This window comes from Panicum virgatum, chromosome 9N (assembly GCF_016808335.1).
Source record: "Panicum virgatum strain AP13 chromosome 9N, P.virgatum_v5, whole genome shotgun sequence".
In the NCBI taxonomy this organism is placed as follows: domain Eukaryota; kingdom Viridiplantae; phylum Streptophyta; class Magnoliopsida; order Poales; family Poaceae; genus Panicum; species Panicum virgatum.
Window position 1 is genome coordinate 23,365,185 of NC_053153.1, and position 69,330 is coordinate 23,434,514.

Below are 69,330 nucleotides of genomic sequence, written 5' to 3' on the forward strand. Positions count from 1 at the left end.
CTGGGATCCATCTTGCACGGCCCGGCTACCTGTCGCGCCACCGCCGTGCTCCCGGTCGTGCCACGGCAGGCCGTGGCCGCGTGGGTTCGACGCGTTCAGGCTTCCGCGAGTGATTGGGTGGCCGCGCGGGGCAGCAGGATGAGCCACCGGCAGCTGGTGTCTCCCCTCCTGGTCTGGTCCTGGCTGTGGCTGGGGCGTGCGCGCACGGCGGCCGCGCCCGGGACACCGTCATGCCGGCGCGGCACCTGGCGCATCATTGTGCTCGCGCCCTGCCCCGGAGACGGACGCCCAGAGCTCAGAGGAGGGCAGGCAGCAGAGGACTCGCTGGAGCCAGCTCTGGTGGACGCCATGGCCATCGATCTGCATGCTCGCACCACATGATGCGTCCTGTCTCTGAAAAGCTCGGCGTCGTATGGATCACGAATTTGTGTGGGGGTGGCTGACGCGACGGACATGGCCGTGTACAATAATTGACCAGGAAAAGGAGAAGCTACACCTGACAGGGAGCCTAGCAAAGCGGTTTTTGTTTTAACCACGGTCAAAATGTCCCTCGACACATGGATCGACTTTGGGGGCATGTCCTCTAGCACGTCGTCGTCGAGCTTGATGGGCATCACCTCGACGCTTTGGCGCCACTCCAAGCTTTTGCCTGTATGTATGTACTGCATGATATCCTCTGCATATCTCTAGCTTGGCAATCCTGCCGGCGACTGCAGTCTACAGATATGGTTGCAAATGTGACTGATTGGGATTGGGGAAACAAAGCAGCTCATACGTCGTTTCACACAAAACGACGAACACATGTAGGATAAAGATTCACACCAGAGTTTTACCCAATTATTGTACATTTAACTGCCAACATGAAAAATAGAATCTGTAGTCACCACTTGGACATAGAAGAATGTATTGTCGTTACATGGAAAATAGAATGCTGAGCAGCTCAGCAGCTGTCCAGTCTGTGCATCGCTATGCATGTGCTATTTCTCTCACCTGCAGTCAACGTAACTATACAGCATCAACAGCAACGTATGCAATTTACACACACTAGATAATGAGGGGGAACACAAGAATCTCATTCAGTAAAGACTGAAAACGACTAGGACACAGGAAGGACAAAAGAGTAAGATGGTTCAGAGCTACTCGACAAGCACCGACCTGCCCTGCCCTGAAGTTTTGGCTTTCGGCCGTGCGCCTGATATGATGCTCACGCAGATATCAGGAGATGCTAGCTTGGTGGAAGAGATCTCCGGGACTTGGACGAGAGATCCCGGGGGCCACCCTGCCCATATGCCCTTCCGTGGGGAGGCCTAGGCGCCTAGCCATGGCCTTTGTCCTCGTCCACATCCGAAAAGTACAGTGCATGATCTTCATGCTTCATGGATTCCCCTGGATCAACTTAGTTTTCAGCGAGGATGCCTGCACTGTGAGCACCCGAAAGACGCGATTGTCGTCATGTGGGAGAAATTCAACCTGTTTGGCACCTTGATGGCACCTGGCAAGTTTGAAAGCTGAAACACATTTCACGTCCTGCAGCAGTGTGTTGAAGTGATATGTCAATGCTGTAAACACCACAAAGACGGGTAGAAATTGTTCACAGATCTGTACCTACCGTCAGCTTCGGTGACGGTGCTTCATGTCCGCAGCTTCTCTGCATCTCCTACAATCATGATATCAGCTTCAGGTGACGGTGCTTCATGCCCGCAGCTTCTCTGCGTCTCCTACAATCATGATATCTTTCTTCGTCACAAAATCCAGCCACCGACGCGACAGGGTTGGCCGATAGTGATGGCCCATCTTAAATTCTTAATGCCATCTGCCAACCTGTCTCATTAATGGATTAATGAACAACAGAACAGCATTTCTTCTTGAAGTACAAGAGGAATCCTAAACTCTGTTTATTGAAAGCAGACATATATTCTGTTTCTTGAATGAGAACAGAACAGAAAGATGAAATGTCACATGGGATATAACGCAACTTCCCAATTCTTTAATTCCTATTACTAGTAAGACTGTATATCCTGCTTGTATACTTGATGGTATGCAAGGATATATACAGATAATCATTTCTATCAGTAAGAGCTTAATTCACAGAATGCATTCATTGATCTGACATTAGTCAGCCAGTACAAAAGTTCTGTGCTTATATAGCTAAAAGATAAACCTTCTGTGCTTATAAGCTAAAAGATAAACCAGTTATATATGTGAAAAAACATGAAAAGTGTCAAGTAGAACTGACAGGTCCATATGAACTCAGCCAATGAAGGGAAAATATATCTTTGACTTACCTAGAAAGCAAGTTGGTTTCCTTGCCATCTCTGTGTCACCATTGAACAGTAAACACGGTCTTATGATCGCAATTCTTGCCTGAGAAAACGCTAAAGAAGATATATTTTCTTGTGCACAGATGTAGCTGGATAGCTAATAAGCAAAGTAGCACTTCTCTTCAAATAAAGCGAGTTATTCCATATGACACTGAACATTTTATTTAACTAGGAAACTGAATATTTGCTTGTGCACAGATGTAGCTGGATAGCTAATGTGCATTTGCCTGCATGATTATGTGATCCACATAGATACACAGCAGAATGCCATGAGAAATATTAAGGATCAATAGTCTGGCAAGCCGGCAAAATGTAGAAATAGTAGTCTGAATTCAGAAAACACGAGAAAAATCCAGTATTTTACACATTTATATATAGAGTAAAAAGATAATGGACTGTATCAAAATGAGTGGGTTCACTGATGCTGATTGTTGAAGAAAATGTGGTAGAACCACATACTAACTATGATCATAGGCTCTTAGCATTCTCATGTAGTCATGTCATGCAATGATGTAAATGGATGTCAAAACTTTAGCTTACCTTATGCTTAAGCACGCATATACCGACCGAGTGATTGACTGCGGGCAACACTGTAATGCCCACCTATTAAAACATGGCCGACATTGCAACTAAACACCTGCAGAGCAACAAACAAGAATACAAAATACAATAGGAGTGAGTCAGTCAGCGTGATGTGCATTGCTAAGAATAGTGACAAGGCAATTTCACTTACATGCTCCAAGTACTAAAGGCCAGTTTTTGTAGCAAGTGCTTGTAATATGGGTAGATAGAAAAACTCATTACTCTTCCGTATAGCTGTACCCAGCACATAGTATAGCTGAATATCTGGATAAACACCAACAGATAGCATAATCGGTAAGAGCATCAAAGCTTCTTTGGTGAATTGCCTTTTGCATAGTCGGTTGATTGCAGCACTAAAGTCTTCAATAGAGGCCTCAAACCCTGCATCTAGAAGCTTACCAACCCACATAATCGCCTTGCAAGGCATTCCTTTTGCACATAGAGCTTTGATAAGTGTCATATATGCAAATTTTCTCAGCTCAGCACCCTGTTTCCTGAAGGACTCCAGTTCCATTTCTGCGTGAATGACCAATCCCTTTGAGCACAACACATTGATAAGCAAGTTATAAGTAACAGGCGTGGGCGTCAGTCCGCGCCATACCAATAGTTCATATATATGGAAAGCCATTTTGATATCCCTTGCTTCACAAAAACCTTGTATAAGGATGTTGTAAGGTATTGGGTCAGCATTAAACCCTTGTACATACATATCATCAAGAACATTCCTAGCATCATGGAACATAAGCTGCTTACAAAGTCCTTTAACAACTACGCTGTAAGTTATTGCATTTGGCTTGATCCCTTTTCCAATCATTTCTTTAAAAACACTTAGCATGGTATGAACTTTCCCAGCTTCCGAGAGCGCATCCATCAAGGTGGTGTATGTAACTGTCGTTGGCTGCAGATCACTTATCTGAATAGCCCTAAAATAACTCTCTGCCGCATGCAGATCTCCAATCTTGCAGTAGCAATATAGAAGAGAGTTGCATGTTACAATGGTTGGGCACATACCAGCCGTAATAATCTGATCATACAGCTGAACAGCATTACCAATATCACCCACTTTTGCATAACCATTAATAACTACATTATAAAGCACTACATCAGTTGGCTGATATCTGGTAGCTACATTTCCCAAATACAACCTTGCAACATCAAGGAATCCTTTCTTGCAAAGGCCTAGAAGAATAGATACATGGTTTAATGAAGTTAGCATTACCCTCTGAGAAGAGCACATTACATTGCAGATTTGAAGCGCTTTTCCAATTTCTCCTAGCTTGCAGTACCCATGGATGAGGATGGAATATGCAATGACATCCATATCCAGACCAATACTGCATATCTCACGAAGTAGGTTTTCGACCTCATAAAATAGGCCTTTTTTGAAGAGAGCATTGATAAGGATGCTATATGTGACAATATTCAACACCAAACCTCGATCTAAGATGTCCTTTCTTATCTTCATCCCTTCTTCAACATCACCACCTTCACAATGGCCAGCTATCAGTATAGTATACGTAACAAGATCAGGTTCAAACCCTTGGTTTCTCATCAACTCAATAATTCTTGGAATTTGTCTTGTGTGACCATGCAAGCGCAAGCCATTAATAAGGCTGTTGTAGGTGACAATATCAAGTTCCATTCCTTCTTCAATTATGCTCTGACCTATATCAAATGCTTCACGTATAGACCCTACTTTACATAGACCATGTATAATAGTAGAATACGTGTACCTGTTCGGATTTAATCCATACTTCAACATCAGGCATAAAATTGATTTTGCATTCTGAATAAACCCCCAATTACACAATGCCGACATAAGGATGTTAAAGGTCATTTCTAAGGGTTTGAATTTTCCCTCTTTCCTTGCATCCTGAAAAAATGATAAAGCCTCTCCAATTTTATCTTGCTTGCAGAGGCCATCTATGAGAATGCTATGGGAATAATCGCTCGGGGAGACACCACATTGTCGTGGTGCTGCAAACCACGGCCGGGTGGCGGAAGGCACCCGCCCTAGCCCAGAGGGTGTGTACTCAGGGGGTAGCTAGTCTTAGATCGATCTCCCTCCAGAACACAAGAAACACAGCAGGATTTAGAGTGGTTCGGGCCGCCGGAGCGTAATACCCTACATCCACTGTGTGCTGTATTGCCTTCCCACAAGCGTGAGGAGGTGCGAGAGCTTGAGTCTGTATGGATGTTCCTGTGCACAGCGAGCGCCTCCCTTTTATATCTCAAGGGGGAGCGTACACAGTCGTTGGATCCCCGACAGGTGGGTCCAACGATGTAGTATAACCTAACGCACTGTTCATGCATTATGGCGTCGCAGGCAAAGGAGATCTTTCTCTTGGATTCCCTTGCCTGCTCCCGGAGCCCTTCGTCCATCATGTCCTAGCGTCGTCTTGTCAGGTCAGGCCCGTCGCAGCTAGTGACACCGCCCGTCACATTGCTTAAGCGGGCGGTGTAGCTTGCGGCGTAGGCGGCATGATGGAAAAGTGCCGTGCTGTCGTATCCGTTTAATGCTACAGGCGGGCTCTGCGCGGGCGCGGCTCAGGCGGCTGCACTGTGCTCCTTGGTAATACGCGGCGCGCAGCGGGGCCTGACAAAAGGCTGTCTTGTGTACCACGGCGGCAGAGCACGCCTTGTCTATCGCATTAAATGCGGTAGGTGGGCGAGTCTTCCTCCGGAAGGCTCGCGCACGATCCCACGCCTCCGGGACACGTGGCGGCTTCGGACCCCTACACGGTGAGGGGAGTCCGGACGGGCGTAGGAGGTCCCGGACCCCTCTGGGGGTCCGAGGCTTCGGCGGTCAGCTTGGAGCTTCCCTTTCATGGAGACACGTGGCGCCACCGGACCCATCCTCAGGCGGGGAACGGTCCGGGGCCGTTGGCCTGGTGAGGGAAAAGCCTGGCCTGTGGGGCCTGGCTACTCCGTCTCTCCCGCGCAGCTACGGATAACTACGCGGGTCCTGCTTTGCTGCAGTAAGAGTGGGTATCCCTGTTGCAGGGTACCGACAGTGGCCCCCGGGCCCACCTTGGGGGAGGTACGAGCCCACAGGTGGGGCCACTTCTGCGATTTGGTACTATATAGCTTGAAGCTCCTTTCTGCAGGTCTTGACCGGCTTTGACTACCCATTGGGTTGGTTGCTGCCTCATCACGTCGCAACGGATTACTGACTAAGGGCCCCACGATAAGCGGTTCACTTAGTCACACGCGCGACGTTTGGCATTGTTGCGGCCGGAGTAAACGGATCATTTACCACCGGCGCAGCTCCCGAAAAGCTCGGCCACGCCTATGATTAATGCGCGCACGTCAGCTCGGCTTCCGCCTTGCTTCACGCGCGCGGGCGACGGTTCGGATCCCGCCTTTTCGCACCCCCGTTGATTACCCACCCTCCCTGACAGGTGGGCCTGGGCCCCTCACGTCATGGACTGGGCGGCTAACTCCTGGTGCGAGCGTCGCTTGAGTTCCGGCGACGGTTCCGGGGCGCGCTGGTTGAGACAGGCTTTATAACGGGGCATACCGTATCCTATGGTTGCTTTCCCGCATTCGTCTTCTTCCTCCAGCCTTTGCGCCCCTTTGCCTCCGAGCCTTCCTTGACCTTCTCTCCCCCCTACACAGGCTCCTTCCTCGCCCGTCAGGAGATGGCATCCCTTGTTCATCCCCGTCGCTTCCAGACCGAGGGAGAGCTGAACACAGTGCGCCGCCTGCTCGGGTGGAGCGCTCAGGAGACCGGCTGGGGGGTGCGAGCAGGCTCAGTTCCCCTTGGCAACCTCCGCGCCGGGGAGTTCGTGCTATTTACCTCGCACGTCTCCGCCGGCGTGGGGCTGCCGATTTCTTCATTCTTGCTGCTGCTGCTGGAAGACTTCGGCCTCCAGCTTCAGCATCTGACGCCCCACTCCCTCCTCCTGGCGTCCATCTTTGTGCATTTATGCGAGATGTTCGTAGGAGTGCGTCCCTGCGTCATCCTCTTCCGCTACTTCTTCATCCTGGTGAAGTCCGGAAGGAGCAAGGACGAAGTGGGAGGGTACTACTTCCAGATAAGGAGCGATCTGCCGACTCCTTACATTCCGGGCCTTGCTGGCGGAAGGTGGGAGGAGTGGCGCAGGGATTGGGTGGTTGCCACCACTGAAGCCAACGAGCGCCTTGTCCTGCCGACCGCGGGGCCCGCCTCCGACAAAGCATCCTGGAGGGCCAAGCCATCGCTGCAGCCGGAGTTCGACTCCGTGCTGGATAAGATCAGGTCACTGGCAGGGAGCGGCCTCACCTCGTGGCACGTGCTCGGCGACTTCGTGAAGCGCCGGATCGCCCCCTTAAAGCAGCGGCCGCGACCGGCGTGGAGCTTCACCGGCCTCAACGATTGCAGCAGGACCCACCGCGGGGAGGGAAGCGACCTGACCCAGGAGGCCTTGGAGGTCCTGGTGCGGAACGTGACGGGAGACACCTTCATCGCAGAGAATCTGATCCTCCCGCAGAGCATAGTCCCCCTCTGCGAGGACCCAGCGAGGGTGGCGGTGCTGGCCACCCTGCCAACCCTGGACGACGGGGGACTGGCCCCGCGGCAGACCGGGGGTGACCCGAACCGTGGGCTCCGGATCCCTGGCTCGTCCGGGGATCAGGCTACGCTAAGCGCTGCGGGGTCCGGTGCCACTACGAAGGGGAAACAGGCCGCGGCTGCGGCCGGCTCCAGCCGGGCCCAGAGCAGCTCCGGTGCGTCGTCAGGGGACGTAGGCCGGCGGAGGCTACTCCGGGGCGACGGGACCCTGGTGTCGGAGCCCGTCGCGAAGCGCCAGAGGTCTTCCGAGGGCGCAGGCCAGGGTAGCCCCCGGGCTGCTGGCCCCCACGGGTCCTCTGGCGTAACTGGACCACCACCATCGCCGCCGAAGAATTCATCGCGCCGGCAGCAAGAGCGGCCGCAGCAGGAGCAGCCGCAGGAGCAGCGGCAGCAGGCACGCGGACGGCAGCAGCAGCAACAGGAGCGACCCCGGGTTGCACCCATGCCGCAGCCGCAGGTACAGCAGCAACGGGCGCAGGCCCGGGTTATGCCTGTATCGCAGCTGCAGGGGCAACAACAGCAACAGCAACAGCAGCAGCTGCAAGAGAAGAGGCCCGGGCTCCGGGGACGCTGGGTCCCCGGTTCTGCTGGGTTAGTGTCATCTTGCTCTCCTCCCTTGCGCCGGTGTTCTGTTTTTTTTTTTTTTGTGTTGACGGCTTTTCTGCTTTGCTACCAGGGCTTCCCGCCCCAGCGGTTCTTCTACCACCGTTGGCACATCAGCAGGTGCCCGGGCGGCAGCGACCTCGGCATCGACAGCGACGGTGGCAGTAGGTGCGGGACCCTCAGGTACGGCGTCCTGTTGCTAACTCCGTGACACATGATGCGATGCTGACTGTCATGCCATTTCCAGACTCTGCAGGGCTCAGAGCAGCAGCGGCAGCGGCGGTGGCGCCGGTGCTGGGTGCAGCCGCCCCTGACGTATTGGTGGCGGGGGCACTCGGTGCGGCCGTGTCTGCCACAGCGGCAGCGGGAGCACCGAAGTTAGGTTCGGCCGCGCCCGACTTGACGGCAGCGGGGGCACCAGAGCTGGGTCCGACCGCGCCCGACTCGGCAGCGGAGGCGCCGGAGCTGAGTCCGACGGCGCCCGACTCGGCGGCAGCGGGGGCGCCGGAGCTGGGCCCGGCCGTGCCCGACTCGGCGGCAGGGGAGGCGCCGGAGCTGGGTCCGACGGCGCCCGACTCGGCGTCAGCGGAGGCGCCGGAGCTGGGCCCGGCCGCGCCCAACTCGGCGGCAGCGGCGGCGCCGGAGCTGGGCCCGGCCGCGCCCGACTCGGCGGCAGCGGAGGCGCCGGAGCTGGGCCCGGCCGCGCCCGACTCGGCGGCAGCGGAGGCGCCGGAGCTGGGCCCGGCCGCGCCTGACTCGGCGGCAGCGGAAGCGCCGGAGCTGGGCCCGGCCGCGCCCGACTCGGCGGCAGCGGAGGCGCCGGAGCTGGGCCCGGCCGCGCCTGACTCGGCGGCAGCGGAAGCGCCGGAGACAGGTGCCGCAGCGGAAGCCCCTACCTCCAGCTCCGGTCCTGCTGCGGAGGAAGAGTTGGAGGTGGTGTTTGGCAGGCGGCTCCTGCAGCTCCAATCCCCGGAGGAGGATGCGACTCCGCTTCCTCAGGTGCTGTTGCGAGTTCGGCGTTCGATTGAAGAGGCAACCTCCTCCGCCGAGGTGGCCTTCCGGCGGGAGTGGTCTGCGCTGGAGAGCGAGCGTCAGCGCCTCTCCGACTGGCACACCCGCCTGGAGGCGCACACGAAGGCGGAAGCCTCCCGCGCTGCGGAAGCTCGGTCGAAGCTCAAGTCGGACCAAGAGGCCTACCGAGCCAGCCTTAAGAAGGTGTTTGACCGAGAGCTCGCAGTGTCGAATCGGGAGAAATCCTTGGCACAGCGGGAGCAGGACTTCACCCTGGAGGTTGTTGGGTTTGCTGCTCAGCGGTCCGGCCTCGAGGCTCACCTCGCAGCCCAGCAGTCAGAACTGGAGACTCGCAGCGAGGTCCTCGAGGTCCGGAGGCAGGAGCTCGACGTCTTCTCCGCGACTCTGCAGGGATGGCATGAACAACTGCAGGAGAGAGCCCGCCAGCTGACTGCCGACGAGGCGGACTTGGAAGAGGACCGGAAGTCTCTTGCCAAGCGGGAAGCTCACGCCACCGCCATAGAGAAGGAGCTTGAGCGCCAGCGAGAGTCGCTCAAGAAGCGGAAGGTATACGCGGAGCAGAAGGAGACCAAGCTGGAGGAGCGGTCCCGCGGACTCGAGGAGAGATCCCGCGAGCTGGAGGAGAGGTCCCGCGAGGTGGAGGTGGCCAAGGCGGCCTTGGACACCCGGGTGCAGGAGGCTGTCCGGGAGGCGGTCCAGAAGCACCAGGAAGACCAGCGCGCTGGAGCTCAGCGGATCGCTGACTGGGCGGCCGAAGCGAGCCTCGCACTGGTGCCATTTGGAATGAGCCCGATCCAGGTGGCGGAGCCGCCAGCTTCGATAGCTGACGCCCTCCCAGTGTTGAGCTCCGCTTCGGATAGGCTCCAGCGCCTGGGGCCGGTCCTTACTGGACAGCTTGAAACCGAGGGCCGCGAGCTGATCCGGATGGTGGCGGAGCACATCCTGACCTGCCTCCGGAGCCACGACCCGGCCATCTCGCTGGCGCCCGTGGTCGATGGCCCTGTAGCAGAGACGGAGGCCGCCGCTCGGGACAGCGTGCGGGAGGTCGTTGACTTCGTCGCCGCCTACTTCAAGCGAGAGCCTGCGGACCCTTAGGCTGGGGATTGTATCTTTTTTCTTTTGCATTATGTAACAAACATTGTATTAGTTGAAAGTTTTTGAAATAGAAGAAACTTCAACTTAGCTGTTTGGCGGTTGTTGATTTGCGGTATGCGGCACCCCGGCGCCCTGGCCCCCTGGCGGATAGGTTCAGTTGTCTGGACCTGTCTGCCACCTTGGGCATAGGTGTCACATAGCTTGCAAGGCGAGCAAGCGCCTTGTTCCCTGCGTAGTATACAGGAGTACAGAGAGAAGAATCAAATTTGCTTATATGGTAGCAATGATACTGCAACTTAGCTATTTGACGCATGCAGAATCCATCCATGATGTGTGGGACAAAGCGGATGCCTGGGCCCCCTGGGAGAGAGACTCAGCTGCTGTGAGTCTGTCTACCACCGAGATTGGCTCTTATCCTGCATGAAAGCTTTGAAGCAGATACTCGGCCCCCCTGGTAGATAGGCTCAATGGTTTGAGACTGTCTACCACCGGCCAGGTTTGAACCTGTGTACCACCTCAAAGTTATAGCTTAGAGCAGACCCGCGGGGCTCATTCCTGACCAATCCCAGGCTTGGTACCAGGTCTAGGACTCTAGATGCGCAGGCCCAGGTAGCTCTGTGCTTGTTACAGAGTGGGGGAGTGCGTAGGCTTAGGGTCGGAACCAGGCTAAGGCGCTACGCAGGGCTCCGGACCACTCCAGGAAACAGCACGATCCTTCCGGACCTGGCTTCATCGTCCTAGACCCTTCGCAGCAGTGGGTGAGGTCACTTTGCTGTGCTCGATCCTTTGAGATATGGTGCTGGACACGCCGTGTTGGACTTAGGAAGCCAGCTCTTGATCTGGGACGAGGTCCGGGCCCCCAATTACCCGGCTCCAGGTACTAGAGTACTCGTTACAGGGTGGTGGAGAGTGCAGGCTTTTGGGTACGGAACCAGCTAAGCGGCTACACTGGGCTCCGAACCACCCCAGGAAACAAGTACCCGCTCCCCAGAGTAGGTCCTTAGGGGTCCGGACCCCTCTCCTGCAGCAAGAGGGTCCGGACCTGTACGGTAGTCCAGCAGCTCAATGCAGATCTTAGTTGCAGCAACAAGAGTAGAGGTCCCGCGGGGGTTAGAAAAAAGCGAAAATTCCGAGAATCGAAATGCGTAATTTAACTTTGACACAAAGACAGAATTAGGAAAAAATCTTTCCTTTGCAATCTCGATGTACATGGCTTGCGCGATGGATGTCAGAGGCCGGGTTTATGAGGTCGGACCTCTACCGCTCTGAGCCGCGCGTTAGCCGCTAGTGCGATGGATGCCAGAGGTCGGGTTTACGAGGGTAGCCCTCAACCGCTCCGGGCCGCACGCTAACTCTATCTTATTACAAAGGAAAGGTTATTTCCCTGCTCTGCCTAGGTGTAAAACTTACGCAGATGCTCTATGTTCCACGGGTTGGGCAGCGGTACTCCGTCTTCTGTGGCGAGGCGAACGCATCCGGGCCGGCATACCTCTGTAACCTTGAAAGGCCCCTCCCAGCTGGGGGAGAGTTTGTGGAGCCCCGCTCGGTTCAGGATCCGTCTGAGGACGAGGTCGCCAGCCCGGAGCTCCCTACTGTGCACGAACCGTTGACGGTAGCGCCGGAGCGCCTGGTTGTAGCGTGCATTTCGGATCGCTGCTCGCCACCTTCGCTCGTCAACGAAGTCCACGTCGTCGCACCGCAGCTGCTCCTGCATGGATTCGTCAAAGGCCTGGACCCGTGGTGAGCCCAGGTGAATTTCTGGGGGAAGGCATGCTTCAGCCCCGTAGACCAGGAAGAACGGAGTCTCCCCGGTGGCTCGGCTGGGTGTGGTCCGGTTGCCCCATAGTACACATGGAAGCTCGTCAACCCATTTGGCACCATGCTTTTTCAAGCAGTTGTAGGTGCGGGTCTTGAGTCCCCTGAGGATCTCTGCATTCGCTCTCTCAACCTGTCCATTGCTGCGGGGATGTGCCACGGACGCAAAGCATAGCTGGATGCCAATGTCCTCACAGTACTCTTGGAAAAGTCTGCTTTTGAATTGGGTCCCGTTGTCCGCGATGATGCGGTTTGGGACGCCAAATCTGCACACAATGGACCTGAGGAATGCGACTGCTGATTTCTTAGTAATATTCACCACAGGAGTAACCTCCGGCCACTTAGTGAACTTGTCGATGGCAACATAGAGGAACCGGTACCCGCCGACAGCCCGGGGGAAAGGCCCCAGGATATCCACACCCCACACAGCAAATGGCCATGAGGGCGGAATCATCTGTAGAGCTTGAGCTGGGGTGTGTATTTGCTTTGCATGGAACTGGCATGCTTTGCAGGACCTTACCAGCTCAGCCGCATCCTGGAGTGCTGTTGGCCAGTAGAAGCCGTGCCGAAAGGCCTTGCCAACAAGCGTGCGAGAGGAGGAATGACTTCCGCACTCGCCTCCATGGATCTCCGCAAGCAGTTCGCGGCCCTCTCCCTGGGAAATGCATCGCATGAGGACTCCGTTGGCGCCACGGCGGTAGAGATCCCCTTCTACCACCGCGTAGCGTTTAGCCAATCGGACTATGCGCTCAGCGGACACATCGTCATCAGGGAGGATGTTATCTTTCAGGTAGTCCCGGATCTCGGAGATCCATGCATCGGGAGCTCCCAAAGCAGATAGGGGTGGTTCTGTGAGGACAACAGGCTCCTCAACAGAACACACAGCCCTAGTTGGGCACCATAGGTGGAATACTGCCGGGACCGCTAGCTTCGAGGTGCCAGCTTGATCCCCGTCACCCGGCTCGGCAGGCTGGGCGGTAGGTTTCAGCAGCCGTCTTTCAAAGACACCCTCAGGCACAGAAGCCCAGGTAGATGCTCTCGCAGAGAGATCATCTGCTGCTGAGTTGTGCTCGCGGGGAACGTGTTGTAGTTCCAAGGCGTCGAAATCCTTCTCGAGCTTCCTCACGTGTATGAGGTATGCCGCGAGCTGGGGATTATTGCAGTTGCAATCCCCTCGGACCTGCTTAATGATTAGCTGGGAGTCCCCCTTCACCAGAAGCTGCCGAACCCCCAATGAGAGGGCTTGGGTCAGGCCGAAGATCAGAGCCTCGTATTCCGCCATGTTGTTGGTGGCCTTGAACTCAAGGTGCACCATGTACTTCAGCTGATCTTCGTTTGGGTCGATGAGGACCACACCAGCTCCGGCCCACTTCTCGCGGGCGGACCCATCAAAGAAGAGTGTCCAGTGAGGCTCGGTGAAGACTGGTGTCCTGATTTCCGGCTCCGGGGGTCCAACATTTATGGCCGGACCTCCAGGGTTGCTTGGGGAAGGAGTCCACTCCGCTATGAAATCAGCCAGGATCTGGCTTTTGACCGCATGGCGTGGCTGGAATTCCAGTTGGAACTCCGCCAGCTCTGCTGCCCACTTGGCGATATTGCCTGTGGCGTTGGAATTGTGTAGAATCGCTCTTAATGGGTAAGAGGTCACTACAACAACTCGGTGTGCTTGAAAGTAGTGGCGCAGTTTCCTGGACGCAATAAGTATTGCATAGATAAGCTTATGCGTCTCAAGATACCTGGCCTTTGCCTCGTGGAGGACTTCACTGACGTAGTAGACTGGCTTTTGGACGGTCCGGACCCTAGTTCCTGGGTCCGGTTCGCCCTTGTCCACCGCATCTGTCCCTTGGGCCCCCAGTGGTTCTGGGCTCCCAATGGGATGAGGCTCCTCCGGACCTGCCTGTGCGGGGCCCGGACCTTCAAGCTGGGGTGAGGCTGACGGGCCCCCGTGTCCGGGGTCCGGCTCACCATCCTTGGCCAAGAGGACCTTAGTGCTCCCCTGGCGGGTTTGCTCCATCCTTTCGGCGACCAGGACCATGCTGACCGCCTCCGCAGATGCAGCAAGATACAGAAACAACGGCTCACCGGGTTCTGGTGCCACCAATACTGGCAGCGAGGTGAGGTGCTGCTTCAGCTCCTGGAAGGCCTGTTCAGCCTCTTCGGTCCATGAAAATGGACCGGACCTCCTCAACAGCTTGAAGAAGGGAAGGGCCCTCTCAGCCAGCCTCGATATGAAGCGGCTAAGAGCAGCGAGAGATCCAGTAAGCTTCTGGACGTCCTTGATGCGGCCAGGAGGCCTCATTGCTTCGATCGCCTTGATCTTGGCTGGGTTTGCCTCGATGCCTCGATGCGAGACCAGGAAACCCAGCAGCTTCCCTGCTGAGACGCCGAAGATGCACTTCTCTGGGTTCAGCTTCGTGCGGGTGGCGCGAAGACGGTCGAAGACGAGGGACAGGTCCTCCACTAGTGTTGATCCTACCCTAGTCTTGACCACAATGTCATCGACATAAACCTCAACAATATCTCTAATTAGATTACAGAAGGTTTTGTTCATGGCTCGCACAAACGTGGGTAAGGCATTCCTTAGACCATACGGCATGACAATGTAGCAATAAAGCCCATCTACTGTTACAAAGGCAGTATGCTTCCTATCCTCTCTAGACATCTGAATCTGGTGGAAACCAGAGTATGCATCTAGGAAAGACAAAAGATCACACCCGGAGGTGGAGTCCACGATCTGATCGATACGCGGAAGAGGGTAGGGGTCTCTTGGACATGCCTTGTTGAGGCTGGTGTAGTCGATGCACATTCGGAGCTTCCCGTTGGCTTTTGGGACGACGACCGGATTGGCCAACCACTCGGGATGGTGGACCTCCTCGATGAAGCCAGCGTGTAGGAGCTTGTGGACTTCTTCGCGGATGAAGTTCTGCCGCTCCACAGACTGCTTCCGAGGTTTTTGGCGCACCGGCGTGGCGTCGGGGTAGATCCTCAGATTGTGCTCGATCACTTCCCTGGGGATCCCGGGCATCTGTGACGGTTCCCAGGCGAACACGTCGACATTTGCCCGGAGGAAAGCGATGAGCGCGTCTTCCTATTTCTCCTCCAGGTTCCCCGCGATGCGGGTGGTCCTGGTGGCGTCTGCCCCAATCTGTACCGACTTCACGGGAACTTGGTCCGGATCAGATGGTTGGACCTTGGGAGCCTTTGCAGGCGCCCTGGGTTGCGAGGCGGACGGATCCTCCTCGGAGCGTGCAGCCTCTGCCGCCAGAGTGTGCAGTCTCTCAACTGCAGCAACGGCAGCGGTGCGGTCGCCCTGCACGGTGAGGACTCCGGCAGGGGAAGGCATCTTCAAGACCAAATACCCATAGTGGGCAATGGCCATGAAGCGGTAGAGTGCCGGTCGGCCAATGATAGCGTTGAACGGGAGGTTCACCTCCGCAACATCAAACATGACGCTTTCTGTGCGGAAGTTCTCCTCGGTCCCGAACGTGACCGGCAATGTGATGCTCCCCAGGGGGAACACCGGATGTGGGCCCACTCCGGAGAATGGGCGAGAGGGAGTCAGCTTGGACTCTGGGATCTGCAGCTGCTTAAATGCTGCATAACTGATGACGTTGAGGCCAGCCCCACCGTCAATCAGCACGTGGTAGAGCCTCACGTTGGATATGACAGGAGCAGTGACTAAAGGTAGGACACCAGCTCCAGCCATATTCTCCGGGCAGTCAGACGGCCCGAAAGAGATGGTGGTGTTCATCCACCTCTGGTGCGGCGCCGCCCTGGGGACCCCCGGCTTCACCGAAAGGACCTCCCGGCGAAGGGTCTTCACGTCCCGCCGGGAGACAAGCTCCCAGCTCCCGCCATACATCACGTACAGCTTCTTGCGGCGGTCGCCGTTGTCGGAATCGGAGTCGTCGTTGTGATAGACGCCCTTCAGCTCTCGAGCGGGGGATTGATACCCCAGCTCCTTCTCCCCGGCTGCGGCCCTGCTGTCAGAGGCCTTCTCCTTGCCGGCCCGCTGGCGAGGAGGGGGTGAGTCATCCTTAGAGGACTGCTCCCGCCGCCCACTGACCCGTTTCGCGAGCTTTTGGATCTCGCGGCAGTCAGCAGCGCTGTGGCGAGCGGTGGGATGCACTGGGCATGAACCTCCGCTCCCACCTTGCGGGCGAGGGCGTTTGCCGTGTGTATTCTGGCCCCCAGCCGCTGCCGCCGCAGCCGGCGCCGCTGGTGGCGCTGCTGCTGCAACGACTGGTCCGCCAGAATGCGGCTCCCCACGACCCCGGTTCTTCTTCTTCTTCTTGCCACCGCCCTGAGCGGTAGCGCTGGAGCCACCAGCCTTGGTGTCTCCGTCTTGGGGGGCTGAGTGCCATGCACGGCCCTCGGCGGCCCTGGCACACTTGTCTGCCAGGGAGAAAAGCGTAGTGACGCTTTCCACCTCGTGCGTCGCCAGCTTCTCGAGCATCTTCTCATCACGCACCCCCTGACGGAAAGCAGTAATAATAGATGCATCTGAGATACGAGGAATGGTACCCCGTACCTTAGTGAAGCGCGAGATGAAAGCCCGAAGCGTTTCCCCGGGTTTTTGCCTCACGGCGTGAAGGTGTGCCTCCACACCATGCTGCTGGTAGGCGCTGGCGAAGTTCGCTGTGAACCTTGCACAGAGCTCTTCCCAGGACTGGATCGTCCCAGGTGTGAGGTTCATGAGCCAGGTCCGGGCTGGCCCGGACAAGGCTACATGAAAGTAGCTTGCCATGACGGCGCCGTTGCCACCAGCTGCTGTGATGGCAGTAACGTACACCTGCAGGAATTCCGACGGGTTAGTAGTACCGTCGTACTTTTCCGGCAAGTGGGGGCGGAACTTGGGTGGCCACGCCACGGCGCGGAGGTGCTCCGCAAGCGCAGCACAGCCCACCCCGGCCACCGGTGCCCCTGGCTGAATCCGGGCGTTCACCGGAGGCCTGGGTGCCGCCGCGTCCAGATCGACATTGAGGTTGCGTCCCTCAATGTTGAGACGGCGCTCTCGCGCCCTCTCGACAGCGATGCGGGCATCCTCCCCCGCGCGCCGGCGGTTGAGCTCCGCCCGCAAGTCTTCTGTTCGTGCACCCCTCACGGTGGGGGAGCGCACAGATGCCGACGCACCGCCCTGACGCTGGTGGTAAGGTACCACCGCGTTGCCAGGCGGAGGTCGTTGCCCAGTCTTTGCAGAACTGGGGGAGGCCTGAGCCAGGTGGAGGAGACGGTCGACGTCGTCTCGCCACTGCCTCAGGGCGTCTGGCGAGGCTGCCTCAGCCGGAGGGTTGCGAAGCAACTCCCTAGCCGCGGCTAGAGCTCCGCCGCTCGCAGTCTGTGAGGGGGCCCTTGATGGGCGCCCTGACTCTTGCCGGCGGGCGGCTCGCGCCGCCGCCAACGGTGGCTGCTCCACAGGCACGGTTGCCCCTGGAGCAGTAACGCGAGGGGCGTGTGGCGTGGAGGACGCCACCCCCTCCGTCATCTCCACGTCGTCCACACGAACCATGGGGACAAAGCGGATGATGAAAATGCGACGAGCTAGCTTCCCCTACCTGGCGCGCCAAATGTCGTGGTGCTGCAAACCACGGCCGGGTGGCGGAAGGCACCCGCCCTAGCCCAGAGGGTGTGTACTCAGGGGGTAGCTAGTCTTAGATCGATCTCCCTCCAGAACACAAGAAACACAGCAGGATTTAGAGTGGTTCGGGCCGCCGGAGCGTAATACCCTACATCCACTGTGTGCTGTATTGCCTTCCCACAAGCGTGAGGAGGTGCGAGAGCTTGAGTCTGTATGGATGTTCCTGTGCACAGCGAGCGCCTCCCTTTTATATCTCAAGGGGGAGCGTACACAGTCGTTGGATCCCCGACAGGTGGGTCCAACGATGTAGTATAACCTAACGCACTGTTCATGCATTATGGCGTCGCAGGCAAAGGAGATCTTTCTCTTGGATTCCCTTGCCTGCTCCCGGAGCCCTTCGTCCATCATGTCCTAGCGTCGTCTTGTCAGGTCAGGCCCGTCGCAGCTAGTGACACCGCCCGTCACATTGCTTAAGCGGGCGGTGTAGCTTGCGGCGTAGGCGGCATGATGGAAAAGTGCCGTGCTGTCGTATCCGTTTAATGCTACAGGCGGGCTCTGCGCGGGCGCGGCTCAGGCGGCTGCACTGTGCTCCTTGGTAATACGCGGCGCGCAGCGGGGCCTGACAAAAGGCTGTCTTGTGTACCACGGCGGCAGAGCACGCCTTGTCTATCGCATTAAATGCGGTAGGTGGGCGAGTCTTCCTCCGGAAGGCTCGCGCACGATCCCACGCCTCCGGGACACGTGGCGGCTTCGGACCCCTACACGGTGAGGGGAGTCCGGACGGGCGTAGGAGGTCCCGGACCCCTCTGGGGGTCCGAGGCTTCGGCGGTCAGCTTGGAGCTTCCCTTTCATGGAGACACGTGGCGCCACCGGACCCATCCTCAGGCGGGGAACGGTCCGGGGCCGTTGGCCTGGTGAGGGAAAAGCCTGGCCTGTGGGGCCTGGCTACTCCGTCTCTCCCGCGCAGCTACGGATAACTACGCGGGTCCTGCTTTGCTGCAGTAAGAGTGGGTATCCCTGTTGCAGGGTACCGACACACATGACTCCATCTTTTCAAAAATCTCCAGTGCCATGTCTGTCTTTCTTAGACTGTACAGCAAACTGTCATAGGTGGATACCGAGATTTGAATGCTTAGGCTGCTCATTTTACTAAGAACATAAAGAGCATCATCAATCATTTGAGCTCTGGCATAACTATTTGCTAGAGCATCCCATATAATGCTGCATGAATGCCACTCTCTGAATCCATGTGATAAGATGTCACAAAGAGCCAATGCAGAATCAGGTCCTACAGTAAAAACATGGTAAAATTAAAAGTGGAAAAGGTGAAGTTCGAATATTACCTGCAGTTATATGTGTTGAGATACAAATTATATCATTTTCAAAACATGAGAAAGAACATCTATGGATACCCTACTCAGCTACTTGACAATCTGACACTCTGCAAACTTTGACACCTGTGCTTCTGCTACCAGTTTGCTTTGTGCAGATAAAACTAGTACCAATGCCATCTATTTGCCTCTTCACACTTATAAAATATACAACCAGTACCATGAAAATTGCACCTCGGTAACACATGATCAGAATTTGAGTCTAAATACGACTAACAGCATGGAAATTTCAGTAGTAACCGAGGGCCGTTGGTTTCCCCTAAATACGGGTATGTAGATGCATGAAAATTGGAGCTCAGTGTCGGACGAATACTGTTTCCTTCTGACACAGTTAACAGCACGAATTCCAGCCCAGCAATTGATGAATAATTGCTCTTCCTTGTTATCCGCAAGAGCAATCGCTAATTAGATACACAAACACAAACACTCACACCTAGCTCACCTTGTTCGCCCACCATCTGGGCCAACTCGCCGCGCATCTCGCGCCACCTCTTCTGCCACAGCAGCTCATGGCAGAGCCTGAACAGCGCGGCAATCGAGGCCTTCCGACCGAGCTCCGCCTCGTTCTCCCCAAACGTCCCCTCGCGTGCCCAGAGAGGCCCAGGCGGTGCACCTCTCTCCCCGCTCTGGCGGGGAGGGGCCAGCTGCGCGTCCCCACCTACAACCACCTCCTCCTCGGACTCCGTCGTAGTTACCGACAGCGTCGCCGAGCAGGGCGAGTAGGAGAGCGCTCTACGCTGAGGCGCAGGTGGGCGGGGAGCGCGGCGCCGGAGGTGGGATAGGAGCCGGCGGAGGGGAATGCGTGGTGGAAAGGGCATTCGAAGCGTGGGCAGGGGCTCATGGCTGGGGAGCCGGGCAGCGGCCAATGGTTTTGGAGCGTAGAGGTGAGCTCCGGAACGCCTCTTGCTGGGCAGCCGCGCGCTCGTCGGCGGTGGCGGCGGGCATGTGGAGGAGGCTTATCGGCGGCGGCGGCGGCGGCGGCGTGTGGTCGAGTCGGGGCCTCTGTTTTTTTTTAAATATCGGAGCACACCTGTATTAAGTTAAGGAAACAGTATAAAGTCTAGTACAAATAATACAGATACGCCCAGATAAAAAAACTTAACCTGCGGGCTAAGACCGCCCACACGACATTGTTTGAGAGGTAGAATGACCTTCTCACAGCAAGCCAAGAAAACCCCCGAACTTCTGCCCTACCCGTACATGGGGGCCCGTCGCCTTGTGAGTTAGGCTCCACAGTGCTTTGGACATGAGGCAGACGAGAGGTTTTTTTTAACCTCAACCTGAAATTCACTCCCACGAGGAGTCGAACCCTGAGGAGTGCCGCTGGGTTCCTCTAACCAACTCAGCTAGAGGCCTTTGACGATACGCCCAGATAGGATACATAGTAGCTGTTCCACCAAAGTACTTGCAGAAAGGCCCCTACAAAAAGAAGAAAATACATTAAGATCCCACTACACGCCTGTGGACGCCGCTGCCACCGGCCGTCGCCGGGTCGGGAGGAGCTCCATCATATGTTTAAGAACGGAAAAAGTAATACCTAACCTCTTAATATAATATGTCAACACGGTTTTATAAAATTGTTAAACTAGTGCTCGCGAAATGTTAAACCTGATATTCGAATCAGCAACCGCTGCTTCCTTCAATCTGCTGCTCTTATTTGTTCTATTTGGGTCAATTTGCCATTGTTTGGAGCTTGCTAAATCGCCAACCATCCTCCGCAGGCAAGGTAGATAGACACTTAGGGGGGCTGATTGGTTACCCGTGCCAAAGGCTGGGCCAGGCTGCTGGGATGCAGCATCCTCAGTTTGGTTCCCTGCACCACCTTATGAGACTGGCTCTGCCCATGCAAAAGGCATCACCGGGCCTGGCTCCATGGGAAATGCCGGTGGAGTCCGTTTCTCACGGATCGCTGGATGCAGATGGTTTTACGCTAATGATAGTATTAATTAGTTAATTAGCATATACTTTCTTCAAAGGCTCAAATTATGGCAAAAATAGGCAATTTCATCCCTAACTTTCTTCAAAGGCTCAAATTCATCCTTAACCAACTATCAAAAAGGTCAATTTAGTCATCAAACTTTTCATTTGAGTTCAATTTTAACTCTGGTGTGATGTGGCATGTCTACGTGGCATGCCAAGTCATCTCAAAGTGCATGTAAAGTTCTTGGTATGTTACCAAATGCAACATATGTATCAATTTAAGTGCTATATTAACCCATAATTCACTGATACAACAAAAATAAGTTATCATTGATCTTATATCTATGAATAAAAGGTTTACAATTTTGTTTATGTGTTCATTCTAATTGGCTATTGAACCAATTTTTTTACAACACACCGAATGTGAGGAAAAATCAGATGTTAAAGAGTTTATTTATATCTATTGACTTATTTTAGATCATCCATTGTTGACTAGGCATGCTATGTTGGCATGTCACATATGACTAGAGATGAAATTAAGCCCAATTAGAAAGTATGAGAACTAGGACCTTGTTTAGATACACCATGTAAAGTTTTTGAAAGGAAAATTTTTCACACTTGAAGTATTAAGCATAGACTAATTACAAAACTAATTACAAATGATGCCTGTAAACTACGAAATGAATTTATTAAGACTAATTAATCCATCATTAGCATATATTTACTGTAGCAATTTAGTGTCTACTCATGACCTAATTAAGCTCATTAGATTCATTTCGTAATTTACAAGCAAATTATATAATTAGTTTTTAATTCGTCTAGATTTAATACTCTATTTATGTACCACACACACTCGATGTGATAATTTTGGAATTATAAATTTTGCATCTAAACCAGATCTAGATTGACCAATTTCATAGTTGAGGTAGAGAATTTGAGCTTAAAGTAAAAGTTAAGAGATCAAATCAGCTATTTTACCTTTTTATTTTAAAGCTTTTTGCAGCTTTTGGTTTCACATACGCCCGCGTACTAACGTTTCTCATCGAATCTGAATACCACCACACGCGCCGGAGAAGCACACGCTCCGCTCGCCCTGGCCAGACCACCAGCTTTCCAGTGTCTCTCGATCTTGATGGCGGTCTTGGTTTGCTTTCTCTCTCTCTAACACAACCTTCTTCCGTGTGCTTAGCAGACGCGTCCAGCTAGCGCGGCTCAGATGCTTCGCGACGACAATTTCTTGGAGATGGAATGATGGAAAGCAGGCCGAAAGCGCGAATGCGTGGCTCGCTTTACCTTTCGCCGCTTCGATTCTCTTCCAACTCCCCCTCGTCGTCGTAGGAGTATTTAACTTCACCGACGGCAGGAGAGGAACCCCGGCCCGATCAAACTCCTGCACCGATCGCCCCCCACGCTTTCATTCGAGCCGGCGATCAGCAGCTCCGCGCACGCCACCAAGAAACAACGCCGCCGCTCCCGCTACGAACACCAGCTAACTCCATCGTCTTCCCCTTGCAGCTCGGCCGCGTCGCCGTCGCGTAGTATACCCGAGCACGCGCGGCCGCGGATCAGGCGCGCCGATGGAGCTGGTGCTGGTGATCTCGCTGCCGCTGGTGGCCCTCGTCATCATCGTCGCCATCATCCTCTGCATCATCTGCCGCTGATCGCACCACCGCGCACGCCATGCGGGCGTTCGCCGTCGCCCGTTCCGTTCACCCGCACACCCGATTGTTTTTTTGTAACCACAGCATAAGTAGCGTTCGTGCGTGAGTGTGTATCCACTGGCGTCGGTGGTCTGGTGTGGATTGTGATTGGAGTATTGATTTAGTTTTGGACCTCTCCTGTCTTTTTCCTCCCTTTTTCTCTCTCTATCTACTCCGACTCCAAACGCATCATCAGACGCACCATCGTGTTCACTAGCGTGTCTTCGTAACGAAGGAACCAACCAGAGCCTTCTCGAGCTTTGGATTGGAGTTTTTTGATCTGGCCACAGAGATGAGCACAGTACTCAGTGCTATGCTAGTATGCTGTAATAAGCTTGTGATCTCGGATGAGTGACGTGATGGCCAATTAGTCAATTCACCGAGGAGGATCAGATCAGCTCGCTATAGCTGGCCTCGCTTCACTCTCACTGTCAAGCAAGCGCCGTCCAGCGGTTCAGGCGCCCGGCCTACGGCTGGCGCGGCGCGTGGCACGCGTTTTTCCGCTTGGGGTTTTCTTCCTCCCCCGACCGATTAATTTAACGCGCTCCCACTCCCACGGTCCCACCCCACCCAGAGCTGCATATTCTCGGCCATCGCCTTCTCCCCGTCTCGTCTCTCTGGCTGTCTGGCATCTCGCCCCGTTCTTCCTCCCCGTCACCGCGCGCTGTCGCCTCCGCCCCCCAGCTCGCGTCTCCGGCAAGATCAGCTCGATCCGCGCAGGTACGCACCGGTCCCTCCACTCTGTCCCCTTGCCCTTAATTTCGAGGATTCGCGTGCTGTCTGCAACGATTGCCCCCAACCTACCTCGGTTTCAGGGGCCACTCGTTCGATCGTGTAGGTTCAAGAATCAAGAGTCTCCAAGAGAGAGTTTCTTCATGAATCATGTTCCGCTTCGCCTCGTAGAGTAGAATCTTGAATTTGTAGCTGTGGCTTCTCCCTCGCAGCAGCTTTGGCTCTCAAGTCTCAACAGAATCACCCTTTTGTCGTGCTTCTGTCCGTGCCTCGGCGACTCTGGGCGTGCCTTCTGACTGCAATCAGCTATGCCCAAGACGTCCATGTTAGATCAACGCTGGGAGTACTAGGTTTTGCACGAAATTTTCATTGAGTTGAGTAGCTTTCAGTGGGAAACAAAACAACTTACTCTCAATTTAATAGAAGGTCGCTAGCTGGGTCCAGGCTCCAACATATTTTATTCAGGCTTAGGTTAAGAAATGGTGCAGTTGAGGGAGCAAGAACTGTGCCCCTCTATTATTCTGGACAAAGCTCCTCCAGATTCAAGACTCATCTGCTGACTGGTAGAGTGATCTAGGTAAGACTAAGTGACCAAGTCTGACTCCTGCGAAGTAGTGATTGATAACCTCATGACTTACAAGGCCAGAGGAAAGGGAACCTACTGGTGGTAGCAGCGCACTTGGCTGATGGGAGAAAAAGGAAAGATGATAGCTTCTGCAATCTTCTGTGATCTGTCCTGTTCTAGAAACCCAAAGGCATGTTAATTTGACCCAAAGCACCACAATGATGGAGAATCGATTCACATCAATTGTTATTTCATTGGTGAATCCGATACTGTACCTTTCCAGCAAAACGTGCCATTGCTGAGGGTAAAGCTCTGTTCATGCACCGAACAGTCGACAAGTTCTGATGTGGCGACTTATGGTCAAGTCAGTGTGTGTAGGAATGCCATTCTGAATAAGACTCATTGTAGAATCTGCCCAAAACCTGCACTAGCACCCACTGTATGTAGACGATACTAGCACACTCTGCTATATTGCCAATCGTGAAATGTAAACTTTGATCGTATTTCGCAGGGAGACCGGATGGAGTTCGTGCTGATCATTTCGCTGCCGCTCCTCATCCTGATCATCATCGTCGCCGTGGTCCTCTGCATCGTCTGCCGTTAGCCCGAGTGCTCACGAAGAAACATCCATCTCCGCTGTGATCACACCATGTGTAATGAACTTTTGTACATCATGACCAGATAAAAACCTCTTTCTCTGCGTTGCCGCGTGATTAATCGGCTGTAGCTCTATCATTTATTTTTTCATTCCCTGAGTGCAAAAAAGGGCTTCGATTCTGCGTGTCAGGCTGATACATAACGGACATGCTGCAAGTCTGGGCTGGACCTGGACGGCGGGGGGATTGGGGTTCCTTGCCGTGCTCTTTCGGTTCTTCCGCTGCATCTTTCCAGGTCAGAAATGTTCTTGAGGAGATCTGACTCGAGACGAATCTGGGATGCGCGGGCGTCTACCTGCGCTTTGTACTCTTTGTCGTGCCGCCCCACGAGGGCAAAAAGGCGTAACGGAACCCTCTTTTCCAGGGAGAACACGCAAAGAGAGGCCACCGGTCGAATCGAAAAGAGGAACAGGTGCGCTCCCCCTGTTGGACACGCCCTTGATCTCACACCTTTCGTGTGATGATCCACGTCAGTCATCCAACAACGCGTCGCCGACACTTCTGTGACAGATGCCAGGCAGGTACTCAAGGCATCTTAGAAACTCCTGGTCTGCTGAGCTAGGCTGCCACCTGGGCATATGCTGCTGGATGTGATGACTATCCGGAACTGCAAAAAGAGCACAAAGGCCATCCATGTTACATTCAGACAAGATCTTGGAAGCAGGAACAGGGAGGGGCTGAAAACTCCTCCGTTTCTGGGTTGCGCAAAGGAAATGCTTCTCCTGGGATTACACAAACCCACAACAGAAGAAACGGCACACCTGTCTATCTACTGTTCTTTACACGGAGGCGTCGAAGATGACACGCCTATTCAACAACAGAAAACTATCTGTGATCATGAGGTCCACCTTTCACATATCAGCTAGTGTCACTTTTGAAACCAACATCTGAACAAACCAATGGAAGGGATCTGGTTCCCTGTCTTCGGGTCTTTCAGGAGGAGTTTCGCCGAGCCATCACCCGACGTTTGAGAACCTTGGAGATCAACAAGCAGAGGATGCACGAACTAAATGGCAAACACTTGCTGCAAACCTGAAACAAGATGTATGAAAACGATCAATGCCAGAAGGCCTGCAGTACTTAGCAAGTTACTGTTGGTATTTCAGAGGTTATCTGATTTTAGGTAGTATTACACAAACACTAAGAAGATTTGAAACAAATAACAATCTATAGAAAATACGAGAGAGTATGTTAACCCCTCCTGTTGACATCTTCTAAAGGAGACAAATCAGAAACAGAACACAGTGACTTTGCAGTATGGTGAAATTTGGCAGTTGGCCAGGGTGCCATTTACTGCTTCAATGATGTTATGCTGGGCTGCTGTTTAGGTTCAAGAAGCCAAAGAATGAGAGCACAGGAACCTGTGCTGCTTGATTACTTAAAGACTCATAACAACATGACTAAAAAATAAGACTAAACAGGTGTTAATCATGGTCATCAGTTCATCGTCTCATGAGTTTGTGGCGCCAATCTAAGAAAATACAGAAGAAAACCCAAAAACCTCTTCTTCCACATACAGAAGGCTCATACATAATTATATGACACAGGAAATGTCAACTTATTGATTTACCAGAAATAAACTTTTTCTTAGTTAATGTACAATGGAAGAAAGGGTATCCCTTTCGTTAAATAACATGAAGTGACAAGTTACCAATATTTGATGTTTGAACCACCCATTTTGGTTTGAAAAATTAGGCTTTGCCAAGGTTACAATACAACTTAACTTCATTGGAGCAACAAATCCCTATTTTCAAAGGCCAGGATCACTTACATTTTCATTTCAGATAACATACAGCTAAAGCAAAGCGTTTTCTTTCATCCATTTGTAAAATGTGGGCTGAAAAGAGGTTAGTGATCAATGTTAGAACATTAAAGGTACAATTAATAGTTTCATCTCAGGACCTGCTCTACTTATATTCAAAAATTAGGTGTGATACAAATTTCGGCAATTAAAGCAGCTAAAACTGAGACACAAACTAGATTTGTGAAGGGTAGCTCTGTTGATTGTGATATGTCTGTTTGGCTTTGGTCAAAGTGAATACAGTATGGGGTATAAGGAGCACAGATCAACAGATGAATAAAAATGAAAATTATTACCAGATGCAAAACTGCCTATGAAGCACAATGCATAACAAATGCAAGCAAAATGATGGGGGCCATATGAAGCACTCCAAATATCTAACAGTCATCTTAAAAACATGTGTCAAACAGAAACATTTTATTACTCCAAGGTTCAGACAAACAAACCCATCTTTAGAAGGATACTTTGATGAATAGCTTAACAAAACATGACCGATATAAAGCAGATACCAAATTCAGTGGGGCTCAATAATTGTTCTCCTAAAAAAAGGGTTCAATAATTGCACACTAAAGGAGTAGTGAAGAAACCAATCCCGATCCACCAACCATACCATTCCCAAAGTATCTCCATCCAATGTCCTAGACTAAATCTATGTCCAAATCTGAGGGCCCCCCAAATATCTATCAAGTATCTTCAGACATACATTTTTATTCATTAACTGCCAGCAAGCAAGGTACCAAAGCTAAATTGTACCGAAGGCCCAAACCTGATGCCACCAAGCATCTCCAAGAGTTTGGCATCCTTCATTTTTTGGCAAATGAAAAAAAAACAGCCTCCAACAATTTGGCAACCAACTTAGCATTTTTGGGAACTTGGCAAATTCTTGGCGTTGGACGCGCAAATATGCGCGCGCGGAAACAATTGGCATCGCTCTCTCCGACCTCTCCGCGACTCTCGGCGCAGGCTTCTTCTCCCGCGTGAAACAGTCGGTCTTCTTCTCCCGCAGAAACAGACGCGGTCTTCTTTTCCCGCGCCCGCGAAGAACTCCATCTGGACACCGCGACGAATCATCCTCGACGCCGCCGTGCTCTCTGTTTAGGGTTCAGGTATGATCCATCATCTTTTTCCCTTGCCGTGTTCTCTACTAGGGTTTAGGAATCATCACGGATTGGACGAGATTTGAGCCGTGTCCTTTGATCAATCTTGCTAGGGTTCAGGGACCAGGATTGGACAAGATTTGGGCGATTTATTTATTTACCAAACCATGATTGGATTTGAATTCCGAACTGAAGTTTTGCAATCAACATGTTGGGACTGAAACTTGTTCCTGTCCAGCTTGTTTGGGCGAGATGAACTTGTTCCTGTCCAGCTGCTCGGATTGGTACTGCTGCTGCTCGTGTGATTGTTCTTGGGCTCTAGGCAGGACTTGGATTTGGATCTGTGGCTCGGCTGTGCCTGTGCCAGGCATTTGGGGCCGCTAGCGTTATGATTTATGTCCCGGATGCTGAATTTCAGAACCATTTTCAGCCATGAACCGGACTCGGACATGGTTCTGAACCATGACCTGATGGTGCTGTTCGCATTGATTGACAATGGGATGCACTTGAGATGATGCTGCCCCAATCTTCCTACAGATTCAATTGGATTCCCAATTTTGTAGTTCATTAACCAGGGTGCTGAATGCCTGCTTGTATCCTTACAGCAGCTTCTCTTTGCTGGGGAGGTGTGGATGCACATGCACACATTCTTCTTCTGAATCCTAATAAAAATGTTAGTGTTCTGGTGTGCAAATGGCAGTTTGCTGACTTGCTCAACTCCTATGGAACATGTCTGATCCTATATGTAGCTCAGTTGATGTTTAGGTTTTTTTTTTTGTTCTGAAAAGAACATTTTCTATAGTGCTTTCATCTTTCAGCTTTTTTGTTCTGAAAAGAACATTTTACATGCCTGATCTTTATTCCATTGCAAAATATCGACATTTCAGGACTGGGAACAAAACATTTGAGTGTTTGTTTGGAATCCTGGTACTCTTTAGTCAAACTGCTAGGAATAGAGTGAGTTCTGATGTAGTGATGTACAACCATCCATTTAAACAAATGAGAACATAGGAATTATGTACAGCTAATATAAAAAATTGTGATCTGTATACACTGTCCAATGCCAAAAAAAAAAACACCACTAGCTATTCAAACATTTTATCTGTGTTGTATCTTTTGGAAGTCAACAAGTACATAGATTCTGACAAGAACAAGAAATAGATTACTCAGCATTCGTATACAGGTTGCTCTGCAAGAAGCGCTTAATAAAGCATACATCCTCGTAGTCCAAAGGCACAGCCCAGAATACTACCAGCTTTGAGAACTGAAAACCAAAGGCTGCTCAGCTAATTTCAGGGGTTCTGTAGAATTTTGTATCCACAGAATCCGTCTTCCTTCATGGCAGAAAAGAATTTTGTTTCTTTTTTGTTCTGAAGAGAACATTTTACATGGCTGATCTTTATTTCTTTTGGGCCTTCTTTTCTCATTTTGCCAAATCTAAAATAGCAAACTATTGGAGATGTGCTTTGTTTTTACTTGGCATATAGTTTTGGGAGTTGGCAAATCACAAGATTTACCAAGTTGAATTTGCCAAACTCTTGGAGATGCTCTAAATTGAGGCAAAATTGGTAAAACTTTGCTTTTTGGATGACTGTATAACTAGTTATGTATAGAGACCACCAAAGTGAGCAGCAGATCAAGGTTAGCACCCAGCATGCAACGACAATTAGCATTTGCGAAGCAGCTGCCTAAGCCTAGCAGTCAGCAGGCAGCAACTCGCATAATCAGGAATTCCTCAGCTTCGGATAATTAACCTCCACGTAGAGCATCGATGTTCGAGAGGCTTTACATCCTGCCGCGGGCGCCGCGCCCTTAGTGCTTCTTGCTCCGCGCGGGCTGCCTGGACCCGTCCGTGGCGAGCCTGTAGATCCAGTATCCCTGCGACGGCGAGCCAAAGTTATTCCCCAAATCTCAGAGCAGCAGGTGGGGGCGGTGGGAGAGAGGTATGTATAGGTCGGGGAGGGAGGGAGGGAGGGCGCACGAGGGCGAGGACGTGGGCGGCGATGAGGAGGACGACGAGGAGCGGCAGGAGGTCGAGGAGCCAGGCGGGGCGGAGCGCGGGCACGGCGGCCGCGGTGGCGTCGCGCGCCATGGCGACGCGGCGGGAGCGGGAGAGGGAGAGCGCGCCGGGGTGGTGGCGGAGGAGGAGGGGCGGGAGGAGGGCGTTGGCCGCCGGGTCGCCCGAGCCCATCCGCGTGGTCCGGAGCTTGCTTCCCCGCTCGGGTCGGGTGGTCAGTGGGCCGCCTGCGTTTCTGGCTTTCTGCTCTTCTGCTCGATGATCGATCGCTCTTGTGCGAGCGCGCGCACGGGGGGATCAGATCAGACGACGCTCGACTGCTCGAGATCAGATCATTGCCACAGGCGCGGTGGTTGGGTTGGGTTCGGACGTTCGGTGCCGTGCCTCTATCTTCGGGTGCACCTAAACCTGGGCCCGCACGCCATGCGCGGTGAGTACGTGGTGGTTGGCCCCGCCCCCTCCGCCACGCCAGGTGTGTGGTGTGGGCGTGTGGCGCCGTAACCCTTCGTGTGCGTGACTGCGGAGTTTTTTTTTTATATTATTTTTTTTATTTTTCAAAAATATATACCTCAATTTTTTTTCAGATTTGGCCTCCGGTTGCCGGTTCAACTTACGGTGAACTTACCGCCGGATGAATCAACGGTAGGGGTACTGTAGTGATGCTATCGCCGGTTCATCCGACGGAATTTTTTTTAGATCTAGACAGTTCACTTTTAAAAAATCATAACTAATTTATATGAACTTGGATGAAAATAAAATTTATATGAAAATTGTAGATCTTGATGAGATCTGCAACTTTGTAATTCAAATATTTTTTATTTGGAGCCATCTTGGTGCTCAAATAATCGACACAAATTTCAGATCTAAAATTTAAATTTTAGTATGAACACTGGACAGCACACATTCAAAAAATCATAATTAATTTATATGAACTCGTATCGAGATAAACTTTATATATAAATTGTAGAGCTCGACGAGATCTGCCACTTTGTAATTCAAACTTTTTTCATTTAGAGTCATCGTGGTGCTCAAATAATTGTCACAAGCTTCAGATCTAAAATTAAATTTTAGATCTGGAGCATTTATCGATTATTTGAGCACCAAAATGGCTCCAAATAAAAAAAGTTTGAACTATAAAGTTGTAGGGATCTACAATTTTCATATAAAGTTTATGTCCATCCAAATTCATAAAAGTTAGTTATGATTTTTTAAAAAGTGAGCTACCCAGGTCTGAAAAATACCGCCGGAGAACCGGCAATAGCATGGCTACATTGCCCCTACCACCGGTTCATCCAGCGGTAAGCTTTTACCGCTAGTTGAACTGGCGACAGGAGGCCAGATCTGAAAAAAATTGAAGTATATATTTTTAAAAAATCAAAAAATAAATAATATAAAAATAAAAAAAACTCGCGACTGCGCGAGGTGAGGAGACAGGCCACGGCCCATGGGGAAGTCATGGAGCGCTAGCAGGGCGTTTTTTTCTTTTTTATATTTTTTAAAAATAAAAATTTCAAAAATATATGTCCGTTTTGAAATATTTAAAAAATACCCCCGGTCGTCCCCCATAGGGCGACAGACCTTAAGTGTAATTTTTTTCTTCAAATTCGTAACGAGGTCCCTGGAAAAAAAAGGGCCTATCGCCCCCCAACGGGCGACAGGGGCCTGTCGCCCACCCCTGGGGCGACAGGGGCCTGTCGCCCGTTGGGGGGGCGACAAGGTCCCCTCCTCCTATATAAGCCCTGGCCGCCATATGCCGCCATTCCCTTTGTCATTTGAGCCAAAAAATTCAGAAAAAAAGAGAGGGGTGAGGAGAAGAAAAACGGCGAAGCTCTGCCGAATTGCGTACTTGTGATCTACTGGTAACTTCCGTATGAATCCATTGATATTGTATAACAATTAAATTTAATTAGCGGATTAGCTGAATTAGATTTGGTGCTTTAGAACACTCGTTTAGTATTACAATTTCAGTACTATTACATACTTGTTTTTAAATTAATTATGAATTAGAATAGAATTATGAAAGTACCTTATTGATATTGCAGCATAAGGCAATGACTGCCTCCAATTGTGGAGGATTTTCATGGACCGAAAAAAAATCTAGTATAATACTTGATATCATGACCCATCTTGTTATCAGTAAGAGGCCACCCACGCTCTAGAGCTGTTTGCATGTACTTATGTCAGTCATCAGTGCTGTGTATCATCATCAATTCTCATAATTCACTTTCTACCTCCCAATTAACAAGAGACTGGACGGTGATCACATGTGTCAACGGATCAACACGGAACCCACGCTGCAGCCACTTACATATGGAACAAAAACTCCTTTCCAGAGGTTTATCTATGACGCTAGATGTGCACTTAAAGACAGAAAGATCTACTCCATTTGGCCCATACATAACATTGTAGTCACCATAAAATACTTGAAACTGCATTTTGCTCGACATATCTATATATCACATAATACTTATCGAGTTATACTTTTTACTTCACTACTTTATTCAATAATCCGTAAAAACTAAGTATGAAATTCAACTACAACGTATAAGTATTCATAACTACGTGATGACACTCAAATTCTATACTGCATATGCCAAATTCTATTCTAAATCATAATTAATTTATAAACACGTCTCTAATAGTACTGCAATTATAATAATAAATGCATAGTACTAATTTTCAAAACTAATTTACTACTACGTAACTACAAACTAAAGTATCATTAAACTCCTACTTAAATGGTTCTACTATAGCACTAATTAAATTAAATTACTCACCCCTACTTAAATTACTCCTACTTAAATGCGTAGTACTTAAATAAAAAATTATATAAACTAAATGTACTAACATGCAGATCACAAGTGCTGAATCCGGCAGGGTTTCGCCGCTTCACTTCTCCTCACCTCTCTCTTTTTTTCTGGATTTTTGGTGGAATTTTCGGGCTCAAATGAGGAGGGAAGGGAGGGTTGGAGCTTATATAGGGGGGTTGCCCCGGTCGCCCGTCGGGGGTGGGGGGGGACAGGCCCCCACTGCCGCGCCCGTGGGCCGGGCCCAGCGGTCGCCCGAGGGGGGGGGCAACAGGCCCTTTTTTTTCCAGAGATATCGTTGCAAATTTGAAGAAAAAAAATTATACTTAGGACCTGTCGCCCTATGAGGGGCGACCGGGGGATATTTTTGAAATATTTCAAAACAAACATATATTTTTGAAATTTTTATTTTTAAAAAATATAAAAAAGAAAAAAGCGCGCTAGCAGGCCTCGTAAACGGGCCGCACGATGGCCCGCGCTCGCCAAACTTTGGCGAGCAGGCCCTGGGCGCCTGTCTCCCACCAAATAGCCCAACAAACTAACAAAGAGATTCTACATCCACAAAAAGTCTCAGAGCTACCAACTTACATTTGCTTTCTGATGAACTAGTATCTACAAGAATTATGTAACTCAGAGTCCTGAGTCATTGCCATAGGTTATATACATAGAACTACTATTTCATAGTACAAAGGATCAGGTCGACTGGAGGAAGGCATCAGCAGGTGACTCTTGAAGATGACGATACAATGACTAGACGGATTCGATTCACACCCACGCGAGTTGTTTTTTCGCATTGCGGCTGGTTGGTGGATGACGGGGGGCAAGACGACTTGACCCAGGCACTTTGCGCTACGCAGAGGACGGACAAGAACTTCGACTAGGCACTTCTGGTGTGGTGGGACCCAACTGCGCCAACTACTCACCCTTGTACTGTCACCGAGTTTCAGTTCGTCGAATGCTAGGAAATTGCCATTGACGTACGCACACCTCTGCCTGCATTATTCTGCACTCGTGACCTGCCAAACTCCAATGTCAACGGCGAGGGAGATGCAGAAACCTGACCTCATTTGCAGAGAAATTTTGGCATCACCCAAAGCCATTCTACATCTACTATAGATATACAGTGCAAGGGGCGTCTCTGAAGGGCAGCAGTGGCGTCTCAAGGGCTGTCATGGGCAACTCTGCTTCTCGCGGTATTCGGTTTTTACTTCCGCGTTTCGGCGCTGATTTTAGTTGTCGTTTTCCATCTTTCATACTGCTGTTTTATCTTCTGATGAATTGCTTTTTCAGGACGATCGAAGCCGGGGCAGGGCCATGCGTCCAAGGTAGCACCTCCTTCTCCAGCTGGAATGCAGAGCCAGCAGATGGCCTTCAAGTGGAGCATCGATGGATTCTGCTCGCTCCTCGACAAGGGTGAAGGATGGACCTACTCCAGAGTGTTTGAGATCATGGGCCTGAACTGGTATGCTTACCTGCAGTGCAGACTGCTCTTCTCAACTTCCTGCTTCCTGTAACTAGTAACTAGAACGTTTGTAGATTCTGAGTGCTCCACCGTGACTTGTTTACAGGTACCTGAAACTGAATCCAAGGGACAAGAGGGGCGGTGAAGACGAGGAGCACGTCTCTCTTCAGCTTGAACTGGCGAGAAGCTCAGTCAAGCTTGATACCATCGTTGTGGCCTCTTTCAAGTTGCTGATATATGATCAGTCGTACGGAAAGCACAGCGAGCATCAAGGTAAACCGTAAACATGATCTAGCTAATTACCATGAGTAGTCATCGTCGAAATTGAAGCATCAAGGAAAGATGCTTTATTCTGAAGAAGAGAAACGATTTATGCTTTGAACACTTTGTGTACAGTAAGCCACAGTTTCCAGACAGCAAGCACAAGCGCTGGGGCCTCATACGTGATCCCCCTGGAAACGCTGAAAAAGCAGTCCTCTGGCTTCCTCGTCAACAACAGCTGCGTCTTTGGTGTCGAGTTCATCAAGGTTGCCACTTCTAAAGCCAACGTTACATCAGAAACGCTGTTTGTCCAGAAGACGAGCATCTTCAATGAGTCCAAAGTTTACACTTGGAACATCGAGGACTTCTTTTCGCTGAAGAACCCGGGTGACTCTCCGGAGTTTGAAGTCGGTGGATACAAATGGTGATGGCATCTTCAGCTTGCAATTCTTGACATGACTGAATGGCGTTAAATAATTCAACTGTAGTTTCATACTATCTTATTTCGAAGAAAAAGATCTTACCATAAAAATTGGCCGTTCAATGCTTTGATAGTTGCTTTACGCACCATGAAACGAATTGTTACATGTTGTCCAACTTTCAGGTATATCAGTATGTATCCATCTCGCGATGGCAACCACCTCTCCTTGTACCTGAATATGAAGAATGATCTCTCCAAAGACCCCTCGATCCTTGTACAACTTACCTTATCCATCAAAGACCAGGAAACCGGCAATCACCTGGAAGGAACAGGTACAGAAACCTGCTCAACGGATAGAGTCCAGATGACATTCACCATCGCATATTCTTGACATCTTTTCTTGGGAAAAATGCAGGACGTTGTCAGTTTTCAAATAATGCTCCTGGCTGGGGTTGGAGTAGGTTCATTTCGCTGGAGGATTTCAAGAACTCCGCGAATGGCTATCTCGTGAAGACCAAGTGCTGCGTTGAAGCTGAGGTTGAATTCATTGGTTCCTCCACGGTGGAGCATGGTCTGAATCGCAGTGCTGCGAAGAGGGTTAAGTGTGTGTGAGCGTGGGGTTGTTCGTGCCCGAGACGCAGAAGGTGTGCGCAATGCCAAATAAAGGTTCAGGCATGAACATGTACGTGTGCTCAGTTTATTTGATTGTCATGCTTGTTGGTGTAGTTTCATGTACCGGGAATCGCCTCGATTTGTACTCTGAATTTCTCGATCCTCGTTTCCAACGAGGAAACCCAGTGGCAAAAATTTTACTGCTCCGTCTCTTGCTGATGTGAAACACTGGATTGGAAGTTAACTTCAATAATATGGCATCATCAATCAAGTTAGTTAGAAAGCTTGCTGCACTTGGGTGCCTTTGACGCTAATGCCAGCGACCGTTACTGTAGCCCGTCCGGCACGAACTCTTGTTGCTGTTGCCTATCCCGGCACGGCAGACTAGAGCGCTTCTGCTCGCCTTGGCTGGCACGCGCCGCGCCTTGCGTGCCTGCCGTGCATGCATCAAACCTGGGTGACCATAGCAACAACCACAGCCCCGTCTTGATCCTGAATTCCTGATTCCCCACAAGTCCATGGGGTGATACGAACTGGTTGTCGGTTTATAGATGGAACCTTGCGATCCTTCGATAAGATTGGCAGTTACGCACAATCTTTTCTGTTATCATGGTACATGACTCATAAGGTTGTCTATGTCTTGTTTCGATGACCTACCGCTCCTGCTAGGCCAAGAAATGTTATGAGCATTAAATTTGCTGACATAGCACAAGAGAGAATGGAAAGTGTCATGGAATGTAAGAGGAGTGTCATCACCATGACACTTCTCCAACTCGGTTAGCTAGTTCACAGTCTTGGTAACTGTGCAATGATACTTCCTATTGAGACTGACCTTACAACTGCCATACGTGTAGAAACTAACACAAAATGTATAAATTTATATAAAATGAAACTAACACCTTGTTAAAAAAAATGAAACTAACACAATATGGGGCTCGATGGTAAGAAAGGAGTCCGCCAGTTTAGCCTGTAAATTTCAAGAAATGGATCAAAAAAGGGACCCATGTTTTTTATACATTTTTGAGTTAAAGGGTGATTAAGGGCTGTGTTGAATTGTGAGGGGATATATTAGAGTCATGATCCATTACCACCTCTAGATACAGATTTATGAACGTTAATTTATATTATTTTACAATTTTAGAAATGTGTATTTAGAAAGATCAATGAATTCAATATCTATTATTATCGATGGTGACTATATAATTAGAGTATACTAAATTGATGGGTGGATATTTTTTATTTTCATGAGTATTCCTAGGATTCGTCTATTCTATTTTCATATTCGCGAGAATTTTCTTGGAGTCTCCAATTAATAATAATAACAAGACAAACATAGAATATTTAATTTATTGTGAAAACATTTTCATAATATTGAAATTTTGCTCAACCACCTACGGTTGCATTTTAGGTAAATTACTTGGATGGTCCTGAAAGAAATGACAATTCCTTCTTTAGCCCTGAAAAAAAAATTCAAACTCCCTTCTTTGACTTTGTTTTTATCTTCTATCACTTCTTTGGTCATACCATCAAGTATGTTAACTCGCATGAACGGTAACTTGTGGTTCGCAAAAAAGGGTACCTTGTGTTTTTTCACCCCTCCTTCTTAACTAAAATGACATTTAAATCACCTTGAAATTTATAAAACTTTTTACAATGATAAGATTGATGGAGGTGAATCTATTTTGCAAAAAAAAAACATAGGTAGCATTTATGATCTTATAAATAAAATTCACCAAATTAGGCTACTGTTTAAGACTATCTGATTTTTTATGGCATAAAGCTATACTCAAATTTTTTGAAAAAGTTCCTAATATTATTAAGTTAATTTTTGAACAATAGTTTTGTGCTATAAAAATAAGATATTCTTAAAAAGTATCCTAATTTGGTTAATTTATTTTTAAGATCGTAAGGGCTGTATATGTTTTTTTTTTTGCAAAATGGGTTTATCTCCATTAGTTGTATCACTGTAAAAAGTTTATGAATTTTGAAGGTGATTTGAAGGTTGTTTTAGTCAAGGAAAAAACGGTGAAAAACCACAAGTTACTGGTCATATGAGTTAATTGACCCACTTGACGGTAGGACCAAAGAAGAGATAGAAGATAAAAATAGGTAAAAAAAGGGAGTTTGAACTTTTCAGGGCTAAAGAAGGGACTGCCATTTCTTTCAGGACCATACAAAGGAATACACCCTTGCATTTTCAAACAGAAAATAGAGATAAAAAATATGTAATGGAGACCATGTTAACATTCAAAGCATCATGTATTTATGACCAGAGGGAATATATGTATTGCAGGAGCATATAAGGCCATTCTCAATACAAAGTTTTATTACGTGATTTTCAAGAGTGCCACATCATCTCTAGATGTTTAGTTTGATCGATGAAACAATCCCTCACAATGTGTAGTTTCATTTTGTGATTTCATACGCTAGCCATATATTTAATTATCACAGTGTTGAGGTTAAATGCGCCACATGAATTATGTAACCACTAGCAATTTCAACTAAATTGATTACTACCACACTATCCATGGCCACACAGGATTGTGAAAATGTATGATAATGAAATGAATAACTCTTAGTTGGAGTTTCATTTGAGTTTCAAAGTCTTGGTAACTAAAATTTATCCACATGAAACCCAAGTCTTTTCTCTTTTTCTGAGGGAGGAAACCCAAGTCTTTTCAATTCTAATAAATTTCATACCATGTTAGCACCTTTTCTTATGTGACATTTTACTTAATGAGGATAAAACTCACATAAAACTTGCATTAATTGTGAACTAATGATAACACTCACGTAGTGACGTCCCTGTGATGCACACCGCATCAAGGTAGCTTAATGGGACATGAGATTAGTAGGGGCGATCTCAAGATAAGGACACATAGTTCAATCGTTTGGACTAGAAATACTAACTTTGCGGCTATTTATTAGGTTGCCGGGCTAAGAAGACTTGACTTGGAGAGTTTGAGTTATTTGAGAACTTCAATTAGGTGTAAGAGAAGAAGTTTCATAAGGCAGTATTGTTTCTAACAGCAGGAGCGTTGACCTAAACTTGTAGCAGTACATGCCATGAAGTCACATGACGCACAGACCTTGGACGGTTAGTCGTAATAGATGGCTACGTGAACGATTTGATATGTTATTGCACCAATAATACATTTGTTTAATTTGTGATGAACTATTATCTGCAAAAATTGTGCAAATCAAAGTCCAAAGCCATCACTATAGGTAACAAAAGTTTATACTGGCATCAACTATACGTGTTGACTTGAATATTTCAAAATAATGATATGATTATATTTACCGTGAAAAGTAGCTTTTTAAATAATATTATAATATTATTTTGCAATGTTCTATAAATATATTGTAAGTATCCGAAGTTTTGTTTGTGTACAAATGTCTAAAAACACTACTTACTAGAAAGGCCCGCGGCTTTGCCGTGTGGGGCCAGTATCCCATGTCGCAGTATTGTAGTTGATACAGACTTTAATTCATGTATATAGTAGTTATTGTGTACAGATAAATGAATGAATTTTTTAAGCAATGTAGTTGAGATAAATCTAACGTTTCATTAGTTTTGCATATATGTCATGGTCTGCAGCCTGCTGTTGCACTTGGTATATATTGAGTGTAATGACACTATTATTTAAGTAATATTTTATTGTAAGTATAAAAAGGAGGTATCATATTTGTTGATGTATTTATTACTCTGAAAGAAGGGATAAAATAATTTATTAGGGAGGACAGAGCACAATTAGTCGGATACTAAATGTATTTGTGAAATTATGAGGCAATTAATAGACGTGATATTTGTTTTTAAGGAAGTAGTGGTTATATTCAAATATGCCGTGTTATTGTGGAGGTTGCATAAGAAGCCGTAGAAGAACGGTAATACAATATTATGTTTTTAGCAAAATAAGGTGTTATGTTGAATGAATAACAAAAACATTTTGAATTTACAATGGTAGTATAGCAAAGCTTTAGGTTTTTAATATTTTGAACAATTTTTGTATTTGAAATTTATTTAGATATGTTTAATTTGAAATTATACTATATAGTAAAGATGTAGATTTTTAAATTCTATGCAAATTTTGTATTGATCATTTTTTGATTCGAAGATGTTTTGGTTTCCAAATTGTAGGTACAATTGGTCGTTGTAAGCATTTGTTCAAATTACTGCAAAAACATTTTGAATTTTAAAATTTTAAAATGGTAAGTTGTAGTTTTTGAATTTTAGATCAAGTTCTATATTCTACAACTTTTGATTCCAATACATTTTGGTGTTCAAATTGTACGTATAATGTTGCTTGTGTAGAAGTAACAGACAATATGGGTTGCGGTTTGATTTAAATGAAGTAACGGACAATATGGTTTGATTTAATAACAGCATAAGGTTTTATTTACAAATTTTTCTAAACCGGAAAGTGTGGACTGCGGTTTGATTTTGTTAATGAGTGAGAGCCTTTTCCGAGTACCTTATCATCTGGCAAATCGTTGAAGCAGTTGAGCTGAGGGTGGGGGTCGAGGACATCATTAGGTGGAAGTGGACTACAGATGCTGCTTATTCTGCCCGATCAGCTTACCTAGCGTTTTTCCAAGGCACCATCCACTTTGAGGGAGCAAAGCCGATTTGGAAAACTTGGGCGCCACAGAAGGTGAAATTCTTTATGTGGTTGGCAGTCAGACAACGCATCTGGACCTCAGACAGGAGACGCCATCGTGGGCTGACGAGCGATGCAACGTGCCGGCTGTGCGACCAAGAAGAGGAGATGGCTGACCATCTGCTCTGCACCTGCAGCTTTACCCGGCAGGTTTGGCATACCTTGCTCTCGGTTCTTGGGATCCAAAACTCGCCGTCTCCTGCGGGCCTCAACTTTTTGGAGTGGTGGCTCCTCCTGCGGCAAGGGTTGTTGAAAGAACATAAGAAGGGGCTAGACACTGCTGTAATGCTAGTGTCTTGGATGATTTGGGAAGAGCGCAATGCCAGGGTCTTCAATGGCACCCAGCAGAGCTTGAGTCAGCTTGTTCAAGGAATTCTCGAAGAGGGAAGCAATTGGATTCGAGCTGGTGCAAGCAAGCTTGCGGGGGTAGGTTGGCCTCACCAGTTGAGAACGAGTAGTTTTGTTCCTAGCTAGGCTGCTTTTTCATGAGCCTCTCGGTTGTATTGTAGTGCCGTATAGTCTTATTTTTGCTTGTTGAGGTGTGCGTGCGCCCCTTATGGCCCGCGTTGTAAAAAACTCATTTCTTTTCTTCTTAATGCAATGATACGCAGCTCTCCAGCGTATTCTCGAAAAAAGAGCCTTTTTGAAACAAAGCCTAAGAGAGGAGGCCGGACAGCTGATTTTGCTAAAGGTCAAGATTTTCTTTTTTTGCAAACTGATCGAGATTGGCACGATCCTAGCTCTCCGGCCGACCGATCTGACGGCCGGAAAAAGGCGGTGACATGGCTACGCTGGCTGCCCACCTTTTGGTGCAAGGTTCGTATGTACAGATTTATGATCATAAGAAGCTAGTAGGAATTCTTTACCCTTAATTCAGCTGGTACTTACATGACCGTGACAAAAAGTCTTTGATCTGTGGGCTTTGTGTTATCCCAGGGAAAGGTTAAGTTGACTCGTGACTTTTCTCAAATAAATGCTAAGAAATTGCCACTGACGTACGCACTCCTCTTCTTGCATTATTTTGCTCTAGTGATAGACTTGTGCAGGCTCCAGAGTCTCCAAGGAGAGACAGAAGCCTCATCCCGTTTGCTGAGAACTTCTGGCACACGCCATGTCGTTATTCTGCTACATATAGTGCACAGGAACATCTTCATGTTCAGATAGCAAGAGCAGCAATACCAGGCTGCAGCGACGCCTGGAGGGCCACCATGGGCAATTCTTCATCTCGCGGTACTCGTTTTTGTCTTGTGTGTTTTAACGCTAACTTTAGCAGTTGTTTTGATCTTTCATACTGCTGTTTATTATTTCAGGCCGATCGAAGCTGGGGCAGGGCCATGGATCCAAGGTAGCACCTTCTTCTCCAGCTGCAGAGCAGACGATCTTCAAGTGGAGCATCGATGGCTTCTCCTCACTCCTTGACAAGGGTGCAGGATGGACCTACTCAAGAGTGTTCGAGGCCATGGCCCATAACTGGTATGTTACCTGAATAACTGTTTTTTTGAACTGTTTTGTTGCATCACAGTTCCTATGACTAGAACATCCGCAGATCCATAGTGCTCTGTATTGATTTGTTTTCAGGTGCCTGAAGCTGAATCCGAGGGACAAGAAGAGCGGCGACGACAAGGAATACGTCTCTCTTAGGCTTGAGTTGGCAAACAGCTCAGTGAAACCTGACACTGTTGTGAATGCATCTTTCAAGTTGCTGATATATGACCAGTCCTTCGGAAAGCACAGCGAGCATGAAGGTATAGTTGCAGATTATATTGGTTACACTGTCAGCAATTACTTGCAACCTCTAGCACTAAGTATGTTTTCATACGCGCAGTTAGCCACAGCTTTCAGACTGCAAGCACAAGCTCCGGAATCTCATGCATGATTTCCCTTAGAAAACTGAAGAAACAGTCCCCTAAATTTCTTCTCAGCAATTGCTGCGTCTTTGGTGTTGAATTTCTCAAAGTTACCACTTCGAAAGCCAACACGACGTCAGAGACTCTGTTTGTCCAAAAGGTGAGCATCTTCAACGAGGCCAAAACTTACACTTGGGATATTGATGACTTCTTCGCACTGAAGAACCCGGGATACTCTCCGGAGTTCGAAGTCGGCGGATACAAATGGTGACATATATCATCTTCAGCTTCCAACACCTGACATTATTACTTAACGCCATTATTTTCATCTGACTGGAACTAGTTTCTACTTTCTAAAAATTCCAAAATTGTTCTATGTTTTCTGTTTTGCAGGAATATTATAATGTATCCGTCTTGCGACGGGAACCACCTCTCCTTGTACCTGAAACTTAAAAAGACCAATGATCAGCCCAAGGACACTGCAAACCTTGTAGAACTTACTTTGTACATCAAAGACCAAGAAACTGACAAGCACCGGAAAGGAACAGGTTCTCGGACCTCAAAATTTTTGCACGTTGGACGAAGTCCAGATTGTTAATTATCACAATATATTCTTGACATGTTTCATTGGGAAAATGCAGGCCGGTGCCAGTTTGCGAAGAACAGTCGTACCTGGGGATGGAGTAAGTTCATTTCGCTGGAGGATTTCAAAGACTCGGCAAATGGTTATCTTGTCAAAACCAAGTGCTGCGTTGTAGCTGAGGTTGCAATCGTCGGTTCCTCCAAGATGGAGTAGAATACAGTGTATGTGTGAGCTGAATCGCAAATTCGCAATGGTGAAGAGGTGACTGCGTGTGGCTATGTGGTTTGTGCGTATTATATTTGTTTGCTTCTTCGTGCTGACGATACTGAAAGTGTGTAAAATGGCAAATAAAAGTGGTCATCAACATGCTGATCAGTTTGCTTGTCAAGTATTTTTTAACGAACAGTTTGCTAGCAGTTTCTTCTACTGTCTCCAACTGCAATATCCAAATTTGTCAATCTCATCACAGGGAAATCAAATCACAAAATGTTCCTGTTTCCTGCCTCGCGATGTGTTTATTTGATATTCGATGTTCAAAAGACGCATGATGTGATGCTGGAAAACCAGTAATATGGTTCTACTCAGGCCACAAGTATGTGATTATATCTCCAAAGACTTAAGTAGTATAATGAAACTTGTGTATCACACAAATGTAGCTTTGTTACCTCCAGCAACAAAATCAACTTAATTATTTTAGTACCTCTGAATACCTTCTCAAGGACTATAAAAATCTTCTTGTAATGATTGATGAGAGCAGGAAGAGTGGTTCTAACTAGGACCAGCGGAGTTTGGGAAGGTATCTGAACAAATCAGACCTTCAGGCTTCATTTGTCGAAGATTCCAAATAATAGTATACAACTAATGGTTAGGACCAGGCGACCAGCGGTATACAAGTATCCTCTTGTCACCATGAAACATTGGAATTTGGGAAGGCATCTGCTTGTGAAGAAAGATAAATATCTGAACAAATCAGACCTTCAGGCTTCATCCGTCAAATATTCCAAATATTAGTATACCCACACTTCACTTTCAATCGAAATATGGAAATTGGTATCAACAAAGGTGACTTCTCAGCTGAGTAGACGACACATACACAATCAAGATAAGCATAGATGAGGTATTTGCTGCCTCGGTGATTGGGTAATCTGAGAATAGTTGACCTGGACTTTTGGGACTTTGCTAATGACATAAGAAATTTAATATGGGCAAGTTTGTTCAGAACAAAGAGATCATTTTCTTTTGTCATGAAGCTGAAATTAAATCTAGGTGCCGTAGCCTTGTACCTTTTCTCAGTTTCAATCCGTCCAATGCTAGGAAATTGCTTGTGGCGTAGGTAGACCTGTCCTGCGTTTGTCCCAACCTCAAAGAAGCAGCCTCACCTCATTTCCCTAAAATTTCTGAGTTCTACATATAACTATTCTTGCAAAGAATTCTACATGTAGTGTGCTTCAACACCGGTTTGTACTGAAACAACGCATACGTGGAGATTGGAGTGGGCTGCAATTATTTTATTTAATTGCGCCTGCCAGGATTCGAACTCGGGATCTCTGGCTTTGATACCATATTGAGTTGCATGCTCCAACCAATTCAACCCAAAAGCTTAAGCTGATAGGGAGAGGTTGGCAATTCACTTATACTCCAACAACAAGATTAGGGAGACTCTTGTAACAAGCAATAATCATGGGTGCCTGCGCCTCTTCGTCTCGCGGTAACATCAGTTTCGCTATTTTTCTGCTTGCTTCAACTATTTTCTGCTGATATATTGACAATAATAAGATCATTTACCCTCTGGATCATGGTTCCAGGGCGATCAAACCAAGGCAAGAACCAGAAGAAATCCTCAAGGGTTGCTGCCGTTCCATTTACTCCGGCAGCACAGGCGGCCGCTGTGGCTGCTTCGCCTAAAATGGAAGAGAAGAGCAGCTTCAAATGGAGGATCGATGGATTCTCCTCGCTTCTTGATAAGCAAAAAGGATGGACTAACTCCGGATATTTTGAGATCAAGGGGCTTAAATGGTAGTCTACTTACTCTTCCTTCTTATTTATACCTAGTTATCACAAAGTCTCGTTTTAGATCTTCAGCTGAACATTTTTCAAACCCGTTTTCAGTTTTCTGTCGCATGATCGGAGAATCGCTTAATGCTATGCAGTTCAAGTATGCAACCATCTGATGAAGTGATGAGCAGTCTTTCATGTCCTGATTGCAGGTACCTGCAGTTGAACCTGAAGGACCAGAAACGTGGTGATAAAAGAGACTACGTTTCCCTTATGCTTGCGCTGTCAAAAACTTCTGATCTGAAATCTGATATCGTCGTTGAAGCATCGTTCAAGCTCTTGATATTCGATCAAGCATACGGAAAGCACAAAGAACATGAATGTACTATTGCAAATACCTAGTACATGCTAACCTGATACACGCGTAGCATACCTCACTGTTTGCTTCACTAATATGCTGCCTAAACGAAGAAAAAAGTTTTTCTTTTACCACACATACTTGAATTCCTTTGCCTTGTTTCAGTTAGCCACCACTTTCAGACTGAAGAAAACAAAAGATCCGGGGTCTCATGCATGATTCCCGTTGAGACACTGAAGGAAGCCTCCTCCGGTTTCATCATCGGCGATAGCTGCGTCTTCGGCGTGGAGCTCATCAGTCTAACCACTGCTAAGGCCAACCACAGTTCAGAAGTGCATGTCCAGAAGACAAACGGCTTCAGCGCCCGGGAAGCATACACCTGGGTCATCGATGACTTCTTGGCCCTGAAGGGACGGTGCTACTCACCAGAGTTTGAGATCGGTGGCTGCAAATGGTAGTATGGTTACCCCTGCACCACATACTTGCATACTACTAATCACTGACGCCTGTATAAGTGATACATGAGAAATATAACAAGCATCCCAGTGGCGATAATGCCTAACACACACACATTCTTTAACCCTTTTGACCCATGATGAGCTAAGTCCTGTGATCCTATTCGATTTGTTCAGGTACCTGACAATGTACCCTTCCGGCATCGACGACAGCGGGGAATTCCTCTCCCTCTACCTGCACATGTCCAAGCCTGAAGCTTCCTTCCAGCGATCAGGAATGACGGTAGAACTCAGTCTTTCCATCAAAGACCAGGTGACCTGCAATCGCAATACAATGACAGGTTTGCCACTCAAACAACCCTTTTTTTTTCTAGCAAACATGACTGAGCACGTATTTCATTAAGAGCAAACAAAATTGCTAGTTCACGACCAGCAGACGGGTATCAAATTGAAAAAAATTGTACATTAACCACTCGAACAACTCTACAGCAAATTAGACGATCAATAGGCAAATAAAAGTGTAACTATTGAAACATGCATCATCCAGATGTTGCCGCCGATTATTTATACGGGCGCTTCCGCTGTTGGGGTTTGGGAAATGTGTGGGTGCAGGGCAGTGCCAGTTCGTGGCGACGGAGGAGGGCGACGGCTGGGGATGGGCAAAGTTCGTGGAGGTGAAGTCGGTGAAGGATCAGTACCTCGTGAAGGGCAGCTGCTTGATCCACGCAGATGTTGCCATCATTGGCTCGTCGGAATAGAGATCCTACGACTCTCTGTGCCTGTGTGCGTGCGCCTCGTCAAGATTGGAAATGTGCAGTGTGGCTTTTGTTTCGTTGATTCGGTCTGTCTGAACGACTGAACGTGCTGTCAATAACGTTGCAAATGGTGGACAAATGTTATGAGGTAGCTATACGAAGATGTCACGCCGTTGCTCGCCACTGATGGCTTGTTGAGCGTTTTTTTATTTTAATAAAAGGGACAAAATTAACGCGGTCGTTTCATGAACCAAGGATGCACATAATCGCTCACCATTACATCTTTACCTAACCTGGGAAAAAAATTCTCAACATCTATAATCCAACGCATGATAAAAGGTTTCAAAAAACACAACCGATAACTAAACATTAATCTATGGAGGATCTTGAGGACTCATCAAAACGTCCTCTTAGGGCATCCGTAGTTTAGGAAATATGGCCGGGAGGGGGGGGGGGGGGGGGGGGGGGGTCTTAAGTTTGCTAAGGTCGCCCTCATACATTTACACAGGCAACATTAAGGTCGACCTTAAGGAAAAACCAATAGAGATCGGTCTCAAGCTTGTGACCGGGTCTTAACGAATAAAAAAACAATTCCTTGCTGCAACTGATACATGCCGAGCGGATGCTAGGAGGGGAACCAACAGGCCGGCCACACTGCAACAAGATTTTTTTATTTTAAAACGGGACCCACCCTTAAGGACGGTATCGGTCTTATACGGAACAGAGCCGACCTCAACTTCTTGTGCATTGATTACAGAAAACTCAACAAGGCCACAAAGAAGGACCACTTCCTGTTGCCTTTCATTGATGGGATGTTAGGGCGGCTGGCGAAGCACTCCTACTTTTGTTTCCTTGATGGTTATTATGGTTACCATCAGATTCCCATCCACCCTGACGATCAAAGCAAGACCACATTCACATGCCCCTATAGAACCTACGCTTATCAACGGATGTCGTTCGGGTCTTGAAATGTGCCCGCATCGTTCCAAAGGTGCATGATGTCCATTTTCTCAGACATGATCGAAGAGAGCATGGAAGTCTTCATGGACGACTTCTCAGTCTATGGAAAGACCTTCGATCAATGTCTAATCAATCTGGACAGAGTTTTGCAGAGATGCCAAGAAAAGGACCTGGTGCTCAATTGGGAGAAGTGCCACTTTATGGTCCGAGAAGGCATCGTCTTAGGACACCTAGTGTCCGAAAGAGGAATAGAGGTGGACAAGGCGAAAATCGAAGTCATTGAGCTACTTCTGCCTCCCACCAACGTGAAAGGAACCCGAAGCTTATCGGCGATTCATTGCCAATTTCTCCCAAATCGCCAGACCCATGACGAACCTACTTGCCAAGGAGGTTCCTTTCCAGTTCAACGATGAGTGCCACAAAGCCGTTGACACCCTCAAAAGGCACTCATCTCAGCTCCAATCATACAACCCCCAGATGGGAAGCTTCCGTTCGAGATCATTGTGATGCTAGTGATTATGCGGTGGGGGCCGTACTTGGACAAACTAAAGACAAGAAGCATCATGCGATCGCGTAGCTAGCAAGACACTCACAGGAGCTCAACTCAACTATGCCACTACAGAAAAGGAGCTCCTAGCAGTTGTCTTTACTATTGATAAGTTTAGGTCCTATTTAGTTGGAGGAAAGGTCGTAGTCTATACCGACCATGCTGCACTAAAGTATCTTCTCACGAAGAAGGACGCTAAACCAAGGCTTATCAGATGGATTCTCTTACTCCAAGAATTTGACTTGGAAATCAAAGATAAGAAAGGAGTAGAGAATTCAGTGGCAGATCATTTATCGCGCATGAGCACATCAGAAACAAAGGAACCGCCGATAAATGATTTCCTTCAGGATGACATGCTTCTCAAAGTGGAAACTTCACACCCTTGGTATGCAAACATCGTGAACTTTATGGTTTCCGGTTACGTACCCCCAGGGGAGAATAGAAAAAGTTGACCTATGAGAGCAGACGCCACCTATAGAATGCACCGTACCTATACCAAGTATGTGCAGATGGGTTACTACGGAGATGTGTACCCACAATGGAAGGACAAAAGATAATTGAGAAATGCCATGCTGCACCATATGGAGGACACTATGGTGTTTTTCGCACCCAAGCGAAAATCTAGCAGAGTGGATTCTTTTGGCCATCGATGTATGAAGATACTAAGGACTTCATACGGAGACACCCAAACTACCAAAGGCATGGAGGCATTACTGCTCGCAATGCGATGCCCCTTACATACAATCTTCAAGTCGAACTTTTCAATGTATGGGGTATCGATTATATGGGACCCTTTCCAAAATCCCATAATTGTGAGTATATCTCGGTCGTCGTGGATTACGTCTCCAAATGGGTAGAAGCTTTGCCATGCAGGGCTGCAGATGCTAAGCATGCCCGAAAAATGTTACATGAGATTATCTTTCCAAGGTTTGGCACACCGAGGATGGTAATCAGTGATGGAGGGTCGCATTTCATTGATACGGCCTTCCGGAACTTTCTCAAGGAACTCGGGACCGAGCATAACATCGCAATCCCCTACCATCCTCAGACCAGCGGTCAAGCAGAAACATCCAATAAGCAGATCAAGAACATTCTACAGAAGACTGCTGACGAGACGGGAAGTGCATGGAGGCATAAGTTGCCAGACGCTTTATGGGCTTACCGTGCAACGTATAAGACTCCCATTGGTATGTCACCCTGCCAGATCGTCTATGAGAAAACATGTCACCTACCCGTAGAGCTAGAGCACCGTGCACACTGGGCTATCCGAAAATGGAACATGGACTTAAAACAAGCCAGAGAGCACATAATGAAGCAAATCTAGGAATTAGAGGAATGGAGAGACAATGCTTACCATAATGCCTCGATATATAAGGAAAGAACTAAACGGTGGCACGATAAGAGGCGTGGCGGTGACATCCAACCCCTCAAACTCGCCAAGATTACCGTCTGTTGTTTGGGCAAGGGATTTCGCCAAACCCAACTCTGGATAAAAAGGGGAAAGGCGTGGCGGTGGATTCATCACAGCAGAGGGACACTCGCCGCAAGGCAAAGGAGCAGGAGAAGGATCCGGCCACTGATGGACCGACCGTGGCAGACCTGACAGCCATGGTTCAGCAGCTGCGTCTGGAGAATAGGCATTTGGAAGATCAACTGCCTGAGAGGAAAGTGGAGTTTGGAGATCTCCTGGATGATTTTCAGACGCTGCGTTGTGGCCTAAGTGCTAAGATTAAGCGCTTGTACAAGGACACCCGTCAGGAGGAGCTCTATTTTGCTTGAGCTCGTTATCTTAGTTTAGTTGGGCACCAGTTAGTTTCAGTTAGTTAGCCATCGATTAGGATTAGTTCGGTTTGTGTGATGCGCCCTAGTTTCATTTTGTTTGAATAATAAAACTGTCAGGCTTATCGGTGTTATTGCCGGTAAAGCCTTGATTGGATTTTGCTTTTCCCTTTGTCTTTTTGCATGATTTTATAAGCAGGTCGAAAACAAGTGTTGGGGGGGGGGTATTCCCGCGACGTTCCGTTCCTACACAATGCACTCCCAGAGCTATATGATGAGCCAAAATAAAATAAATTTTACCCATATGCACCTTGCTATCACTCTGAGCTTAATCAAATTTTGAGACCTTTGGGTGATACGTTTAATTTACTTTTCCAGATTTAGTTCTTGTGCACTAGTGTTTATCTTAAATGCTCCAAAATCTTAGACTGATAATCTCTCTCCAATCTGAAAAAAGAGAGGAAAGATGGCATGCCAAAGAAGCATGACCCACAGTGAGAAAGAGAGGAAAGATGGCATGCCAAAGAAGCATGACCCACAGTGAGGAAGAGAGAAAAGATGGCGTACCAAAGAAGTACGACCCAAAAAAATGAGTGAAAAAGATGGCATGCCAAAGAAGTACTATCCAAAAAATGATGGAGACAGAATCAGTCAAGAAAAAAGGGGCTGTTATCCACCTTGTGCACCGGTCTGATCAGTAAGTAAATATAAACATTATCTCTTTATGGATCCTATCTTTGATCTTGCAACTAGAGTAATGCAAGTGTGTGCCTTCATCTTCCGTACCGAGCTCCACTTCAGCCATCTCTTAAGTAGAAAAATAAGGCAAGTTCTGGTGAGGATATACAGATGAGTGACTTTGAGAGATCCTATACAAGGGTAAGGCCATGAATAATTTTATTTTGAGTAAATCTTGCAAAAATCCCAAACTTGCATCAAAATGTGGAAGATGTTTGGATCAAGATTGTTCCAATCTTCAACAGTCCAAAATGGTAAGGAAGAAACCTAATAGTTCACAAATAAAGGTAAATCATTGAATACCTTTGTGCAAGTTGTGTTATCCAAGAAAAGATCTTTTCTACCTTAGTACTAACCTTTACTCGGGACGAGCAAAAGGCTAAGTGTAGGGGATCTTGTTGACGGTCTAATTCGACCCGTTTTGACCGTCAACATCGGCATGAAAACCATACATTAAAGTGGAATTTATGGTAGCTTAGAATTATTTATTAATAAATTCCACAAGTGTTGGTTTGAGAATGCATGCAAGTGAAACTGAGCTTAAATTGGAGCTAGATGGCAGGTCATGATCCAAGGCACAAAAGTTCGACGAATCAGAGTGCAATATGTGTTATCACATGGATCAAAGGGCCCACCAGAGCAAGAAAACTGACATTCTAGAAGCTTAGGCATGTGGCAAGGTTGAGGGGACCCACCAGGAAGCTTCATGACCAATGGTGGTGGCTAGTGGTGGGATCCACTGGCCGGCCGACCATGGTGGTTGGCGGACTGGTGGGCCCCACCACCGACCTCCAGCCTTCGCGTGCAGCTACCTGGCAGGTTCCCTAAGTCGGATCCAAGTGCCTCCCCTGCTGGTTTTGCCATGAGAAGGCCCTTTGGCTCCTCCATATAGATATGAGAGGGGGGGGGGCTAGAATAGGACACACACATCTCACACCCCTCCTATCATCCTTCACTTGGAGCTTGGGGGGTTTTTTTCTAGGAGCTTAGGCAGCCTAGGAGGTCAAGGAGAAATAGGGAGAGAGTGAGGAGAAGCTGGGGGAAGTGCCGGGCTTGTCGGCACTCTTCTCCGCTTGTACCTCAACGGATGCTTATAAATCTGTAAGTTCACAGTCTGTAAGTGTTCGTGACTATCTCAGTTTCATAATTTACTTTACAAGTTCGTGTTAGTATTTTCATGTTGTTTACTAGATTGAGTGTCTACTAGTATATAGTAGTTATCTCTTGTCTAAGACTCCTAATAGAGATGGATGTTCTTGGCCGAGATTAGAGCTAGTAAACGATAGTGTAGGCGCGGTGCCTAGGCTAGACTTTACCATTCGATTGTTGTGCCTCCCACAGTTTGTAGAGGTAGCCTGCAGGTGGTGACAACCTGTTTAGTGCCATCTTAATCCTCCATGTTCGGTTGCATGATAGAAGCCTTATGACAGAACTTCTGGTCTGACCAGGCGAAGCCATCGCCCAACATTTACAGCTAATTCTTAGTCTGATCTTACCTTGATTCTGAGTAGTCCTCTCTACCCCTTTGATCCTGCTGGTGTTGTGTCCTTGGTTGAGCCTGAACCTTAGATATCATACTCATGTTCCCTTGGATTTGATAACCCTTGTAATACTCTGAGGTGAAAGCTACAGCGGTATCCGTATGCTTGCAGATTCTTTCATGAGGTTCTGTTACCTGTGGGCTACTTTCTGGTGCCGTTGCTGGTTAATCTAGTAGCGACGCTAGGAAGTGCCAACAACAGCATTGAAAGACCACTCAAGATGTACTGTGACAATTAGCCAACAGTATTCTATGCTCACAAATAAGTCAAGTGGTGCTGCCAAACACATTGACATAAGTTTTATGTTGAGAAAGAGAGAATCCAGGATCGTTTCATCAGTCTTGAGCATGTAAGAACAAAGAAGATGCTTGTGGATCCGCTTACAAAATGCTTACCGCCTAATGTGTTCAGAGAACACTTAGCCCGCATGGGTTTACGGGAAAGCCTGTGATCCCTAGGCAATAAGGGCCTAGTTGAGTATCTGTTTCAAAGTAGAGGAGTGTGTAGTAGCTGTTAGTCTAACGATAATAACCATTATGATGAGGCTTTCTCTATACGCTAATTTGTGATGAATTGGACAAAAGAAAAAGGAATCTAAGATCAAGTTGTAAGGTGAGATCAAGGAGGAGATTGTTACTTTGATCTCCGCCAGACTCGGTCCAATGACCGAGTCGGCACCCCTCATGCGCCCTAATCGGGGGCGCCCAACCAATCCATGGTTGTGGGCTCCCATCGCGCAGTGTCACAATAAAAAGGAGAGGTGGGAGCCGGGGGCACGCACGCCAAAGTTTGTCGCCGTCCCTAAACCCACCTACAAACCCTAGCCCGATCTGATCTGGGAGGCGCTGCAAGTGTCGTGTACCATGATTAAGGGCACCCTAACCAAGGGACGAAATCACCCTTAAAATGCAAAACACGGCCCACAAAGGCCTACAGCCCCCTTCCAATCCAAAGGAAAGGAAAGGATTCAAAGAAGTCCAATTCACGGCCCACCTACACAGTACGGCCCAACCAAGCCCCCTCGAATCCGCAGGGCAATCTCCGCCTCGCTCGAGGGCCTCCCGCCGAGACCTTCGACAAACGCCCCGCGTCTCCGCCCCGCTCGAGGGTAGTGAGCCTACCCTCGAGAGAGCGGACTGACTCTACCCCGCTCGAGGGTAGGAAGCCTACCCTCGGGGGAGCGGATCGACTCCGCCTCGCTCGAGGCGACCCCTCGACAGGAAGGACAAACGGCCCGTCCGCTCACCCGCCCGCCGTACGGAGGCATTAAATTCCAACCACTCCTTCGCAGCATCCAGGTCAGATAGCGTCAGACAGCCACTCCGCACAGTGGCTGTGACCGGAGTCCCGTCCGACAACTCCGGTCACTGCTCCGTCATTCCGAATGCTATGGCGACACTGTGGGAACCTGCGACGCAGTGCAAGACGTGCTCGGCACTGCTCCAGCCACTGTGCTGTCAACTCCCCATACCTCCTCCATACTTTTCCCTTCGCGGAACCCTCGAACGGCATGGGCACGACCCTCGGAAGCGGCTCCGACCTTGACCAGGACAAGACCCTGGCCTACAGGACCCTCGGAACGTCGCCACGCCATGCCTGGAGGACGGTACCCCCTACAGCAACCACCACGCCACCCGCTGGAGCTACAAGGACGCCGGCGCGATCTCCGCAAGGCCAAGGACGATGCCAAGATGACTGCCACACCAGGCGCCATACCCCGCAGTATACTTTCTATAGTACTCGACCACTGCACCCCCGCGATTCAGGGAGAGGACGACGACTTCCGCGATCTCCTGTGCATGTACACCGCCGCTCCTTGTGTCTATAAAAGGGGGGAGGCGAGCTCTATCTTCAGGATCTGGACTATTCTACGCACTCAGCACCACTCACAGAACACTTATGCTCTTCTGAGCCCCGATATTGGCACTCGCCTCAATCAACTCCTCCTCTAGCAGAGACCTGGGAGCTTCCCTCCCTCTCTCGCCTCGCTTGTACCCCCTACTACAGGCACCCCCGGTACAAGACAGTACAGTGCTCTCGCACACCCCTTTGTTGGACATACGGTCCCGCGGCCGAAACCTGGATAAATCCGTGCGTGACTGTGTTGCCTCCTGCATCAACCATCTGGGATGAGGAACACGCAGCATCATCACTAGTTGGGTCCGGACCACCGGGTCAGGACACCGATAGTTGGCGCGCCAGGTAGGGGCGCTGCGTGACATTTTTCTTTTGTTCCCATTTGATCTCTAGGGATGGCGAGCAGATCCAACCCATTTCCCATGGGCGCCTCAGATCCGCTCCCAGCGGGATAGTAGATTTGGTTCGGGAGTCTTGAGTTCAGGGCAACCGGCAACGGTTACCTCATGGAGCTTCTCTTGCCCAGACGCAACCCCAATGCTTTGACTTCACCAGCCCGGTGCAACAAGCGCTCGGGCCAGCGCTCGCGACAAGCGCGCATGGAGTGGCGCAGGGCGGCACGCCTCAGCTCCCCCACTTGGGTTGAGGTTGGCATGTCGTAGCTCAGCGTCGCGGCCGACGAAGCCACCACTTCGTCATCACGTGCTCCGGCGCCATCTGCGCCGGCACCACCATCGACTGCAGCCCCAGTGCCTCCCAGGGAGGGCGCGACTACGCCATCGCCCTTTCCCTTCGGGATGCGCAACACTGCCACCCATGCCTCTTCATCCAGCACCAACTTCACCGAGTACGAGGATCTGCCGGGTCATCACCTCCTCTCGATCCGCAACCTCATCGCGCATATCCTAACGACTCCTACCCCTAGATGGCGGGCTCGATCGCCGACGACATCAACTTCTTAAGGGACAACTTCATGACCGAAGAGGTCGAGGACTACTCCGGGGTCCGAGACATTGATGCTTTCCGATCGTTCCAGCTCGCGGTGGCTTAATGCCTCACCTGCTCCGAGGACTCCAGCGAGAGGGATTACGATCCCACTCGGGAGTACTTCATGGTCGAGCTCGTGGACAGACAGATTGACGACGCTCCGGACGATGACGGGAATGGCAGGGCAGACGCGCAGGCAAACCGAGCGGTGGTGCCTACAGCTAACCCTTCTTCTTCGTCAAGCTCGGCGGCTCGGCAGGCACAGCTGGCGCAACTCAAGGAGCTTCAAGCCAAGCTTGACGAGCAGCGTCGGCAGACACAGGAGCTGCACACGGATTCTAGTCGACAACATCGACAGACCACCGGAACTGAAGACGGCCAGCGAGAAACTCGTCGCTGCGGCCTACCTACTCCAAGCAATGCCCGAGCCATCTACGACTTCGGGTTGGAACCTGCGCCATGAGGCACATGTGCTCATCGAGCAGGCTGCTGTGCAGCAGGCCGAGAGCTCTGCGTCTCGCATGCGCTCGACAGTCCCAAAGGCCGGAGGTGCAGCACACCTGGGCCGCGAGGCCTCGGTGCACTCCCCCCCGGAAGGAAAGGACAAGGCAGCCGCAGTGGACTATGCAAAGGCACCCTCGGTGCGCGACCGCATAAGAAAGACTCCCGCAAGGGAGCGACTCCATGACACGCGCGGACACGCCGGCAACGGCGACGCCCGCAACATCATCAATGGCAGGAAGTACACCCCTCGACGGGGTGGTCGCTTCGACCCCGAGCACGACAGGGGCGAGTCACCGGAGCCTCCGGGCACCCGTGTGTTTAGCCTCCGCTCCCTTTCCCCCACGCTTTCTACAGCCCACCACCCTCGTCAAGTACTCGGGCGAGACTGATCCTGCGGTCTGGCTCAACGACTACCGCCTAGCATGCCAGCTGGGCGGTGCGACGGACGACACGGTCATCATCCGCAACCTCCCCCTTCACCTCGCTGACGCCACACGAATGTGGCTCGAGCACTTGCTCGCGGACCAGATCCATGACTGGGCCGACCTAGTCAAGATCTTCGTGGGCAACTTCCAGGGAACTTACGTGTGCCCTGGGAACTCTTGGGACCTCAAAGGGTGTTGGCAGAAGCCCAATGAGTCCCTGCATGACTACGTGCGGTGCTTCTCCAAGCAATGCACCGAGCTCCCCAACATCACCCACGTCGAGGTCATCAACGCCTTCCTCGAAGGCACGATGTGCAGGAACCTGCTGCACGAGCTTGTACGAAGCCGTCCCGCCAGTACCAACGAGCTATTCGATGCCGCCACCAACTACGCCGCCGGCGAGGAGGCAGTTGGTGCCATCTTTTACAGCAAGGTGAACAAGCGCAAGGAAGATGCGCCCGCAGAGGGCAGGAGCGCCAAGACCAACACCCCCGCCAAGAAGCAAAAGTGGGGGAAGAAAGGAAAGAAGCCGGCCCCACCGAACCAGCACGGACCGGGACAGGTGGAGGACTCCGATGAGGCCTTCGTTGCTACCCCGGACCGCAAAGGACCTCGAGGCCCCTCTCGAGGCGGTGGCGGCCTGTTCGACGATATGCTCAAGAAGCCGTGCCCTTACCACAAGGGCTCGGTCAACCACACCCTCGAGCAGTGCGAGATGCTCCGGAATGCATCGCGACGAGGACAAGAGGAAGGATGCTGGCGACAAAGGTGGAGAGGACGAGTTCCCCCCGGTGGAGAACGCCTTCTTCATCTTCGGAGGGCCGACAACGAACATGACCTCTCGGCAGCGCAAGCGTGAGCGCCGGGAAGTATTCTCCATTACCAAGGCCACGCCATCCTACCTCGACTGGTCAGAGGACACCATTTCCTTCGGTCGCGAGGACCACCCCGACTACGTCCCACACCCGGGACGGTACCCGCTTGTTGTCGACCCCATCATCGGTAACACTCGCTTCTCCAAGGTGCTCATGGATGGAGGCAGCAGCCTCAACATCATGTATGCCCACACCTTGGAGTTCATGGGGATCGGATTGGACAAGCTCCGCCCCAGCAAGTCGCCATTTCATGGCGTTGCGTCGGGGAAGTGAGTCCAAGCCCTCGGCCAGATTGACCTATCTGTCTGCTTTGGCACGGCAGCCAACTTTCGCAAGGAAGTGCTCACCTTCGAGGTGGTGGAATTTCGGGGAGCCTACCATGCCATCCTTGGCCGTCCCTGCTACGCCAAGTTCATGGCCATCCCCAACTACACCTACCTCAAGCTGAAGATGCCGGGTCCAAAGGGTGTCATCATCGTTGGCTCCTCGTTCGAGCACGCCTACGAGTGCGACATCGAGTGTGTCGAGCACGCGGAGGCTCAAGCGGAGGACGAGGCCCTCGCAGCCACCCTCGACAAGATGGCAAGCGAGGCCTTGGACTCCACGCACCGGCACGCGGGCAGCTTCGAACCCGCCGAGGGTATCAAGAAGGTGCTTCTCAACCCGAATCACCCCGACGAGGCATTGCAGGTCAGCGCCACCCTCGACAGCAAATAGGAAGTGGTGCTCGTCGACTTTCTCTGCGCCAACACAGACATCTTTGTGTGGAGCCCCTCGGACATGCCTGGCATACCGAGGGAGGTCGCCGAGCACTCCCTTGACATCCGACCCAACTCCAAGCAGGTGAAGCAGCACCTGCGACGCTTCGACGAGCTCAAGTGCCGGGCGATCGGCGAGGAGCTGCAGAAACTTCTGGCGGCTGGATTCATCAAGGAGGTTTTCCATCCCGAGTGGCTAGCTAATCCTGTATTAGTGAAGAAAAAGGAATGGAAGTTGGAGGATGTGCGTAGACTACACTAGTTTAAATAAAGCATGTCCGAAGGTTCCCTTTCCTTTGCCGCGTATTGATGAAATCGTTGATTCAACTACGGGATGTGAAATTTTATCCTTTCTTGATGCTTATTCTGGTTACCACCAAATCAAGATGAAAGAGTCCAACTAGCTCGCGACCTCTTTTATCACACCATTCGGCATGTACTGCTATGTCACGATGCCTTTTGGCCTCAGAAACGCCGGAGCTACATACCAGCGGTGTATGCTTCACGTATTCGGGGACCATATCGGGCGAAACATAGAGGCATATGTCGATGATATTGTTGTGAAATCCAGGAAGGCGGACGACCTGGTCGCTGATCTCAGGATCGCGTTCGATTGCCTAAGGGCCAAAGGGGTAAAACTCAACCCGGAAAAATGCGTTTTCGGGGGTACCTCGAGGCATGCTCTTGGGTTTCATTGTCTCCTAGCGTGGCATCGAGCCCAACCCTAAAAAAGTCGAGTCCATCACATGGATGGGACCGATCCGAGACTTGAAGGGGGTACAGAGGGTCATGGGCTGCCTCGCAGCTCTCAGCCATTTCATCTCACGCCTCGGCGAAAAAGGCTTGCCTCTGTACCAACCCCTGAGGAAAACTGAGTGCTTCACGTGGACCCCCGAAGCTCAAGGAGCCCTCGACAAGCTGAAGGCATCGCTCACTCATGCCCCCATTCTCACACCACCCATAGACGGCAAGCCCCTCTACCTGTACGTAGCTGCGACGACCCAAGTGGTCAGCGTGGTGATCGTTGTCGAAAGACAAGAGGAGGACCATACTCTGCCTGTCCAACGGCCGGTGTACTACATCAGCGAAGTGTTGTCCGAAACCAAGACACGCTATCCACAGATCTAGAAGCTGCTATACGCGGTGGTCTTGGCTCGGCGCAAGCTGCGCCACTACTTTGAGGCCCATCCCGTCACCGTGGTATCGTCTTTCCCTCTAGGAGAGATAGTCCACAACAGGGAAGCCGAGGGTAGAATTGCCAAGTGGTCTGTGGAGCTGATAGGAGAAACTCTCACCTACACGCCTCGCAAGGTGATCAAGTCCCAAATCTTGGCCGACTTCGTCACTAAGTGGATGGACATTCAGCTGCCCCCACCGCAAATCCAAGCTAAATGCTGGACCATGTACTTCGACGGGTCACCGGCGCCGGCCTCCTCTTCATCTCAACCATTGGAAAGCACATGCGCTACATAATTCACCTACACTTCCCTGCGCCGAACAACATGGCGGAGTACGAGGCCCTCCTCAGCGGCCTCCGCACCGCCCTTGAGTTAGGCATCAAGCGTCTCGACGTCTGGGGAGACTCCCAGCTCATTATCGACCAGGTGATGAAGCAGGCGAGTTGCCACAACAAGAAGATGGAGGCGTACTGCAACGCAGTGCGTCGCCTCGAAGACAAGTTCGATGGGCTCGAGCTCAACCACATCGCGCGCAAGTCCAATGAGGAAGCAGACTAACTAGCCAAGATCGCGTCCGAGCGGACCACCGTTCCCCTGAACGTCTTCGCCCGCGACCTCGCTAAGCCATCTGTCGACTTCAAGAACCCTGCGGAAGCCGTCGGAGCAGCACCCGGACCCTCGGGGGCTGCGACCACAGAGCCATCGGCCGCGGACCCCTCGACGGAGGAGCCCGAGGCCATGGACACTGACTTCGAGACCTCCTCTATGGACGAGGCCGAAGAAATGGAGATCGACGAGGCCCCGTCTCCGCGAGATTGGCACACCCAGTACCTTGACTGGATAATTCGAGGGGTCCTACCCTCGGATCGTGCTCAAGCGCGGCGCATCGCTAGGCGAGCCAAGTCCTTCGTCCTAATTGATGACAAGCTATACAAGCGCAGTCCCTCGGGCATCTTGCAACGCTGCATCCCGACCCTCGAGGGCAAGAAGCTGATTTGAGACGTCCACGCTGGCAAGAAGCTGATTTCGATAGGGCTTCTACTGGCCCACTGCGGTCACCGACGCCACTGACATTGTGCGGACTTGCGAGGGTTGCCAGTTCTACGCCCGGAAGACACACCTCCCGGCCCATATCCTGCAGACCATCCCCATCACATGGCCGTTCGCCGTGTGGGGATTGGACCTCGTCGGCCCACTGCAGAAGGCGCCCGGGGGCTACACCCACTTGTTGGTGGCAATCGACAAGTTCTACAAGTGGATCGAGGCTCGGCCTATCGACAAGATGAAGTCCGAACAAGCCGTGCTGTTTTTCACTGACATTGTCTTCTGGTTTGGGTTCCCAAATTCGATCATCACCGACAACGGCACCCAGTTCACGGGCAAGAAATTCTTGGCGTTCTACGATAGCTACCACATACGCGTGGACTGGTCGGCTGTGGCGCACCCACAGACGAATGGGCAAGTGGAACGTGCCAATGGCATGATCCTTCAAGGCCTGAAGCCAAAGATCTTCAACAAGCTGAACAAGTTTATGGCGCCGAGGCCATGCTCCCCACAGACTTGGAGTACGGGTCACTGAGGCTCAAGGCCTACCAAGAGCAGCAGAACCAGCTTGTATGTGGTGCTCCTTCACTTAGCACGATATCAGCAGTCCCTGCGAAGATACCAAGCGCAGAGAGTTCGACGCCGAGACCTCAACAAGGGCGACATGGTGCTGAGGCTTCGATAGGACAACAGGGGACGCCACAAGCTTTCACCACCGTGGGAAGGCCCATATATCATCGTTGAGGTGCTCAAGCCCGGCACGTACAAGCTGGTGAATGAAAACGGCAAAGTCTTCGCTAATGCTTGGTAGATACAGCAGCTACGTCGCTTTTATCCTTAGAATTCCAAGCTATTTGTACATCGTTTGTACTCATATTTAAGATTTCCCTAAACAATAAAGGAGTATGCTTTACTTATTTATTTTTTGGAAACTTTTCGGACCCTCGGGGGCTCGGATACGCACGAACACTGAGGTACGCCTGGCTTTACCCTCGGCAAAGCCAAGCCTCCCTCGGGGGCTACTACGGGGGGAACCCCCGAACGTCCCCAAAAATCGCCAACGTTTTTTTGAAAAATTTCTGTATCTAAGTTTCTCGTATACTTAGAAAGCTATATGCAAGGCGCAAATGACTAAGGAACGGGATCGGCCGAGCCGCGGGACTGCCTATGCCTCCGGGATACGGCATCCCCACTCACCTCCCTACGCTTAAGTCATTGTGAACGCAAACTTCCTCGCTGAAAACTATCTAAGACGCATACGAGAACACAGAAGTTAAGTAGGAAAAGCGAAGGCTCGAACGCACAAGGCCTCGATGGGCCACACTGTCGATTTACAATAACAAATTTCTTAAATCCAGAAGTACGATTACGACAAGTACTAACTTATTACATGGGCTCCGAGGCCCAGACTTCCTATAGGTTATCCTCCCCCCTTGCGGGTCTTCAATGGCAACGAATTCAGCTATGGGGGGGGGGATGTCAGCTTCAAGCTTCCCAGCCAGGACGGTGGCGAACCCCTCAACGGTGGTGTCGGCGTCGTTCATGATGGCTGACGCGGTGTCCGGGCTGGCATCGGTAGGGACGATGTACCCCGACGACCCCCTCTGGAGGTCCATAATGTAGTGCGTCGAGGCCACGGCGAGGGCTCGTAGGACACCGAGGCGGAAAGTGCTCTTGGCGTGCTCAGCGATCTGGCCACCTAGCGCTCGCAGGCAGCTGACCACCGAGCTACCAGACACAGCACCGTCCCCCTCGAGCTCCTGGCACATGCTCATGGCGGTCCGCTCCAGTTCAGCGTATTCAACCTGCGCCGCCATGAGCGCGGTGTTGACAGGCTCCTTCGCCGCAGTCTCGTCCGCCACCTTCTGCCTCAACTCTGATCAGAGGAACCAAGATAAGTTGCGATAAACTCAGATCAAACGACAATGAAATTTTGAACGCTCACCCGCAATATTTTTCTACGCCTCTTCCTGCTGGACCCAGGCGGCCTCCTCGAGCGAGGACAAGGAGTCCTCCTCCTTGAGGGCGGCCTCCGTGTTCCGGACGTCCACCTCCTTTTCCTCGAGGGTTCTTCCCTTCTCCTCGAGGGTCCCGGTCAGCATAGCGACTATCGCCTTCTCGCGCTGGAGCTCGGCCTCCTTTTGCTCGAGTGCCGTCCTGACACACTGCAGCTCGGCAGTCTGCGCCTCGGCCTTCTGAGCCTTCTGCTCCGCCGCAGCCCTCTGGACGTCGCACTAGCCGGTGGTCCACGCCAGCTCCTCTAGCGCCTGCTGGCGCGCCCCCAGGTCTGTCATCTTGGTGTTGGCGTCTGTTGACGCTCCTTAGCGCCCCAATTTATGTACCGCAAGCGCACGGACCGTGGTAGCTTTTCCCTTAGAGTACTCCCCCAAGGTTTATCAATCTGTGGATCGACAAAGAACTACCTAAGATTTTCCATCTAATCTAACGGATCTATCCTAACATGAAGCATGAATTGCACATATAGAGTAAACATTTGATAGATATGAGTGTTGTGTAAAGGTTGATCGCATCCATGAACATCGGTAAGGATAAAGCATGACCGAAGGTATGACTAAGCCTATCACACGCATTCTAGTTGTAGTTCTAGCTAAACGAGTAAGCACAACATGCATCTCATCCAAAGCCTCTTCAAATCGCGACCTCTAAATTGACCCTCGAAACCCCAAATCTTACACAGGCCACGCCCTGTCACGGCGCTCCCTATCGGTAGAGTAGTTTCAGAGCACGAAGATGTGTCGAACCCCTTTGGTATGTTCGGCATGAAAGAATATGTATGTATAGGCTTTGGTAGGTAGAACTTTGTAAGAGATTCACAAATGTAGATAGCATAGGAATTAAGTTTTCAAATTAAACAACACAAGGTGTAAGATCATCGGTAGACTTAAATCAAAGAGCAACATAGAATATGTGGGTCTAGAATTTAGTCATTTAACCTCCACAAATAAAAGAGCCGGTATTTAATCATTTTAATTCCATTTAATTGAGAGCAAATGGTTAAGTCATATACAACATAGCGTAGGTAAAACAAAGCAGCAACTTTCATCATTTTTCCATAAGCAAAAGGCATTGCCAAAATGTATCAATGTGGTGAGCACAAATTATGGTGATCCTACACTTATTGAAAACAAAAACAAAACTAGGTTGTCCTCCTAGAAGCCATGTGATAGGTTGAGAGATATATACAAAGGTTGCATCTATGGTTGAAGGCATATATGTACAAGCATTTAGAAAAAGAGAGAGTTGAGGAAGAATTACCGTCCTTCTCGATGCTCGTAATGAAGTGTAGCGCGGCCTCCCCCATACTTAAGCATTGTGCTAAGCATGGAAGAAGAATCATGAGCATCTTGTGGCAACCGTGATTATCTTACTCCATGAGATCTTTCTTCCTTGTCCACGAAATCCTCCCCCATACTTAGCATGATGCTAGGCGTGGAAGGAGAAGATGGACCATCTTGCAATTCTTGAAGTCATTCCCTCATGTGTATGAATATCATCTTCAATGTGTCTTCACCTTTGTTGCCTCAATTTCCTTCAACTTCTTCTTGTACTAAGTCATGGTCCCAATCATTGCTTCACATCGTCGTCGCCTCCTTCAATTCCTCGTTGTCCCATTGCTGCCTCATCTTCACAAATTTTTCTTTCAATTTCCAGAACAGAACATGTACTGAAACATTGCTCCATTGCGAAGTGCACGAATTTTTTGTTTCCAACGAGTCCTCATTCGCCCAAAATTGATTCCGAACAAGAGAGTTATGTCCATTTCATCCCAGCGTTGCAATCTGTCCCGACGAATTTCAGAACGCGCAACGTCTAATGTTCTTGCCATATCTCCTTGTACGGGTCTTCAAATTCATTGATTTTGGATGCGTTGGAACCGGAATTTTATGGAGCTTCTGAATATCAACTTTTTCTTCCTTGTACATCTCTGTCCATGTGCAAAATTTGATGAAAACAGCAGGGTTTGCTCTCGAACTTTGGAGATGTTGACGAATTTGATTTCTTCTTTGATCACGAATTCATGGGAACGCTTTGTTATGCCTGCAAAACAATTAAGTGCACACACTACCCCCGAGGAGATGGTCGGGAGTAGAGACAAATGCTAACAAACCAACCATCCCTAGAATCTTAACTTGTGGGATAGCTAGCTTAGCAAAATCTGATGAGTGTACGTGCGTGCAAGTGTAAATGCAGATGAAAGGAAGATATATAAACAAGGACAATGTTTGCACCATGTTCTAAACACCATGTTTACAACTAGGTTGCTTAATTTTCTATATAGCCATAAAGATATAACCGAGGTCAAAACACCATGTTCATTTCAAGGTTAAAAATTCTTCACGACGCAAGAAAGGTAAAGCGCATTGCAAAGCTTATAAATCAACCTAAAGCAACATGAGAACAAAATGGATTGCTATCTTGGTCAAAAGAGCTTAAAGATGGAGGTCCGCAAACAAGTTTAAACACCATGTTTACACAAGATTGCAAAAGGTAAATGCTATCATGATAAGCATTATATGGATAGGAAAGCATACATCAATAAAATTGAGACCAACCTAGCAAAATGAGGGCATGAATAATGGAATGGATGCAAAGTGCAAATGCAAAGTTAGCAAAAACAAGTGTTAGCAAGGTTGAAAGGACCTTTCGATGTTGTTCCGCAACTAGCTTATTCAAAAATAATTGCTAAGAGTGACAAAAAGCCTACGCGACACTTCATAAGAAGTGAGGCTTTTTTCAATGAAAAGGTTATTTATCGAAAAGGACCAAGCAACCGAGCTAACAAGGTTTTAGAAGTAGGTTTATGGGTTTCCTATATTTTTGGCTTAAAACAAAAATTTTGAAGAGGGAGTGTTGGGTATAGAAATTCTATCTAAGGTGGTTTTAAAAAACTAGAGAGAAACAAAAGTTAGATTTTTTTGAATGAAAAACATAACCTATGGTTTTAGGATTGCTCTATGAGTGGTTTTCCTAAGGGTTTTAGGATCTCAAAAGCGAGGCTAGTCAATGTTTTTAGAAAAAGTTTTTTTAAATGCAACATGCAATGCAATGCAAGGGTGAGACGAACAACATAGTATGCAATGCAACACGGGGTGGGTGAACAAAATGATATGACATGATGAGGTGGTCTAAAAAAACAAAAAGTTAGCCTAAGTTAACTAGCCACAAGTTTAGAATCAAAGGGTGGTGCAATGCTTCATAAATCTCTCTAAAAAGACACAAAGAGAAAGACTCAAAACACTAATAGGCACACAAAAAGGTCTACAAGTTTCCCAAGATCAAATAACAAAGTGCTCCCTCAATAACATTTAGAATGAACAACATGAAGTTGTGATTTTTGTTAGAGCAATGGTACAATGTTACTTGATATTCCGATTAAAGAGTGCAATGTAGACGGTCATATTAATAAAATAAAAGATCGGGTTGCCTACCGCAAAGCGCTTCATTTAAAGTCATAGAGCTCGACTTTCTTACTTTCAAATTGATGCGAAGCCATGGTCCTTCATGCAAGAGGTGAAGGTGTTCCATGCAGTTTGATGTCGCCTCTTGTAATCCATCGTGGTTTGCTTACAACATCTTCATTTGTCGAAGGTACACCGCTTATGTCTTTATTTGTCTATGTTCTTGGGGTCTTTGTTTTGTTCTTCTCCTCTGAATTTGATTATGTACACTTGATGAAAGCATTGCCCAAGCTCCTCCTCGTAGTCGTCATCGTTATCTCCTCTATCTTGCTCCCATTATGTTGCTCCTGCCTTCGATTTTCCCCTGTATACAGAATAGAACATATACCAAAATATAGCTCTATTGAAAAGTTTATGAAATTACCTTTCCAACAAGTGGTCATTCGCTTTAAACGGAGTCCAAACGAGAGAGTTATGACCGTTTTACTTTAGCGCTGTGTGCTGTCCAGAAAATTTCAGAGTGCACGACCTTCGATGTTTTGGCCATAACTTCTTGTAGGAAACTTCGATTGACTTCATTCTTGATTCATTGGAACCGGAAATTCATGGGGCTTTTGTATATTGAAAAATATACTGCAATTTTATTCTGAGGTCAAGCATAATATTAATGATAACAATGACTTCTTACGAATCGATCATAAGATGTCGATGATCTTGATCTTGTGGTCTTCGGAGCATCTTATTGTGCATCCTTGGCCTTAAGGTCATCACCATTGATTCACCAGCGAGTAGCATGGCTCCAATGGTCTGTCTCCATGGTTCTTGCTTTGCCTAAGGTGTCGGGATCGAAGGAGGCTCCCGTGCATCGTGTCGATGATCAGAGCGATCTATTTCTTTGATTGCACTCGACTAGAAGCTTCTTGAGCATCCCATGGAGAAGATGGGTGGCATCATGGTTCCTCTAATCTTGTTGTCTCCAGAGTTGGTCAACTTCAAATCATCAACTTTTGTGCACAAGGTCCTCCAAACATCTTGCGACATCGTCATCACTTTCTCCATTGTTTCTTGCTGCCTCTTCTTCATTGAATTCCTTATTCATCCTGCACAGAACATGTACCAAAATTCTACTCCATGGAAAGCCTTATGAAATTACCTTTTCAACGAGTGGTCATTGATCCCAAACGGACCCCGGATGAAGAAGTTATGGTCGTTTTACTCCGGCACTACGCTCTGTCCCGAGACATTTCAGAACGCGCAGCGTTGAAAGATTTTACCATAACTCTTCACACCGATCTCCAAAATTCACGATTCTTGATGCGTTGGAAAGAAGACTTGAAGGAGCTTTACAATATACAATTTTCTCTTATGGTACTTCTCTGATCATGGATGAAAATCTCATCACAACAGCAGCACTTTGGAGATGATGATGATCCGATCGCACGATTTTCTTTTTGGGCATACTTCACATCTATTGCTTGAACAAACAAATCTCCAAGAGCGAATCTTTTGCTTTGGGGAGTGGGGACTCGATAGTGGATGTTGGGCCACTAACAAAATTTAGCACCTACCACTAAAGAGCGAATCTTGATGTTGTTGCCGTCATGTCGATGTGGACGTTGTCGATGTTCCATGTCGAGGCTCCTCGATCATCTTGTTGCCGATTGTTGAAATTTGTTGAAGTGGATTATGGACTTCTCGAAGTCCAAGTTTGGTGTCTAGCTTTTTCCACCTGCTTTCAAGGACACAAACAAGAAAACAAGGGTATATTCAATAATAAAAATTAGGGTTAGTCCAAAAAACTAGATAGATCGCCCTAGGTTCGAGTTGCCGATCCCCGGCAACGGCGCCAGAAAAGCTTGTTGACGCTCCTTAGAGCCTCAATTTATGTACCGCAAGCGCACAGATCGTGGTAGCTTTTCCCTTAGAGTACTCCCCCAAGGTTTATCAATCCGTGGATCGACAAAGAACTACCTAAGGTTTTCCATCTAATCTAATGGATCTATCCTAACATGAAGCATGAATTGCACATATAGAGTAAACCTTTGATAGATATGAGTGTTGTGTAAAGGTTGATCGCATCCATGAACATCGGTAAGGATAAAGCATGACCGAAGGTATGACTAAGCCTATCACACACATTCTAGTTGTAGTTCTAGCTAAACGAGTAAGCACAACATGCATCTCATCCAAAGCCTCTTTAAATCGCGACCTCTAAATTGACCCTCGAAACCCCAAATCTTACACAGGCCACACCCTGTCACGGCGCTCCCTATCGGTAGAGTAGTTTCAGAGCACGAAGATGTGTCGAACCCCTTTGGTATGTCTGGCATGAACCCCTTGCCACCACGGCTACAAGAACACCCTAAGTGACCTATCTTAAGAATAGATCTAAGAATAAGTACACCAAAGAAAGAACGAAATCAACAAAAGAGGTACTCCCAAGCGTCAACCCAGGAGATACTTGATCGCTAAATAGATTGGATGACATGAAGACATTATTCACATAATAGATTCGTTTGGATCGTCACCACCGAGTACATACCATCGACGACTCCAACTAGCTCATGAACTCCACCATGACACAACCACGCAGGGAGGCCATGGCGGCTAGGGGCGACCTAAGCCATCTCCTAGACAACTTCGAAAACTTGCGGCGGCCGTCGTCTCCCTCCGGTTTTGGCCCTAGGTTTTCGTCAAGTTCTGGGTGGATGGATGCCCCGAGTTGAATAAGGTGCGAGCTATTTATGAGCCGAGGAAGCCACCGGTCGAAGGGGAGGTCGAACCGCCTCAGAAATGGGCTAGGCCGGCCGGCTCATGGGCCTAGGCCGGCTGGCCTACCCTCTTTCGGGCCCTCCTCGGTCTCATGTTTCGTGTGTAGACTCCTCGCATCTTCTAGAGTTTATGTCCTTCACGATTGCACCCCTTTGGACGTCGTTATCTTGGAGATATCTTCGAGGAAAGGATAGGATAGAGAATCCTTTCTTAAATCTTCATTTGCTTTGCTTAATCTCAAAGTATCTTGATCTCATCTTTGTGGGCTTGGTCCTTTGGGCTGTCTTGGAGGATGGATGTGCATGAATGGGCTTCGAATCAACATGGGCTTTGGTCTTTCCTTTGGGCTTTGGCCTTCGTCTTTCTCCATGTTAGCACTCGATCACGGGCCTCGTCATTTCATGCTCCAAAATAGGCCAAAAACCTACAAAAACGAAGTTCCTCCAAAATATATGTGCAAATATGAAAATGACCAATAATTAGGCCGGGGTTAGGACGGTTAGTGATTTTGATATTAAATTCATGCCATTATCAAGGATAAACAAGGGATAAAATGGGTACTTAAGGAGCGCCAACAGCGTCGATGTTCCGGAGCACCAAGTCGGCGTTGTGCTGCCTGAGCCAGCGCATCTGAGAGTACAGCCGGGTCAGCTCGGCGCTCTTTTTGCATGAAATATCCCTCAACTGCTGCAACTAGAAGAGCGTGAGTGAAATGCACAAAATCAAGCCCAAATGCGAACGATTACCGGGAGAGAGACACCTACCTGACTGATCTAGAGGTCTGTCGTCCGGTGAAGCCCTAGGGCGCGGTCGAGGTGGTCCTGAATTTGAGAGCCAACCTCGAACTGCGCTTTCCAGACTGCTTCCTCCTCCTGCTCGTTGCAGAGAAATACCAAGGGGACCCCGGACTGGATGATCGCCCCATGACGGGGCCCTCGGACATCCCCGCGCCAAGTGCCTCCTCAGAGGCCGACGCGAACTCGGCGATCTTGTCGGTGGCGCTGGCCGCCGCAACGGGGTTGACCTCTCCCGAGCCCTCATACTCCTCGCTACTCTGCGGCAGCTCCATAAATGACACCACGTTCTCCTGCACCGTTTGCGCCATCGTCGCTGCAACAACACCTTTGTCCCTGGCCCTTGCAGGCTCCGGAACGCAGGTTTCCTCCCCTGCCGGCGCCCTTAGCGCCAACTCCTCCTCCGTGACACCCTTGACCCCAGCCCTCAGGGGCTCGGGGGCGGGGTTCTCCTCCTCTCTTCAGCCAGCGAGGCGCTCCGGTGCGTCCCCACCAGCTCTTCCTCCTGCGACCGGCTGGGCGGCGCTATCCGCGTCGCCCCGACTGGCCTCGATTTCAACATCCAGCCGGGCGGCGTCCTCCACGCCGCCCCAGCCGGCCCCCTCCTCGGCGTCAGCCCGAGCGACCGTTACAACGCTGCTCTGGCCGGCGTCGCCCCCACTCTTCGGCACTCGAGCCAGTTGGGCCTTCTGGGCCCCTCGAGCCATCGCCTCTTGGAGCTTCGCGGCCTCCGCCACTATGTCCACTACGGGCAGGGGCTGCGGCACCGTGTGCGGCATTGCGCGCGCCCCGGTCTTGAGGGCCTTGGTCGGCGCAAGCTGGGCCGCATCCCTAGCGATGGCTCCGGAGCTGGGTAATCGGGGAAGAAGCATTGAAGTCAACAGGACCGGAGGGTCGATTAAACGAATGCAAAGGATAAAATCAAGATCACTTACCCTGACCGGGCGCTCATGCTGCGCTTGCCCGTGCTGCTCCTCCGGGCCCGCGGCACGCTGACACCTCCCGATGACTGACTCGAGGGCTCCGCCCTAAGGTCGGCCTGGTGCCTCGAGGTCGTCTGCGCGGGCGTCTCCACGCTTGCCGCGAACCCCCCGCCGCCCGTCGACACCACGGGCGCGGGTGACCCCCTGCTCGCTGCCGACGTGGGCGACCTCTGCCCCGCCGCCGGCATAGGCGACCTCCGCTCTGTCCTCGCGGCGGGCGGATCCACCAGCGACCCCGGCGCTAGCCTCGCCTCGCCCAGCCCCATCGATGAGCCCTCGCCACCAGCCCCTCGAGGGGCCGGCGGGGGACTCGCGCCCGTCACCACCTCGATGTCGTCAGGCTCCGAGAAGTTGAGCTCACCGCCCGAGGAGTCCTCCTCCTTGGTGGACTTGGGTGTCGCGGGCTGCGGGGCACCCTCCGCTTGCGTAATCTTGCACGTCTTGGCGTGCTCTTCCTTCCTCTTCCTCTTCCTGGCGGCGGTCTTCTTTGCCGCATC

The 69,330-nt window shown here is 49.6% G+C and overlaps 5 protein-coding genes and 1 long non-coding RNA gene across 26 annotated transcripts; 4 read left to right on the top strand and 2 right to left on the bottom strand.

Moving 5' to 3' along the window:
- Positions 1-809: 809 nt before the first annotated feature.
- On the bottom strand, positions 810-19,983 carry LOC120689698 (putative pentatricopeptide repeat-containing protein At1g13630). Of its 15 annotated transcripts, XM_039972078.1 has the most exons (8): positions 19,412-19,983; positions 18,618-18,866; positions 3,055-4,868; positions 2,862-2,958; positions 2,286-2,364; positions 1,610-1,718; positions 1,156-1,527; positions 810-990 (listed from the first exon to the last, which is right to left on the bottom strand). In XM_039972078.1, the coding sequence occupies exons 1-3, from the start codon at positions 19,785-19,787 to the stop codon at positions 3,067-3,069; spliced, it is 2,427 nt and encodes an 808-aa protein (XP_039828012.1). In that variant the 5' UTR covers positions 19,788-19,983; the 3' UTR covers positions 810-990; positions 1,156-1,527; positions 1,610-1,718; positions 2,286-2,364; positions 2,862-2,958; positions 3,055-3,066. The 15 variants fall into 15 exon arrangements, with proteins under 15 accessions (XP_039828012.1, XP_039828006.1, XP_039828008.1 ...); XM_039972072.1 differs by having other exon boundaries at positions 828-1,527; XM_039972074.1 differs by having other exon boundaries at positions 828-1,527; positions 1,610-1,821.
- Positions 19,984-21,968: 1,985 nt separating this feature from the next.
- LOC120689701 lies at positions 21,969-28,516 on the top strand. 5 transcript variants are annotated; one of them, XR_005681394.1, is made up of 4 exons: positions 21,969-23,309; positions 24,398-24,954; positions 25,053-27,449; positions 27,554-28,516. It is a non-coding gene; the product is annotated as an uncharacterized LOC120689701 (long non-coding RNA). The 5 variants fall into 5 exon arrangements; XR_005681392.1 differs by having other exon boundaries at positions 21,970-23,309; positions 24,398-24,777; positions 24,907-27,449; XR_005681391.1 differs by having other exon boundaries at positions 24,398-27,449.
- On the bottom strand, positions 25,197-29,779 carry LOC120689700. Of its 3 annotated transcripts, none has more exons than XR_005681390.1 (3): positions 29,422-29,779; positions 29,195-29,318; positions 25,197-25,574 (listed from the first exon to the last, which is right to left on the bottom strand). XR_005681390.1 is itself a non-coding variant. In XM_039972083.1 (3 exons), the coding sequence occupies exons 1-2, from the start codon at positions 29,629-29,631 to the stop codon at positions 29,253-29,255; spliced, it is 276 nt and encodes a 91-aa protein (XP_039828017.1). In that variant the 5' UTR covers positions 29,632-29,779; the 3' UTR covers positions 25,197-25,574; positions 29,230-29,252. The 3 variants fall into 3 exon arrangements, 2 of the variants coding, with proteins under 2 accessions (XP_039828017.1, XP_039828015.1); XM_039972083.1 differs by having other exon boundaries at positions 29,230-29,318; XM_039972081.1 differs by lacking the exon at positions 25,197-25,574 and having other exon boundaries at positions 28,411-29,318; positions 29,422-29,776.
- Positions 29,780-32,985: 3,206 nt separating this feature from the next.
- LOC120693254 lies at positions 32,986-35,239 on the top strand. Its single transcript, XM_039976661.1, has 6 exons — positions 32,986-33,457; positions 33,555-33,726; positions 33,833-33,999; positions 34,123-34,411; positions 34,592-34,740; positions 34,824-35,239. Exons 1-6 carry the CDS (start codon positions 33,436-33,438, stop codon positions 35,018-35,020), a joined length of 996 nt encoding a protein of 331 aa, XP_039832595.1. The 5' UTR covers positions 32,986-33,435; the 3' UTR covers positions 35,021-35,239.
- A 5,446-nt stretch (positions 35,240-40,685) lies between these two features.
- Positions 40,686-42,535, top strand: LOC120687515. The gene is made up of 6 exons (XM_039969528.1): positions 40,686-40,908; positions 40,989-41,151; positions 41,257-41,423; positions 41,504-41,792; positions 41,919-42,073; positions 42,167-42,535. The coding sequence occupies exons 1-6, from the start codon at positions 40,887-40,889 to the stop codon at positions 42,319-42,321; spliced, it is 951 nt and encodes a 316-aa protein (XP_039825462.1). The 5' UTR covers positions 40,686-40,886; the 3' UTR covers positions 42,322-42,535.
- Positions 42,536-43,788: 1,253 nt separating this feature from the next.
- Positions 43,789-45,820, top strand: LOC120687245. The gene is made up of 6 exons (XM_039969234.1): positions 43,789-43,816; positions 43,914-44,124; positions 44,316-44,485; positions 44,627-44,915; positions 45,094-45,257; positions 45,529-45,820. The coding sequence occupies exons 1-6, from the start codon at positions 43,789-43,791 to the stop codon at positions 45,672-45,674; spliced, it is 1,008 nt and encodes a 335-aa protein (XP_039825168.1). The 3' UTR covers positions 45,675-45,820.
- Positions 45,821-69,330: the final 23,510 nt, after the last annotated feature.

Bases quoted from the DNA above. Each gene is read 5' to 3' on its own strand.
- LOC120687515 (XM_039969528.1), top strand. From the start codon at position 40,887: ATGGGCAATTCTTCATCTCGCG. The intron at 40,909-40,988 runs GTACTCGTTTTT...TTATTATTTCAG, and splicing joins GGGCAATTCTTCATCTCGCG to GCCGATCGAAGCTGGGGCAG. The intron at 41,152-41,256 runs GTATGTTACCTG...ATTTGTTTTCAG, and splicing joins GAGGCCATGGCCCATAACTG to GTGCCTGAAGCTGAATCCGA.
- LOC120693254 (XM_039976661.1), top strand. From the start codon at position 33,436: ATGGGCAACTCTGCTTCTCGCG. The intron at 33,727-33,832 runs GTATGCTTACCT...ACTTGTTTACAG, and splicing joins GAGATCATGGGCCTGAACTG to GTACCTGAAACTGAATCCAA. The intron at 34,000-34,122 runs GTAAACCGTAAA...CTTTGTGTACAG, and splicing joins AAAGCACAGCGAGCATCAAG to TAAGCCACAGTTTCCAGACA.
- LOC120689698 (XM_039972078.1), bottom strand. From the start codon at position 19,787: ATGCCCTTTCCACCACGCATTCCCCTCCGCCGGCTCCTATCCCACCTC. The intron at 18,867-19,411 runs GTGAGCTAGGTG...TTTTTACTGTAG, and splicing joins CCAGATGGTGGGCGAACAAG to GACCTGATTCTGCATTGGCT. The intron at 4,869-18,617 runs GTGTGTCGGTAC...CACCACGACAAT, and splicing joins TTTTGAAAAGATGGAGTCAT to GTGGTGTCTCCCCGAGCGAT.
- LOC120687245 (XM_039969234.1), top strand. From the start codon at position 43,789: ATGGGTGCCTGCGCCTCTTCGTCTCGCG. The intron at 44,125-44,315 runs GTAGTCTACTTA...TCCTGATTGCAG, and splicing joins GAGATCAAGGGGCTTAAATG to GTACCTGCAGTTGAACCTGA. The intron at 44,486-44,626 runs GTACTATTGCAA...GCCTTGTTTCAG, and splicing joins AAAGCACAAAGAACATGAAT to TTAGCCACCACTTTCAGACT.
- LOC120689700 (XM_039972083.1), bottom strand. From the start codon at position 29,631: ATGGGCTCGGGCGACCCGGCGGCCAACGCCCTCCTCCCGCCCCTCCTC. The intron at 29,319-29,421 runs GTGCGCCCTCCC...TCGCCGTCGCAG, and splicing joins CCGCCCACGTCCTCGCCCTC to GGATACTGGATCTACAGGCT.